Below are 72,089 nucleotides of genomic sequence, written 5' to 3' on the forward strand. Positions count from 1 at the left end.
CACGAAAACAGAGCCCCATAGTGCAATCCGGGAGCCCCATACACTGAGCCTAGGCCTCCTGGCAATGATGGTGCAACTCCGCCCAGGCAAAGACGCCTGAGAATCGCTCAACAGGCCCCTCCCCCAGAAGACCAGCGGGAACATCACGCTAATACCAAGTTTACCGATCACAGAGAACTGCAAAACTCCAGTTCTTGGGGAAAACACTATATAGCATTTGTGGTTTTTTTCTTATTATTCTGTAGTCTTTCAGTTTTATATTTCTTTTCCCTTTTCAGCTATTTTATCAATTCTTTTTTAGTCTTTTAATTTTCATTTTTACATTTATGTTTTATATATATACTTTTTCATTTTTGGCTTCCTTTCATTGCATTCAATTTTATTTTTGTATATATATGTTTTTCTTTCTTTCCTATTTTGGGATCTAGTTTCTTCTAACAAACAGACCAAAATGCACCCAGGATCTAGTTTATTGTTGTGTTCTGTTCTACTTCTTGTTTGATTTTTCTCTCGTTTCTTTGGTTTCTGTTTTCTTCTGTTTTGTTTTTATCTTTCAGGTGTTGTTGTTGCTATTTTTTTTTTCCAAAGATTTTACTTATTTATTTGACAGAGACACAGCAAGAGAGGGAACACAAGCAGGGGGAGTGGGAGAGGGAGCAGCAGGCTCCGCCCCGCCCCCAGCAGGGAGCCCGATGCGGGGCTCCATCCCAGGACCCTGGGATCATGACCTGAGCCGAAGGCAGACGCTTAATGACTGAGCGACCCAGGCGCCCCTGTTGTTGCTATTTTTTGTATTTTCTCTCTCTCTCTCATCTATTCTTTTCTGGACATACTGACAAGATGGAAAAACTCACCTCAAAAGGAATAACAGGAGGAAGTACTCACTGCCAGGGATTTAATCAATATGGACATAAAGATAAGATGTCAGAACAAGAATTCAAAACAACAATTATAAAGATACTAGCTGGGCTTGAAAAAAGCTTAGAAGACACTGCAGAATCCCTTACTAGAGAAATAAAAGAACTAAAATCTAATCCAGCTGAAATCAAAATGTGTGTGTGTGTGTGTGTGTGTATGTGTATATATATATATATATATATAGAGAGAGAGAGAGAGAGAGAGAGAGAGAGAGAGTATACATATACAATGGAATATTTTATTCAGCCATCAAAGAATGAAATCTTACCATTTGCAACAACGTGGATGGAACTAGAGGGTATAATGCTAAGCGAAAGAAGTCAATCAGAGAAAAACAATTATCATATTATTTCATTCATATATAGAATTTCAGAAACAAAACAGGAGATCATAGGGGAAGGGAGGGAAAAATAAGATAAAACCAGAGAGGGTGACAAACCATAAGAGACCCTTAACTAAAGGAAACAAATTGAGGGTTGCTGGAGGGGAGGTGGGTGGGGAGATGGTGTAACTGGGTGATGGGCATTAAGGAGGGCACATGATGTAATGAGCACTGGGTGAAATATCCAACTGATGTATCACTAGACTCTACCTCTGAAACTAATAATATACTATATGTTAATTAATTGAATTTAAATTAAAAAAAGAAAAGACCAATAAAATAAGAAGCCTCTAGCCCAGCTAACTAAGAAAAAAGAAAGAGGACACAAATTATTAATATCAGAGATGAAAAAGGGGACAACACTATAAATCCCATTGACATTAAAAGGATGATAAAAAAATACTATGAACAACTCTGTATTAAGAAATTTGATAACCTAATGAAACAGACTGATTGAAAGACCCAACCTGCCAAAACTCACACAATAAATGGACAATCTGAGTAGGCCTACATATATTAAATAAATTGAATCAATAATTAATAACCTTCGAAAACAGAAAGCACCAGGCCCAGATGGGTTGGCTGGTGAAGTCTACCAAATATTTGAGGAATAAATTATATCAATTTTCTACAAACTCTCAGAAGTTGGAAGCAGAGGGAATATTTCCTAATTCATTCTATGATGTCAGTATTACCCTAATACCAAGACTGCATGAGACATCACAAGAAAAGAAAATCATATACCAATATATCTTATGAACATACATGCAAAAATCTTCAACAAGGGGTGCCTGGGTGGCTCAGTCGTTAAGCATCTGCCTTCGGCTCAGGTCATGATCCCAGGGTCCTGGGATGGAGCCCCGCATCGGGCTCCCTGCTCCGCAGGAAGCCTGCTTCTCCCTCTCCCACTCCCCCTGCTTGTGTTCTCTCTCTCGCTGTCTCTCTCTCTGTCAAATAAGTAAATAAAATCTTTTAAAAAGATCTTCAACAAAATATTAGCAAATCAAATACATCATTAGTAATATATAAAAAGAATTATACACTATGACCAACTGGGATTTCTCCCAGGTATGCAAGGCTGGTTTGAAATTCAGTTAATGTAATCCATCACATCAATAGGCTAAAAAAGAAAAATCACATTATCATATTAATTGAGATGCAGAAAAAGCATTTGACAAACTCCAACACACACTCATGATTAAAACTCTTAGTAAACTCGGAATAAAGGGGAACTACCTAAATGTGGTAAAGAATGTCTACAAAAAACTTACGGGTAACTTTATACTTAATTGTGAAAACGTGAAGCTTTCCCACTAAGATGAAGAACAAGGCAAGGATGTCCCCTTTTACCACTGCTTTTCAACATCTAACTGAAAGTCCTAGCTAATGCAGTAAGACAAGAAAAGGAAATAAAAGGTATACGGATTAGGAAGGAAGAACTAAAACTGTCTTTGCTCACAGATGACATGATCCTCTACGTAGAAAATCTCGAAGAATCAACAAAAATCTCCTGGAACCAACAAACCATTATAGCAATGTTGCAAAATACAAAGTAAACATACAAAATTCAATAGCCTTCCCATGTGCCAGCAAAGAACAAGTGGAATTTGAAATTAAAAACACAATTATATATATATATATATATATATATTAGCAACCCCCAAAAGGAAATACGTAGATATAAATCTAATGAAATATGTACAAGGTCTATATGAGGAAAACTACAAAACTCTGATAAATGACCAAAGAACTAAATAAATCGAGAGATATCCCATGTCCATGACTAGGAAGGCTCGATACTGTCAAGATGTCAGTTCTTCCCAACTTGATCTATAGATTCAATGCAACCTTGATCAAAATCTCAGGAGGTAATTTTGTGGAAACCAACAAACTGATTCTAAGGTTAAATGGAGAGGCAAAGATGCAGAATAGCTGATATCATACTTAAGGAGAAGAACAAAGTTGTAGGACAGACATTACCAGACTTTAAGGCTTATGATAAAGCTATAGTAATCAAGACAGTGTATATTAATGAAAGTATAGTTAAAGAGATCGATGGAACAGAATAGAGAGCCCAGAAATAGACCCAACATAAATATATTCTCATTGGGAGCCCAGTGTGGGGCTTGATCCCCGGACTCTGGAATCATGACCTAAGCCAAAGGCAGACGTTTAACGAACTGAGCCACCCAGGAGCCCCTGATGATAACTTTTTAGATTCGACACCAAAAGCATGATCCATGAAGAAACAATTGACAAGCTGGATATCATTAAAATGAAAATCTTCTTCTCTAAAAAAGACAACCTCAAAAGAATGAGAAGACAAGCCACAGAGTTGGAGAAAATTTTTGTAGAAGACACATCTAATAAAGGACTGTTAATCCAAAATACAAAAAGAACCCTTAAAATTTAACAATAAGAAAACAAGCAACCCAGTCAAAAAATGGGCCAAAGACCTTAACAAACACCTCACCCAAGAAGATATACAGATTGAAAGTAAGCATGTGAAAAGATGCTCCACATCATATATCATCAAAGAAATGCAAATTAAGACAAGATACCCCTACACACCTATTAGAATGACCAAAATCCAGAACACTGACAACACCAAATGATGCCAAGGATATAGGGCAATACGAATTCTCATTTATTGGCAGTAAGAATAAAAAATAGTACGGCCACTTTCAAAGACAGTTTGGCAGTTTCTTATAAAACTAAACATCCTCTTACCATGCAATCCAACAATCATGCTCCCCGGCATGTACTCAAAGGAGTTGAAAAGTTATGCCCTCACAAAAATCTGCACACGAATGTTTATAGCAGTTTCATTTATACTTATCAAAATCTGGAAGCATCCAAGATGTCCCTTACTAAATGAATTGACAAGTAAACTGTGATACATCCAGACAATGGAATATTATCAGTGATAACAAGAAATGAAACATCAAGCTATTAAGACACAAAGGAACCATAACTGCATGTTATTAGGTGAAAGAAGCCAATCTGTAAAAGCTATATACTGTATGATTCCAACTATATGACATTTTGAAAAAGGCAAAACATGGCGACAGTAAAAAGATCAGTGATTGGGTGCCTGAGTGGCTCAGTTGGTTAGGCGACTGCCTTCGGCTCAGGTCATGATCCTGGAATCCCGGGATCGAGTCCCGCATCGGGATCCCTGCTGAGCAGGGAGTCTGCTTCTCCCTCTGACCCTCCCCCCTCTCATGTACTCTCTCTATCTCATAATCTCTCTCAAATAAATAAGTAAACAAATAAAATATTAAAAAAAAAAGATCAGTGATTGCCAGGGGTTTGAAAGGGGAGAGGGATGAATTGGTGAAGCACAGAGGATTTTTAGGGCAATGAAAGTACTCTGTATAATACTATAACGGTAGATACATTTTTCCAAACCCATAAAATGCACAACACCAAGAATGAACCACAATAAACCATAAACTATGGACTTTGGGTGATAATGATGTGTTAAAATAGATTGATCAATTAAAACAAATGTAGCAGTTTGATAATGGGAGAGGCTATGCATGTGCAGAGCATGGCATACATGGGAAATCTCTATACTTCCCACTCAATTTTGTTTTGTGCCTAAAACTGCTTTAAAAAATAACGTCTATTTAAAAGTTACAGATATATATATATACATAGTTATATAGTTATGTAATTATATATATATATATATATATATATATATATATAATAAGTATTTACAGGCTACATGCATTGAAAAGGTCAAGAAACAATGGCTAACCAAGTAGCAATGAGCACCTCCAGTACCCTGACTGAATCCTCTAAAATCACGTCCCACTCAAAGGAACCAGGCTTCCTTAGAGAAATGGCTGATTCCAGGTCTGGGGTAGGAATTCTATCATGATTTATGGATCAAACTATCCTGCCAGAAAGCATATTATAAAGACTCAGAAACCAATCTGAAGAAACTTCACTGGCCAAACATAGAACATTTTGAACATCAAAATGATTAATGACCACAATGGATTAAAACATAAAATATAAAGATCTTTGAGTTCATGATGACACTCTAACAAAAAGCAAAACAAAATAAAACAAACTCACTGTTCACCTTTGGAGGATTTTAGCAAAACAAATCATTATTTTGAAAAGTGGAAATACTGTGAAAGAATTACACATTCATCCTTCCCTTCCTATGCAAACCAAGTTTAGCAAAGCCTAAAAGTTGATGAGGTTAAGTTTCTTTAATAAAAGAATTTTAGCTAATGAATGCAGGCAAAATCAGAATTAGAATATCACTTTTTTTGCAGCCTTTAATGAAATGTAGACCCAGGCAACAATCTTCAGAGATTGCATAAAACATGAGATGAAAAGCCCATGGGAAATTTTATAATCAATGGATCAGGCTAACTCAGAACTCAGTGATGAATCTTAATGTCACAACAGGAGACAACTAGACAAAACGAGCTTCGTGGTGTAATACTATAGAACTAAACAACACCACATCTAAGGTACTCGTGCCAAAAAACCTGAATCTAAATAAGCCTCTAAACCTAATTATCAATTTAAAGACAATAGAAGGGCCAGAGGAACATAATAAATTATATAATAAGGATATAACTAGCAAAACCCCAAATTTAAATTCCACAGGAAAAAAGATCTAGTTTTTTCAGCAAATAAAATAGAAGGTTAAAAAACGGACCTTCTTTAGATTAAAAGAAACTAAACACTTCAGAGAGAGTTAAAGAAAATTTATAACAGAGAAATTGAAGTTAAAGCCACAGTGACATACCACTACATGCCCACCAGAACAACAAAAATGAAAAAGATGGAACACACCAAGTGTTGTCAAGGATTTGGAAAAAGTAGAACTCACAACATACTGTTGGTAGGAACACAGATTGGAACAACCACTTGAAAAACTGCTTGGCAGTGTCTATTGGAACAACCACTTGAAAAACTGCTTGGCAGTGTCTACTGATCTCAACGTAAGCATACTCTATGACTTAGAAATGCCTTTCTTTAGTATACGCCCAAGAGAAATGAAAATATATATGTCCATCAAAAAATACATAAAAGAGCATTCATAGTACCATTACTCAAAATAAGTCAAAAATGTAAAAATATGTAAATTCCCCAAACAGATAGATATATTATGAAATATCCACATGATGTACCTCTTACTATACCTCAATGAGAATGAACAATTTACAACTATGGACAATGATAATGTAAATACACATTATGTTGACTGAAAGATGCCAGTCACAAAAGAGTGCATGCTGCATGCAAGATTCCAGGAATTTTTCTTCTAATCTCCCAATAGAGATTAGGGAAGGAGAGGATAATCAATACCCTATTTCTTTTTATTTGAAGAGACTAAGTGTCCTTGTATATTACTTGCAGGTTAACTTAATTTTTTACTTTTTACTTTTATTTTTTTACTCGCAGGTTAACTTTAAAGAAGCACGTATCCTTTGAGCCCTTAGAGTGATTCACTGCACATAGGAACAAGGACAGAGCTATGTCTGATGTACAGAAAACTGAGTACCAGACAGGAGACAAACTTGGCCCCAAAGGCCAACCTAACCCACTAACTCTAGGTGACCTTGGGTAAGTCACCACACCTCCTCTAGCTTCACCTATCCAAAGGGGTCAAATCAGCCCTGCCCTCCATCCAACAAAGCCTAGAGCACAGAGCAATGTGATTCCCATCTGAAAAGCACGTGGAGCTCCTAAGAGGGGGAAACAAAATTTACCATGAAAGTGCAAGGAATTATTTTTTTTTTTAAGATTTTTTTTTTTTTTTTTTATTCATGAGAGACAGAGGAGGAGAGAGAGAGAAGCAGAGAGAGAAGCAGGCTCCCAAGGAGCAGGGAGCCCAATGCGGGACTTGATCCCAGGACCCCGGGATCACGACCCGAGCCGAAGGCAGACGCCCAACCATCTGAGCCACCCAGGCGCCCGAAAGTGCAAGGAATTATTTTAACAGCCAATTTGTCTAATGCATAGTAACTATCGTGATTGTTCCTCTTTATATAATTATTACCCTTGATAGAGATTCTCTCCTGGGCCAAACTCTAGACAGACTCCTCTTAGCCCTTTTCTTGACTACACCTCAACCTTGGCCAGTTAAGTCTTGAACTAAACACTACCATAGTTTTTTTTCTTTATTAACATATTACGTATTATTTGTTTCAGGGGTACAGGTCTGTGATTCATCAGTCTTACATAATTCACATCACTCACCATAGCACATACCCTCTCCAATGTCCATCACCCAGCTACCCCATCCCTCCCACTCCCCTCCACTCCAGCAACCCTCAGTCTGTTAGTTTCTAACAGCTCAAAGCTACATCCCTAAGATGACCCTAAATCCCCTTAAAGTGATTGCCTGAGAAAACTCAAGGCTGCCAGAACAATTTACTATTTGTTCCAGCCAACACCTGAAGATAGGGCCCCTGCCTCCAGCATCTGTGGGAAAGTAGAAATCTAACCTGAATAAAGGCCAGTTAGCAAACTCAGGTGGGCAAAACCCACTTCCTTATTTTTGTAATTTTTCATTTCCTTGACTCTACTGAGCCCCTACTTACTCCGCTCCCTATTCCCTTATACTCCCTTTAAAATGCTCAGTCACCTCTGTACAAATTGGAGATGAGTTCACACTCAACTCTTCCCTGTTGCAAAAGTATATTACTGATCAAAATCTGTCCTTACCACTTTAACCAGGGTCTAGCTTTGTTCATCTATGACACCCTTTTGTTTCTATAATTATTACCTTTTTGTTTTTCTTAAATAAATACCATCTGGTACAATGCAAATGCCTACTGAAGCATAGTTTCCACCCAAAGAGATACAGATGGCCCTGACCTAACATCACCCATCGTAGGCTGATGTAGTGCAACAAATGTCTTTTTCTTCTTCTAAGTGTACTGGTTAGGAATGTGGCTTCTGGAGACAGACCAGATCCAAATCCTAGTTCTGTGTGAGTTTGAATACTTTTACTTCACCTTACAGTCACTCCATTGCCTCATGTATAAAATTGGGATTATGCAGTACTGTAGAAGACACATTTTTAAATAAATATTGCTTTGTGTTTGGTCTTTACAAGGAGAAATAGTCCAGAATCCTATTATTTAAAAAATTCTACTGCAAAGACGTCAGGATACCTGGATCTCTGTGATCTTAGGAGATTGAAAGAACCTGTGCTTCAGTTTCCTCTTCTATAAAACAGAGAACACAATCACCCCTTTGTCATGGGTTGTTTTGAGAATTGAGTTAATACACAAAAGTACTTTGAACACTGCTAGGTACACAGTAAGAGCTCAAAAATGTTAGCTACTTTAAACAAATACAATATGAGATTTGTATAGTTTTATAGTTTGTACGTGTGTTTAATAAAGCATAATAGTTTTTACCACTGAATCCTATTCATCAAATGCTGCATCTTGTAAATCACTTTCACCATAACCACTGTTGGATACCTAATTATCATGAGAACATCTCAGAAGCGCTTGGAACAACTGATGTCAAGAAATAGCACCACCATTTCTGCACTTGGCTGAACAAAAAGCCAAGGGCTCATCCTTGATTCAGCCTTATCATCACATACCCCCACCCACAGTCACTGCAGGTCCCACCTGTCCTATCGCCAACATGTCCTGTCCAAGACCACCCCTGTCCTTTGCACACTGTGGCAGCACTGGGCCAATCCACCCTCATCCCTCTCCTAGACTACTGCAAGATTCTCCTAATGGTTATCCCCATAGCCATCTTGTCACTGTCTAGTCCATTCTCATCCCAGCAGCCCGAGTCACCTTGTGAGCACACGAATCAGATCATGTAGCTCCCAGACTGTAACCCTCCACCATTAGAATGACTCTAATTTCCTTACATGGCCCAAGTGATGTGGCTCCTGTCTGCCCTTTGACCTCATCTCTGACCATCAGCACTTTGTCTGCCAAGCTCTTGCCACTCAAGCTCATCATCTGCTCCTGGAACAACTTGTGGCATGCACATCACAAACCGAAGGGCCAGCCCAGGCCTGGTTTCCTCTTGCTGTTCAGGACTCAACTCATGTCACTTCCTGAGAAAGAACATCACGGATAACGCATCCATAATAATCCCTGTCCCCATCATTTCCTATTAAATGGATTCATTTATTTTCTTTAAAGCACCCATTCCCATATGAAATTGTCCTGCTTATTGATTTGTTTACCTGTTTATTGCCAGGGACCCTGCCTATCTTGTTCTGTGCTGTGTCCTAGTGACTAGTTCAGAGTTTCATATGTAAATCTCTGAATAAATATTACTTACATGAAGGAATTGTTACCTATTTGACACACAGGAGCAGACACAGATATTTAAAGCCGAGTTTCAGGAGAAGTTGACAAGGAAATTAGACATCAAAGGACTAAAACTTATAAGAAGAGTTTGCTGCAAATTCACAGCAGGACTTTTTAAACTTAGATGAGTACCAGAAACAACTGGAGATATTATTCAAAATGTAAACCCCTCCCATTCTACCTTCCTGTTTTTGATGAACTCTGAGGACTACAGTTGGAGAAATCCTGACCTAAGCATCTGACATTTGTGTACCATTAATCTCATGACTACCAGAGTTCAATGATATCTGGGGTGTCTCTGTTACTATAATTACTCAAAAGTCCTTCCCTCCTACCTATGACCACAGATTGCTTTCCCCCATGGGATCACACTTACAACAGGCAATATTCCCAGGTGATTGGGAGAATTGGGTGTCGTTATCCTGTTGTACAGAAGACGTTGAAGGAAGGGTAGTAACTTACCTAAATGGTCCCAATGATAGGATCTTAATCTCTTCACTCTTGTTCTAGGACCCAGTCTAGCACACTCAACATCACACTTTGTTCTTCTCTATCGGCTCCTCTTTCAGGGGCTCAGAGTCCACAGCCTTGTCTGCTGCTCCATTAGCCGGGAGACTCAGGGGATCAGACAGCACATGGAATAAAGAATAAAGTGAGAGAAAGGGAGAGCACAGGAAACACAGGGGCAATGGGTGAGCATGTGCTGGCCTGTCCCCACTCAGGTCACTGGAAGCTGTCCAGTGATGCTGTGCCTCTTCCCCAGCTCCATCCCACAGCCCCCTCCCGCACACAGCAGTGACACGGAAGCTCCCACATCATGGAAATGTGGGCTCATCCCTGCTTGCTGCTCCATGTCCAAGCACTGTCTCTGGTACTCATGCTATGATGTTCATGTCAGAAACACTGCCTTGACAGAATGAAGGAGGCAAAATTGGAATGGAGAAATAACATTCCCTGAGGACCTACTAGACGCCACATGCTGTAGGTTGTTATTTTCTCTTCAGTTCCTCAAAGTGATGCTCTGAGTTGGGCATCATAATTTTCTTTCTACAGATTAAAAGATAGCCTCAGGGACCAAAGCAAATGTTGAAAGAATTCTGGGGGCTCCTGGGTGGCTCAGTCAGTTAAGCGTCTGCCTTTGGCTCAAGTCATGATCGAGTCCCACATCAGGCTCCCTGCTCAGCAGGGAGTCTGCTTCTCCCTCTGCCTGCCGCTCCCCCTGCTTGTGCTCGCTTTCTCTCTCCCTCTCTCTCTCTCTGTCAAATAAATAAATAAAATCTTTAAAAAAAAAAAAGAAAAAGTTCTAAGGAAGTGTCGAAGGGACACAGAAGTCAACTTGAAGGGGCTTCCATTGGCCAATTCTGAGACATTTGAGCATAAAAAAAAATAATTATAGCATCAGATGGTAACTCTTTCTGCAAAATAGGAATCTACGGGTCATACTGATATAAATTTTAAAAACAAATAAACAGGGAGAAGAGAAAGCCCTACCTCCAGCCAAATTTCAATTAATAAACCTGGAAAGAATGGGGAAATTAGAAAAGCAACACTTGACAACCATGATCCTAATAAGGGATTCAGGCTAGAATTATAAAACAATGCTCAATCTCCACCAGATACCACAGCAGTCACTGAGTTGCCATGGTAACCAGGCTGGCCAAATGAAGGTGGAAAAAAACAACCACTGTGATTTGCTTCCTATTATGTGCTAGGAAGTGAACACGACTGACATGACCACAGTAAAGTAATTAACCTGAAGTATTCCTCACCATAAAGATTCCTGGCAGCTTCCACAATATACACATACACACAAACATACATACTCATATATGTACATGGTCTCTCCTTCCTCTGTCTCACCACTCAAGAACACAGAATTCATCAATTCTAAGGAAAAAAAGGAAAACCCCACTATTCAACTGGTTCAATTCTAACCATACATATAAAGTTGAAAGCTACTATAACTATTTCCTTTTAGTGACTGATTTTTCTGGAGATGACCTGTAGAATTTTCTCTGTGACATTTTTCTCCCTAGTTTCAGTACATTGCCAATAATGTTAAAAAGCTGACATAGAAACACAGTCAAATGCTTGTTATCCATCAGGTAGCTTTTTCATCTTTGAGTAGTCTGTGCCTACAACAAAAAACATCCTGCAACAGCTATTATTAAACATTTGGCTGCTGACAGTTTGCTGAAAATATAATACTTGGGAATTATATTTACAAAACAATGCCTTTTACAATAACATCAGAAAGTATGAAATACTTACAGATCATCTGTCCACAGATGTGCAAACCCTGTTCATTAAACACTTCAAAACATTGCTCAGAAAAATTAAAGAAGACCTAAATAAATGGAGAGACAAGTGTCTTTGTGGGTTGGAAGATTCAGTATTATTTCAGTGTCACTTCTCCCTAAATACAGATCCACGTATTCAATGCAGTCCAATAAAAATCCTAGCAAATATTTTTAAAGAAATTGGCAGGCCAATTCTGAAGTTTATATGGAAATGCAGAGGATCTAGACCACGAAAAACAACTCCGAAGAAAAATCAAGTTGGAGGATGAACACTTTCGGATTTTAAGACTCAGAAACCTACCGTAATCAACACAGTGTGGTATTGGAATCAAGGTAGACAAGTAGATTGAAAAGCATAGAGTCCAGAAATAGACCCACACACATATGGACAACTGATTTTTGGAAAAGGGGCAAAAGCAATTCAGTGGAGAAATGGGAGTCTTATCAACAAATGGTGCTGAAACAAGTGGATATCATATACACAAATACCAATTGTGACCCATATATCACACTACATATAAAAGTCCACTCAAAATGGATCACAGACCTAAATATATACCCTAAAGCTGTCAATCTTCTAGAAGAAACATAGGAAAGAGTCCTTGTGATCTTGAGTTAAGTGAAGGTTTCATAGAAGAGGTACCAAAACTACAATCTATAAGTGAACTAATACATAAATTGGACTTCCTCCAAGTTAAAAAATGCTCTTCTTAAGACACCGTGAAGAGAATGAAAAAATGAGGCACTAAGTGGGAGAAAATACTTGCAAATTACATATCTGACAAAGTACCTGTATCTAGAATATAAAAAATCTACATAGAAAGTCAATTAGAAAAAAAAAATACACTACAATAAATAAATGGAGAATAGACACTTCACCAAATGAATAAACACCTCACCAAACATGTAGAAATAGCAAATAAGCACATAAAAATATGCTCAACATCATAAGGGAATTGTAAATTAAAACTACAATTTGATACCACTACATCCTCATGAGAATGGCTATAATTAAAAAGATTGACCATACGAAGCATTGGCAGGGTTGTGGAAGATGTAATTCACATACAATGCTGGTGGCAAAGAAAAAATGGTACAACCAGTTTGGTAGTTTCTTAACAATGTTAATCTTAAAGCTACCATGTGACCCAGCCATTGCACTCTTAAGTATTTACCCTGGGGGAAATACTAGAGAAAGAAAGCTCATATCCGTGTAAAAACGTATACAAAATGTTCGTAGGAGGTTTCATTTTTTTTTAAAGCAACAAATTTCAAGCAAGTTGTAGTATATCTGTATACTAGGATTCTACTCATCAATTAAAAAAGAATGAACTACTTATATATACCAAAAAAAAATGGGTAAATCTAAACAAACAGGCTTAATGAAAGAAGCCAGGCCAAAACCAAAAGCCAAAAAAAAAAAAAAAAACAACTTTATGATTCCATTTAAATAAAATTCCAGGACATGAAAACTAATCTATAGTAAGAGAAGATCAGTGCTTGTTGGGCACATAGCGGGGCGGGTAGGCGGGCCTGGAGGCCAAGAAATAAGGAACTGAAACTGTAATATATCGGGAAAGTAAACATAACTATATTTAAGGATACTTGGTTATTATAGCAGATATGGCTGGATATAATAAATACATAATAATAAAACACTCTGAAGTATTTAAAAATATATAAATTCTTATTTTTTAAAAGATTTTATTTATTTATTTGAGAGAGAGAGAATGAGAGATAGAGAGCATGAGAGGGAAGAGGGTCAGAGGGAGAAGCAGACTCCCCGCCGAGCAGGGAGCCCGATGCGGGACTTGATCCCGGGACTCCAGGATCATGACCTGAGCCGAAGGCAGTCGCTTAACCAACTGAGCCACCCAGGCGCCCAAAAATATATAAATTCTTATAACTGACATGCTTAACTAATATTTGGAAAATTTCTGGCTTCTTAAGTATTTCATTATAAAATGAATAAAAATGTAGCAGCCAGGGACCTATATTACATTCTCAATCTATATTACATTCTCAAATTGCTAGGAAGACTTTCTAATCAAATGCATTTTTCAACACCCATCTGAGAGAAACATGAGAATCACTGAATATTTACCCAGGGAGAACAACTTAGGTATATTTACTCCAAATGCATGTTAAAGATCACATTCCTTCCTCAAGCCGGACAATTCAGTGCTTTCAGACAAAAGACTTCTCCAAGATGGGCCTCAAGGGCTACTACAAACCATGTGGCTGCTGAAGAAATGACATTCCACGAGCTAAACCTCTTCTCTCATGATCAGATCAAAGTAGCTTCTCTACTTCTAGGCTAGTTCGTGAACCTCACAGGAGCTATTCCACAACATGCTTTTGTTCAGATCTACTGCACTCACTTGATCCAGGCGTCATATTCCACCAGGAATGTGAAGTGTTGGGGTCTCCTGAGGACTACTGCCCTTGAATCTGGAGTAGAAGCTTCAGCAGCCACCAGGACTCAAGTCCTGGGCCACTGGTAAGAAGAGCTGCACAGGAAGAGACAGATCCAACTATCACTATGCTTTACTGGTGTAACTACGCGCCCCCCGTACCATGCTAGGCACTAGGTTACTGACAATGACACTGATACAACTGGGTGGTTGTCATTAACAACCACATGTTTTAATGGGCTTCTCACGAGGGCCCTTTTCTCCTCCTTTCCTTGTCTATCTCCTAACAATAAAATTGAAAAGGAGTAAGAAATGGCCTGAATTCATACAGGCATTCATGACCCCCCAGTAACCACAGGGCTCTGGGCTTGCTCAGTTGTACCGCTGAATGTTCTCAGCGATCCTGTGGATGAAGTATTGTCATCTCCATTGTACAGACTGGGAAGCTGGGGCACGGAATCCTTTGACCTGTCTTCCCTCCCTAGCCCCTGCCTTTTGAGGAAAGCAGCTCCAGGACACTCCTGGAGCAAGACCCACACTCAGTGGAGCTGGGCAGGACCCCAGGGGCTTTACCTATGAGACAGCCGGGGCAACGAGCCCCAAACCCGAAAAGAGTTGGACCTGGATTCCTTTGTCTCCTCACACCCCCGGGCGGTTCAGCCCCCACGGCGAGGACCCCCCCCCCCCCCTCAGCTGGGTCCCAGACATCTGAGGGCGGTACCTGCTCTCATTGCGAGGGCAAGCCTGTCTCCATGAAAAATTCGTCACGGTCGCCGCACGACGTCAGGTTTCTATGGCAACTGCAAAGCGCAGGCTTCTCCTCCACTCCGGAAATGCCTCCGCAAGACTCACCCACCGCCGGGAATCTCGCTGAACGTAAAACACCTTCGCTCTTCCGGCAACCACAGGAGAAAGCGTAGGAATTGGAAGCTCTAGACTGAAATAGGCAGTTGTCGGAACTCTGCCCAAGTTGGTGGAACAAAGAATGTCCCTGTCGTGAGGAATTTTGTTTGCTTATTTTTTTCTTTTGAGTTGTTGAGACTTTATTTAGCAGGGTTTTTTTTTTTTTTTAAAGATATTATTTATTTATTTATTTGACAGAGATAGAGAAGCACAAGTAGGCAGAACGGCAGGCAGAGGGAAAGGGAGAAGCAGGCTGTCTGCTGAGCAGGGAGCCCGATGCGGGGCTCGATGCCAGGACGCTGGGACCATGACCTGAGCCGAAGGCAGCCGCTTAACCGACTGAGCCACCCAGGTGCCCCAGGTTTTTTTTTTTTTTTTTTTTGTAATTATTACTTTTTTTATTATTATGTTCAATTTAGCCAGCATATAGTACATCATTTGTTTTTGATGTAGAGTTTGCTTTAAAGACGCAGTGGGGGAGTAGTATCCGCACACACACCCCAGGGAGGTATCTTGGGGTTCTTGGAGATGAGCTAGCCCCTGGGAGGGTGAACATGTAAAGTTACTCGCCATGCTAAGCAGTTAACCATCTGTGGCAGAAAACTAAAAGATTGTCTATAATCATGTGACTAAATGATCAGATACATACACAAAAGGTGTAATTTAAGCAATTTGGAAATTATTTCAAGGAAGCCGGCTTAGAATATTATAGTAATTTAGCAGGCAGAAACTTAGTCAATTGAACAATGCATTGGTTTGTACTGGAGAATTCTGACCATTCATTCCTGATAATTTCTTCCATATGGAGGGGCATCCACACATAACCAAAATACTTCTAGCCTCTCTATATACCAGGTCTTCCCCCTTCAAACCCCTGGTGGTAAGTTGCCCTTATGGAGCAAAGTTCTGCTCTACCCTCAGGGGTGGGTCTTACAATTGACCCCCTGCTCTTCTCCCCTTTCTGTGTCTTGCTGGCTCTCAGACGTTCCTATGATCTTGCTCCAAAATGCTTGGGCTTTTAAGGTCCCATCCACCATACATCCCTGCTCCATATCTGAACTCTAAACCAACTAAAAAATATGAAAAAAGAATAAGGAGAACAATATATCAACTTTCTTATAAAAGTTAGAGAAAGGGCTTAGAATCTGCAGGCAAAGCATTTCCTATTAATAAACCCCAGAGTTGGACAGATTTAGCCATCCCTCAGTGTTGCATTGAGATGGTCACAAAGGCCAAGGACTGCAGTGAGTATCTGGGGAGAGAGCCATGTCCAAGTTTATCCAAGAAAGAAGTTTCCTTGCAAAGCCATCCTGGTAGCCAGAGAAAGTGTTTCAGGACACCTTCCTTGAGGAATACTTCTCAAAGTGTATAAATATTGCTGGTTCTGTTTTATTTTTTATTTAAATTTTAGATAACATACAGTGCAATATTGGTTTCTGGAATAGAATTCAGTGATTCATCACTTACATACCCAGTGCTTATCATATCAAGTGCTCTCTTTAACGCCCATCACCCATCTAGCCCATCCCCCACTCACTTCCCTCCATCAACCCTCAGTTTGTTCTCTATTGTTAAGAGTCTCTTATAGCTTGTTTCCCTCGCTCCTTTTTTTCTTTTCCTCCTTCCCATGTACTCATCTGTTTTCTTTCTTAAATTCCACATATGAGTGAGATCATATGGTATTTGTCTTTCTCTGACTGACTTATTTCACTGAGAATAATCCACTCTAGCTCCATTCACATCATTGCAAATGCAAATTCTTTTTGATGGCTGAGTAATATTCATGTATATATATATATATGTAATATATATACACATATATAAAGTATATAATATACATACATACATATGTAATGTATATATAAAGTATATAATTCATGTATATTTTATATATATACACACATACACACACTACTTCTTCTTTATTCATTCATCAGTCAATGGACATTTGGGCTCTTCCCACAGTGGGACTATTGTTGATAATGTTGCTATGAACATTGGGGTGCACGTATCCCTTGGAATCTGTATCCTTTCAGTAAATACCTAGTAGTACAATTTCTAGATTGTAGGGTAGTTCTATTTTTAACTTTTTAAACATTTTTTATTTAAATTCAATTAGCCAACATATTATTTCAGATGCAGTGTTGAATAATTTATCAGTTGCATATAACTCTTTTTAAGATTTTATTTTTATTTATTTGGGAGAGAGCAAGAGATATCACAGTGGGAGAGGGAGAGAGAGCAGAGAGCCCGACGTGGGGCTCGATCCCAGGACCCCAAGATCATGGCCTGGGCCAAAAGCAGATGCTTAACCAACTGAGTCACCCAGGCACCCCTATTTTTAACTTTTTGAGGAATCTCTATACCGTTTTCCAGAGTGGCTGCCTACTAGTTTGCAGCCCCACCACCAGTGTAAGAGGGTTCCCCTCTCTCCGCATCCTCACCAACATCTGTTGTTTTTGTGTTGTTAATTTTAGACATTCTGGCAGGTGTGAGGTGGTACCTCATCATGGTTTTGATTTGTATTTGCCTGATGATGAGTGATGTTGAGCATCTTTTCATGTGTCTGTTAGTCATCTGGATGTCTTCTTTGGAAAAGTGTCCATTCGTGTCTTCTGCCCATTTCTTAACTGGGTTATTTGTTTTTTGGGTGTTGAGTTTGGTAAGTTCTTTATGGATTTTGGATGCTAACCCTTTATCAGATATGTTGTTTGCAAATATCTTCTCCCCTTCTGTTGGTTGCCTTTTAGTTTTGTTGATTGCTTCATTCACCGTGCAGAAGCTTTTTATCTTGATGAAGTCCCAATAGTTCATTTTTGCTTTTGTTTCCCTTGCTCTTGCTGACATGTCTAGTAAGAAGTTCCTATGGCCAAGGTCAAAGAGGTTTCTGCCTGTGTTCTCTTCTAGGATTTTGATGGTTTCTTGCCTCACATTTAGGTCTTTTATCCACTTTGAATTTATTTTTGTGTATGGTGTAAGAAAGTGGCCCAGTTTCATTCTTCTGCATGTTGCTGTCCAGTTTACCCAACACCATTTGTTGAAGAGACTGGTTTTTTTTTTTTTTTCCATTGGATATTCTTTCCTGCTTTGTTGAAGACTAGTTGACCATGTAGTTATGGGTCCATTTATAGGTTCTTTATTCTGTTCCATTGATCCACGTGTCTTTTTTGTGCCAGTACCATACTGTCTTGATGACTACAGCTTTGTAATATAGCTTGAAATCTGGAATCATGATGCCTCCAGTTTTTTTTTCTTTTTTCAGAATTGCTTTGGCTATTTGGGGTCTTTTGTGGTTCCATACAAATTTTAGGATTGTTTGTTCTAGCTCTGTGCCTTGTTCTGTTTTAATACTCGCCAGGGAATCTTCTGAGAATATGGCTTTTCATGTTGCTCATTGAAGTTTTTAGCAACAGCATCTTAGTCATTTGCCAGGCATGACTGACAAGGAGGCTCATCTTATAGAGGGGGATTGGAATTAGATTCTAAATTCCAAGAGTAGGGTGAAAATCATATATTGTGAAAATTTCCCATGGAGTTTTCTTCAAGAAGGAATTGAGGAAATGCTAAAAAAAAAAAAAAAATCTGTATCTGCACATCAGCCTACATGCAGACAATAGCTAAAATTTTAACAGAATCCTATTCAGCCTTCAAGGATAAGAGAATCCCTATCTCATCCAATGTTAACAAACTGAAAAAGAGGGAGAGTTCAACAAAACCACATGTTTTGTATATCCATTTCTGTTTAACAGATCATCCCCAAAACAGTAGCCATTTTTTCTCTCAGGATTCTGTGTGTTGACTGGGCTCAGCTGGGTATTTTTCTGCTCTATTTGGTGTCTGTCACCAGGGGCTGCAGTCATCTGGAAGCTCCACTCAGCTGGGACATCCAAGAGAGCTCACTCAACATGGATGACGAGCCATGCTGGGACGGGGGCTCAGCTGGGGCTGTTGACTGGAGCATCTTTGTTCTACCCCACATAGCCTTCCATATGTAGGGTTGCCAAATTAAATTTAACTCAGATAAATTTGAATTTCAGATAAACAATAAAAACGTTATGGTGTAAATATGCCTCATGCAATATTATTTTGTTTGTCTGAAATTCAAATTCACCTAGGCATCCTATTTTATGTATGTCTACTTACTAAATCTGACAACTCTAGGGGACAAGCCTGTGAATCTGTAATTTTAGAGACCATCTGAGAGGACTCTTCCAATGGGGAAAGTCTGGGGAACACAAATAGATTGAAAATAAAGACATAAGTTCATAATACCTGGTGTTGGTGGAATGAAAGGGCAACAGACACTCACATACACTGTTGGTGCTAAATGGGTGTATATGTTTTCTGAGGCCTATATTATTATAACTTAATAATTTGAATGGCCTTTGATAGAGGCCCTATTTCCACCAACAAGGAAGTTTCAGGTGAGGGTTTAGGAAAGGATCCCAAAGTTGATTCTGACCTGCATTCAGGTTAACGGGCCCTGCCTAAGGGAGCAATTCAAGGAGCCACGTGAGTTTCCTGCTCTGGGGAGGAAAAAGTTATTATTTATGAACCAGATGGTGGAGCTGGGCCCAGGTCCTTTCTTCAGTTAGTGGCTGGATTTAATCCTCATGACAATCCTGGTAGTGAGGTATCGCGATCCTCTCTTCATGGATGTATGTCAGTACAAAGCATGTGCTCCTGAACACAGACACAGACAGCAAAGAGGTTGCTCCCCATACCCACTGCCAGAGCCAGGGATGGAAACTGGCATCCTGGGCACCTTTAGTTGCTGGTTGCAGAGCTTTAGAAAGATATCAGGACACATACTGCTGAGGTGAGTAATCTCTGTTCTGCTTTTTTTTTTTTTTTTTTTCACCCTCCCTGCCGTAGAGAGCCAGCCTTGGTGCCTCTTTCCCTTACCTCAGGGAAGGTTTGTGCCAGAGTGGGAAGTAGAAGGTATCTGAAGCCTGTGTTTCTTCCATGCTTTGTGAAAACTTAAGTTTGTGGAAAGGATTGGGCTCCTTGTGCCTGGTAGGGAGACGAGGGTCTCTGAGGACCCAAGAATGAGAGGAAAGAAGATTTTACTTAGACAAGGGTGAGATCAGAGATCAATAGGTCCTTCCAGGCGGAACCTGAGTGCTGTTCCATATCAATGCTTAAAATGACTCCATGGATGATCCACCAAGGCTGATATCCAGCTATGAGACAAATTGTCCTGTTTGAATTAAGGAACGGATGGTACAGAACCAGCTAGGGCAATGATCAACTCGGTCCTGAGCAGTGTGGACAGATGAGTAATGATGTAGGGGCCTCCCCAACTGCATCAGGAGGATAAATTCCGTACGTGAGACTGCTTTGTCAAAGAGCATAAACATTTCACAATTTTTAATATTTACTATCTAGTTGAACTTTGAGATCTCTTCGCTAATGTGTATTCCAACCCACTACAAGATGAGAGCACCAGTGCAAATCTGTGCAAACAATGGGTTTCATGGAATTTTTAATATTTGCTAATCTGATACCTTGTTAGAATGTTAGATTACATTTTTTCTGTTTCCCTATAAATGGTACGTTTCACGTGTCCGTTTCTAAATGCTCAGTTTTATGCTTACTTTATGCTTCCAAATACATATTGAAATAATTCTTGAATTTCAAAAGAAAACCTGGTCATTAACTTTGTATTTTTTTTTCATTGACTTTGTATTTATGCTGCACCCTGTTTACACTGAAACTGTGGAGCCATGAGAAATCCATACACTGCTGGGGGAGAACACAGTTGTACAATCTCTTTACAGAGATATTTGGCAACATCTATGAGAAAAGGACGTGAGGTCTTGTCAGTTGCTGCACTCTTAAGTCTGAACTGCAGAGTCCCGGGCACATCTGCAAGTTTGTTCATGGTCGCATGCTTAAAAATATCAAAACAGTCCCAAGGTCATGTGATTAGAGAAATCTTAGCAACACTATTTTCAGAGAGAAAAATTTCAATAAAGCAATACGTACATATATTACTTATATAATTAGAACTAAAAATATATAAAGCAGTTACGTGTTTTGTTTAGGGATGTATTCACATCCCTGGATATTGGGTCTCTCTAGGGATGAGGCATTCAGAGAGTTACACAGGGGCATCTACTTTCTGTAATGTTTTTACTTCATAACTTTGGTTGTATACATATTTGTCTCTTGTAGTACTTACTATACCTTTTTAAAAGTCTGAAATATATTTGGCATGAACAAAGCTCTAACAGGCTTTATTTCTTTTTTTTAATGTTTTATTTATTTATTCATGAGAGTCAGAGAGAGAGAGAGAGAGAGAGAGAGGCAGAGGCAGAGGGAGAGGGAGAAGCAGGCTCCCCGCAGAGCAGGGAGCCCGACGCGGGACTCGACCCGAGGACTCTGGGATCATGACCTGAGCCGAAGGCAGACGCTTAACCATGTGAGCCACCCAGGCACCCGGCTTTATTTCTAATTATCAAGTAACCCATGATCCATTTAGAAATGCAGAATGTGCATTCAGATACCAATGTGAATATATTCAATCACACCATGCAGTATAAAAACTGTTATTATGGTAATGTATTTTCTGTAGTTATCATCTACATCCAAACTTAATGGCTGAAAGCTATACCCATTTATTAGCTCACAAGTCTGTAGGTCAGAAACCTAGTATAGCATGATTATGTTCTCTCCTAAGGCTTCAAAAGGCTGGAATCAAGGTGTCTACGTAGGTTGGATTGAGGTCTTTGGAGATTCTGGGGGAAATCCACTTCCAAGATCATTCTTGTTCCTCATGAGTGTTGGACTACAGTCCCAATTTCCTTGATGGCTGTCAGCTAGGGGTGCTCTCAGATCCTAGAGGCTATTCTAATTTCTTGCCACATGGACCCCTCCATCTTTGAACCAGCAATAGCGAAGTGAATTTTTCTTGTGCTGTGAATCTCTTACTTCCCCTCCTGTAAACAGCCAAAGAAAATTTCCTGCTTCTAAATGGTTTGTTTGATTAAGTCAGGCCCACCTAGATACTCTCCATTTTATCATATAACATAACATAATCACAGAAGTGATATCTCCTCATATTCACTGATTCCACCTACACTCAAAGGGGAGAGGATTACCTAAGGATGAAGATCACTGGAGATTGTCTTAGAATTTTGCCTACCACATGTAGTTTCAGAACAAAACAAAAACAAAACAACACAAAAAATCTTTCAACCTTCAGCTACTGATGCCCACATTTAAAGTGAGTTTTCTGACCCAAATCTCAGGCCACTGTTATAGAATTAAGAGCATCATTGTATTAGGGCTGAGGTCAGCATAGGGGGAGTGACTTATCCAAGGTTCTGTAGTCAGTGATGTGGCTGTTGTCTTGACTCCAGTCTTCCATCCAGCATCCATGTTATTTTGCTCTGTACTGTCTCTTCTGCCTGAGAATCAATGGGAAACTATTCCTCCAGTGTCAAACTAGATGATAAACTAAAGGGACAGGAAAGCATATGCTTTAACAGGAAATGGTGTAGTGACTTTTTTTCTCTTTCCCCAACTTCCACAGGTAACTCATTCTGTAATTCAGAACTAGCACCAAAACAAGTATGTTATATAGGGATATATTTCAGTTCTTGCTACTACCTTTCCAGGTGTTCTCTATGCTAATAATGCTCTTTGATTAGGTCAATGTCACCTCCTCTCTAGGAGGGAGGACGCAGGTAGGCCAGGACTAATACGTGTTGAAGTCCTAATACAGCCCATAGGTATTTCACATGTTTTCTCATTTGCCCCCCAGGACAGTGTTGTGAGAAAAATATCATGGCTTCCACATCACAGATAACCAGGTTCAGGCTCATAGAGTCTAAGTCACCTTTCCAGATAAATGACAGGAATGGTTGAGGGTCTATCTCTTGCCCTCCCCACAATATAACCAGCACCTTCCCATTTAGAAGACAATAGATTTATACTTCCCCAATATTGTGCCCTCATTAGTATGTACTCAACAACCCCCTCTTGTTGAGTAAGGTGATGGTGATTAAATTCTGCCCCTTGGGCTAAGAAGTCTGGCTATGGGGTCACATGGATTGGCTGGTCCCCAAAGTCCCTCCCAGGCCCACTGATCCCACTCCATTGACATCAAGCTTGGCCATGTGACTGGATGTGGCCATTGAAATGTAAGAGGAAATTGAATATTCCCTTCCAAGCAGAACCACTGAGGGGTATTTGTCTTTCTCTGACTGATTTATTTCGCTTAGCACGATACCCTCTAGTTCCATCCATGTCATTGCAAATGGCAAGATTTCATTCATTTTGATGGCTGAGTGATATTCAATTGTGTATATATATATATGTATATATATATATACCACATCTTCTTTATATGTGGAATTTAAGAAACAAAACAGATGAACATAGAGTAAGGGAAGGAAAAATAAAATAAGATGAAAATAGGGAGGCAAACCATAAGAGACACTAAACTCTAGGAAGCAAACTGAGGTTGCTGGAGGTGGGTGGGGGAAAGGGATAATTGTGTGATGGGCATTAAGGAAAGCACTTGATGTAATGAGCACTGGGTGTTATATGCAGCTGATGAATAACTAAATTCTACCCCTGAATCTAATAATACAGTATATGTTAACTAAATTGAATTTAAATAAAGAATTTTTTTAAAGATTTTATTTATTTATTTCACAGAGAGATACAGCGAGAGAGGGAACATAAGCAGGAGGAGTGGGAGAGGGAGAAGCAGGCTTCCCGCCGAGCAGGGAGCCTGATGCGGGGCTCGATCCTACGACTCTGGGAGCATGACCTGAGCCGAAGGCAGACGCTTATCGACTGAGCCACCCAGGCGCCCCTAAATAAAGAATTTTTTAAAAGAACCACTGCCAAGACTTTTTTTCCCTCTAACTTAGAAATGTCACAGTTTACAACACAGTTTAATTCACCTAATTTTCCAGTAACGCTAGACTATGAGAATTTATATGATAATAGGAAAGCTTGGGAAGAGGGAAGTTAAATGGCTTATACCCAAATTTGACCTTCTGGAAGACCAATTCAAATCTCATGCTCTAAAACTGAGTCAGTACCCAGGAGAAGGTACACATCTTACCCAACATGATGCAGAAAACAGTCAGGGACCAACAGTTCCTTCTTTTTGCTCCATTGTGTTCTCCAGAAGACCCATCATCATGCTTTGTGCTTCTCTGGGAATTTGTCTTTACTGGGTGACAAGATGAACCCAGATACCCAATTAGTGTGCACTCCTGATGTTAACTCTCTAAGAGGCCAAAAGAGGTTAGTAAATGTACATTGATTTAATGATAATGAGAAAACTTGGGGCACCTGGATGGCTCAGTCAGTTAAATGTCTGCCTTTGGCTCAGGCCATGATCCCAGGGTCCCGGGATGGAGCACCTTGTAGGGCTCCCCGCTGGGCAGGTAGTCTGCTTCTCCCTCTCCCTCTGTCCCTCCCCCTGCCTGTGCTCTCTCTCTCCCTCACTCTCTCTCTCTCTCTCTCAAATAAATAAATAAAATCTTTAAAAAAAAAAGAAAATGAGAAAACAAGTTTTTCCCCATCCCACCTCCATAAAACAACTCTACAACGCAGAAGTGGCATTGACTCTTACACACATTGTGGGTCTCTGTGAGTTTATTTTCCTTCCTGTCATCACGTTTTCAGAAGCCATTTAGGACACATTTATGTGTCCTAACTGTTTAGGACAATGTAGTTTGGGTTAAAGTCATCTCAGAAGCAGAAGCTAGGAAGTGGGGTGGAAAGAAAACTAACACTTCAAGGGCCTGTTACTGGTCAGACATCATATTAGGAACTTTGCATACTGTTTCTCTAACTACTGACAACTGTTCTGCAAGTTAGGTATCAGTATTCCTTGTTAGAGCTCATTCCTCCCCCAGGACATGCTCTACTAATGGTCATAGAGGTTAAATACATTTTCCAAGGTCACATGCCTGGTAAGAGGCAGCATGGTTATTCTAATCCACGGTTGTTGGACTGGAAAGTTCAGCTCCACCCTGAATCTATGTATATGGGATGTGTAGTAATATTTACTTTACTCTAGAACAGGTTTTCTCAAACTCAGCACTATTGACATTGTGGGTCAGAGAGCTTTTTGTTGTGAGAATTGTTCTATGCATTGTGTGGAATGTTTAGCCTCCACCCACAAGATTTCAGTAGCTCTCCCAGTTGTATTGTGAATCTCTGCAGAGACTACAAAAAATGTCTCCTAACATTTCTACATGTCTCCTGATGTGGGAAACAAAGTCACCACCATTTAAGAACCACTGCTCTAGATATACATTTCTGGCAGGTAGTCGAATATATGGGTCTGTAGTCTAGGAGAATGTTCTGAGATGAAGATATGGTTTGTGGGCTTGTGTGGCACCTGGCACGTAATAGATGTCCCATAAATATTTGTTAAATAAATGCAAATGGCTTATAAAATTTAGACTCATGAGGTCTTTTTCCATCTGTATATCAGTTCAACAAACTGAAGTAGGATCATTCTTATAAACTTCATCAAAATCTGCATTTTCGGGGCACCTGGGTGGCTCAGTCGTTAAGCGTCTGCCTTTGGTTGAGGTCATGATCCCAGGGTCTGGGGATCGAGCCCCGCATTGGGCTGCCTGCTCAGCAGGAAGCCTGCTTCTCCCTCTCCCACTCCCCTTGCTTGTATTTCTGCTCTCACTCTCTCTCTCTCTCTCTCTCTCTCTCTCTCTGTCTCTCTCTCTGTCAAATAAATTAAAAAAATCTTTAAAAAAATAAAAGTAAATAAATTAATAAAAATTTAATTTTAAAAATCTACACTTTCAACCCAAATTTTATTGCTTAGGTTTTGCTTCCCTTTTTAAAAAGAATGCATTTGAAGTGGTAGAACATGTAGGCACTGATTACACTACCACCAGGTATAGCCAGAGCCAAAAGTAGTTTCAAGATGGCTAAATAAAGAGTGAAGGTCCATTGTAGTCTACATTTCTGTGCCAGATACCTTGCTAAGTACTTCAATGACGTTGACATATTTGATCTTCACAACAGCCTTTTAAGGTTTTTATCATCATTTATGGATCAGAAATTCAAGGTACAGAGAGGTTAAGAAACTTGTCAAGTGTTACAAGACTAGTGGGTAGCAGAGGCAGGACCCTAGCCAGGACTTTGTGGTATCAAAGCCCACTGGTACTAACCATGAAGGTATCCTATCATGTAACAAAAATATCTCTAGAGCCCACCTAAGACCTGGAAATCATGAATTTTTATTTAACTGAATTGAACTTAATATGGTGATGGAATGAAGAATTCCAGTGAGCCTGTAGCATGACTCTTAGAATAATTCTTTGGACTTACATGGAAAAGTAGTTCCCTTCTATAAACTCGAAGTGTTTTTCTGGATGGGAATGGCTTTATTCTGTGGCCCCAACCTAGCTGGCTGGAAGAAAAGTCTGATCCTTTTGACAGGTAAGGCCGCATAGAGTGAGGTCACTAATGCAACGTCATCCCAGAGTAATGAAGTGCAGTCTGCCACCAGGACCCAAGAAGATCTGGCTGCCTCTCTCAGGCAGAAGAGACAGTACAGAGCAAAATAACATGGATGCTGGATGGAAGACTGGAGTCAAGACAACAGACACATCACTGACTATTTGGGTCCTGTCCAAAATACACAGAAATAGCTTTTGATCCTATGCAATTCTTCATCTTTCAGGGGTTCAATGGACAAGGGCTCCTCTGAAGTTATTTGCAAGAAGTAAGGGAACATGACAGCACATGGAACAAGAGAAAACCAGGTGATGATTTTCTTCCTTTTTCCCAATTCCTCCAGGGGAGGAGAGTAGAAAATTGTAGGTTTTCCAGGGCTTTCTCTTTGCTCCCTTTCCTACCCTTTGCCCCCATTCTTTGTGATAATAGAGGGATGTAAACAGAAGTCAGGAATGTGGGGTGCCCTGAGAGGGGCACAGAGAGATGGGAGGTGCCTGACCACCAGAACGGCAAATCAGGAAACACGAGTACTGGATCCCATGCTCTAGATGTTGGTTTATTCACCAAGCTCTCAGTCTCCATCTGTTTCCTTTTGCAGTGCCATCACTCTACCACATAGCAATGAAGCGCACACATGACAAAAGTATCTATTTCCAAGGCAGGCTAACAGGGTGAGGTGACTGATCCATGAGACATGAACATCACAGAGTTATTATTTTGTGTCTGGCATTGGGACCTACGGAGATCTCCTGTCTCTCTTTCTCCAGTATGCTGTCTAGCAGACACAGTATTAGGCTCTGATCTTGCCCATCAGGAGCTCAAAAGAAACACTCTTATGTAAAACAAGAGGGTGAGATAAGGGACTAAGAAAACACAGGGATGGGGTGGGTCGTGAGTTCAGTCCCTTACCCTAAATTCCATGTGTGGGGTACAGAACTCAATTGAATGAAAATGTAATTGTCTTATTCCCTTCCCCCAACCCATCAGGGCACTCATTCCACCACATAGAAATGACACTGACTCACAGCTAAAATAGAAACATACATGTATTTTTCTTCTCTTCTCCACATATTCCAGATCATGCTGCCCCTTAAATATATTCACACCTGTAGGTCAGAGTCTCCAGCCTCCTCCACTGTCAGTAGGGTAAAGCTCTGCCAGATTCCTGACTCTCAGCAGATCCACCCTCAGAAATTATGAGTCCCCTTTCCTTTTTCCTTTCCAATGTACCACTCAGCTTCTGTCTTCCCAGGCCCACTGAGGCTGGAAGGAAAAGAGGCCAACGCCCCAAGTCAGGAAGTGACTGCACCGTCCCCACTGGACCGTAGGAAGGCACTAGATGTTTCCTGGTGAGCATTTTTTCTGCGCTCGGTGGATCAATCCAGAAGAGCAGGGAGGTGGCAGAATCCACCTGTGGGAGAAGGCTGTTTCTGGGCAAGAACTGGAAATCACAGGTTCTGTTCAGTCCAGCAGTTTTAGATATGGAAAGAGTTAGTCATAGAGTAAGGTGGTTCGTGGGGCAGATTGTTTTTCTAAAAGAATTAATTTAAGGGCTTTGAGATCCTAAAAGAATTAAATCCTCCTGGCAAAGTGAGGGGAGTTATCTTTATTGAGGGCTGGGCAAAGGGCTTCTGAGAAATTACCCCTGCTCCCTGTGAACAGTCGGGGAAGCGGATTGGAAAGAGGACCCTTGGATGAAGTCTCTCCTCAAGGGCCCTGAGGCAAGAGGAACCTATGTTCAGCATAATCCGCCCAAAGCAAGAGTAAGGATTTGTGGTAAAGCCCAGAAGGAGATAACCCCATGTGGTAAAGCAGTGGTTGGACACTTTTGATGAAAGCTACAGCGCTTCTCTTCCCTCCTGATGTGCTGGCAGAAAAGAATCACAACTCACTCTTCAGTACAAAATGAGGAACACTAAATTCATCTGCCAGTGATCGAAGTTCTAGGAAAATTAACAGTAGCTCCTCCACCCGAGGCTGAACTGAAAGCCCAGAGGCTGAGGAGCAGGTCTGTATGCTAGGGTAATAAGGGAGGTTTCAGGGTGAACACCATTGGCAGGTAATAATGAAGCTGCCCCGTTGCCAGGCCAACAGACATTGAACTCCTCTGGTCAGACTCCCTTTAAACCTCTGGCCCAAATCACCCATCACTGTGAATTCAGACTGAGTGAAGAGGAGACAACAACCTTGAAGGGCTCGTGGCTGTGGAAAGGCTCCTCTTCCAACACAAAATGATGAACTCCCTGATGTTGGCAAAGTGAAGAGAGCATCCTCTTTGAGTGAAATACCCATCCATCACAGTGGGTGGTTGGTCAGATATGATTCCCTATCACTGTTTGATATTGCAGCTAATTCTTTCTCTTCTGCTCCTCATCACCTTAGCGTCACGCATGGCCTTCCACGTTTGGAAACAATTTTGGGCAACTTAACTCCAGGAGATGCAGCCTCTTTAAGATGAAAGACTCTCAAACTCAATTGTCATCTGCAGCCCTCAGAAGAAAAGAACAAAGAACACGCTGAAAGGGGAGACGGTCATGTAGTTCACTAACATCACCTTTTGGTACCGAACAGCTGGCTTTGGCTTTTGTTCACAAAACCATGGACCATTTGACGTAACAGCAGAGAACATAAAGAAACAGCAAGTTTATGTGTCTGCCTCTGCGTATTTTTGTCATTATCTACCTAAAAGTTTCTCAGTTTGTTTATGTGTTGTAAGTAACTTTTTCCGTAAATACTCTTTACTGTATGACGGGGAATGTGGTAAGTGCTCTTCTTGCATCATCTAATCCTCACCACAAGCCTATGAGGTAGGTACCATTTTTATGCCTGCTTTACCCAAGAGGAAATGGAGGCTGGGGGGTTTGTCCAGAGCACCAGCTAATTTTAAGTGGCAAGGACGGGACTCATACCAAGACCATATGACCTCCAGAAATACACTCCCAACCTCTAGGATATTCTCTGGTGGACAGAGAATGTGACAGTCTTCTGTAGTCCTAGCCATATGACTTGGAGACATGGGATAATTTCTCCTGGCTACCCCAACTTTCCCTTAGCTTAACATGAACTCCTTTGGGGCTGTAGCCTGGTGCACACTCAACACAATCAAGCCTCTTAGCATTTCATAAGTAACCTCATGACATTTGTATAGAGCAGAGGAATCCTTTACACATCAGCAAATAATGTTTTATATTTTATTTGTTTTATTTTATTTTTTAAGATGTTCTTTGGAACACATTCCTTTGCAAATTCTTGTGGGAGTTATTGCAACGACGTGGATGGAACTAGAGGGCACAATGCTAAGCGAAATAAGTCAATCAGAGAAAGACAATTATCATATGATCTCACTGATATGCGGAATTTAAGAAGCAAGGCAAAGGATCATAGGGGAAGGGAGGGAGAAATGAAACAAGATAAAACCAGAGAGGGAGACAAACTGTAAGAGACTCTTAATCTCAGGAAACAAACTGAGGGTTGCTGGAGTGGTGGGGGGTGGGAGGGATGAGGTGGCTGGGTGATGGACATTGGGGAGGGTATGTGTTGTGGTGAGCACTGTGTGTTGTGTAAGACTGATGAGTTACAGACCTGTACCCCTGAAACAAATAATACATTATAAGTCAATAAAAAAAATAAAAATAAAATGATAAATGGATAACAACAACAAAAGATAACAAAATGTAAGTTCTTTCAGGTTTCCTCCATAAGCAATCATGTCACCTGCAAATAGGGACAGTTTTCTTTCTTTTATATGTAAATATATATGATATATATATTTTTCAGAGAAGTAGAGGGGGGGGGAAGGAGGGACAGAGGTCAGGGGAGAGATAAAATCTTAAGCAGGCTCCATGCTGGGCATGGAGCCCGACATGGGGCTCACCATTCCACAACCCCGAGATATTGACCTGAGTCAAAACCAGACACCCAACCAACTGAGCCACCCAGGCGCCCCGGGACAGCTTGCTTTCTTCTTCCATTTCTTCTTTACCAATTTGCATGCCTTTCGTTTCATTTTCTTGCCTTCCTGCAATGGCTAGAACTTCCAGCGCTAGGTTGAATAAGAGTGAAGAAAGCAAACACTCTTGTCTTGCTGCCTATTTTAGGAAGACAACATTAGGTCTTTTACCATTAAGTGCAGTCTCATCTGTATGCAATTTGTCAGTATTCTGGATAAAGGGGAGGAAGTTTTCTCTATTCCTAACTGAGAATTTTTATCATGAAATGGTTTGAATTTTGTCAAATGCTTTTCTGTGTCAATTGAAATAATAATATATTTTTACTTTGTGGATTACATTGGTTGATTTTTGAGTGTTGAATCAGCCTTGCATCTCAGGAATAAACCCTACTTGGTCCTAGTGTGTACGCATCTAGACCCCACATATTTTTGTATACTATGTTTTCAGTTTATTACTCTGCTCAAAATATTTTATAATTCTTTTTGTGAGGTCTTCATTGATCCATGGATTATTTATAGTCATGTTGTTTAAATTTCAAATATAAGACAATTTTCTGATATTTTTCTGTTATTTATTGTTAAATTAATTCCGTTGCCAACGGTGACCGCACACTAAGATTTTAATCCTCTTATATTTTTTGAAACTTGTTTATTTAAAAAATATGTTTGAATGTTATTTAATGTTCCATATTCCAACTGTAAATAATATGTTTTCTGCTGTTGTTGGCTGAATACTTCTACAAATTTCAATTAGGTCAAGTTGATAATGTTGTTCAGGTTTTTTTTTTTAATTGATAGATTTTTATTTTAGAGCAGTTTTAGATTTACAGAAACAGTAAATTGAAAGTACAGAGAGTACCCATATATACCCTACCCACCCCCAAGATTCCCCTATTATTAACATCTTGCATTAGCATGGTACGTTTGTTACAATTGATGAACCAATACTAATACATTATTATTAACTAAAATCCATAGTTTATATTAGGGTTCACTCTTTGTATTGTACATTATAGGAGTTTTAACAAATGTATAATGGCATGTATCCACCATTACGGATACAGAGTAGTTTCACTGTCCTAAAAATCCCCTGTGCTCCACCTTTTCAACTTTGCTCTTTCCCCTGAATCCCTGGCAACCACTGATGTCTTTACTGTCTCCATAATTTTGCCTTTTCCAGAATGTCATACAGTTGGAATCATATACTGTGGACCCTTTCCAAATTGGTTTCTATCACTTTAACAATATGCATTAAACTATCTTCCATGACTTTTTGTGGCTTGATAGCTCATGTATTTTTATTACTGAATAATATTCCATTTATGGATGAACCACATTTTGTTTATTCATTCACTTATTGAAGGACATCTTGGTTGCTTTCATCTTTTGGCAATTATAAACTACTATAAACATTTGTGTGCAAATTTTTGTGTGCTAATGTTCAGGTATTTATATCCTTACCTTTTTTTTTTTTTATCTACTTGCTCTAACAATTATTGAGAGAGGAGCATTGAAATCTACAACCATAATTGCAGAATTGTCTATTTTTCTTTTCAGTGTTGTCAGGATTTGCTTTAAGCATTTGAAGCAATTTATTGAGTGCAACATATCTAGGATATCTATGAACTTTTGATAAATTAATTCTTCTGTCATAAAAATGTCCTTGTTTTTCTGTAGTAATATTTCTTGTTCTGAAGTATACTTTGTTTAATATGAGTATAAACACGCTGCCTTTTTTATGATTAGTGTTTTCCTTGGAATATACTTTTCTATCCTTTGAGTTTAGCCTATATGTGTCTTTATATTTAAAGTCCATTTCCTATAGAGAGCATATATTTGGGTCTTGCTTTTTATCTGGTCAGACAATCTAGTCTTTTAATTGGAATGTCCATGATGCTTTATGTTTAATGTAATTTTCAACAGAATTTGGTTCGATTTTACCATTTTGCTCTTTTTTTCTATTTGATTGTGTCTCTTTTTCACATTTTTCCTCTTTTCCTGCCTTCACTTGAATTAAACATTTTTAGTATGTTATCTCCTCTTTTGGCTTGTTACTACAGTTTTATTTTTACCAGTTTCTCTGGTGTTTACATACTGTATTTCTAACATATTACTATCTACTTCCAAATAATAATTTAGCACTTCATTTATAAGTGTTAAGAATCTTATAATAGGGGCGCCTGGGTGGCTCAGTCATCCAGCGTCTGTCTTCGGCTCAGGTCATGGTCCCGGGGTCCTGGGATCAAGCCCTGCATCAGGCCCTCTGCTCGGCGGGAAGCCTGCTTCTCCCTCTTCCACTCCCCCTGCTTGTGTTCCCTCTCTCGCTGTGTCTCTCTCTGTCAAATAAATAAATAAAATCTTTAAATAAAAAAAGAATCTTATAATAATCATATTCTGTTTTCTTCTCCTTTATTGCATTATTTCTGTCATATATTTTACTGGAATATATATCAATTCTACACTGTATGTATATTATTTTAGTTTTTAAAATAATCTTTAAAAATACTGAAAACAGAGGGACACCTGGGTGGCACAGTCAGTTAAACGTCTGCCTTCAGCTCAAGTCATAATCCCAGGGTCCTGGGATCGAGTCCCACATCGGGCTCCTTGCTTAACGGGGAGCCTGCTTCTCCCTCTCCCTCTGCCGCTCCCCCTGCTTGTGCTTTCTCTCTCTCATTCTGACAAATAAATAAATAAAATCTTAAGAAAAATAAAATGAAAATATTGAAAATAGAAAAAAATATATTTACATATATATTTAGTGCTCTTTAGTCCTTTGCACATATTCAAGGTTCTGGCATTATTTTCCTTCAGTCTTAAGTACATTTTAAAAAATATTATATTGCTGGTCCACAGGCAACAAACTGTTTTAAAGCTTTGTTGAATACTGAAGTGTTTGGTCATTACTTTGAAGGCTATTTACACAGAATATCTAATTCTAGTTTGACAGTTTGTGTTTTTAGCACTTCAAATATCTTTCCATTGTACTCTGGCTTTCTATTGTACTTTTTTTTTTAAGATTTTATTTATTTGTCAGAGAGAGAGACAGAGAGAGAGCACAAGCAGGGAGAGCGGCAGGCAGAGGGAGAAGCAGGCTCCCTGCCAAGTAAGGAGCCCAGTGTGGGACTTGATCCCAGGACCCTGGGATTGTGACCTGAGCCAAAGGCAGACGCTTAATGGACTGAGCCACCCAGGTGTCCCACTGGCAGTGTTTCTGATAAGTAATCCACACATGGTGATTTTTATCTTTGTTTTCCTTTACATATTATGACGTATTTCTCCAGCTTCTTTTAAGATTTTCTCTTTATTACTAGTTTTCAGGTATTTTGTCATTATATGCTTTGGTGTGGTCTTATTTTTATTTGTGTTTTCCTACGTAGTTTCAGAGGGCTTCTTGGATCTTTGAGTTTTTCATTTTCCTTGAACTTAGAAACATTTCTGCCATTACTTTTTTCAAATATATTTTCTGTTCCCATACATATTTACACACCTTACTTTCTTGATTATTAGATTACAAGATCTGTAACATACACCATTGACTCAAATACTTTTTTGAGATAAAAATAAAACCATCACATAAAATCTACACATCTATTTTATGATGTATCCCCATGTGAGAAATGTTGAACGATTTTTAAAAATAGAGCCTAATATAGAATAAGAAAATTTTGGGGCGCCTGGGTGGCTCAGTTGTTAAACGTCTGCCTTCAGCTTGGGTCATGATCTCAGGGTCCCGGGATCGAGCCCCAAATCGGGCTCCCTGCTCAGAGGGAAGTCTGCTTCTCCCTCTCCCATTCCCCCTGCTTGTGTTCCCTCTCTCGCTGTGTCTCTCTCTGTCAAATAAATAAAATCTTAAAAAAAAAAAGACAATTTAGGTCATGTTATATACACATTGCTAGGATCTCTGACATTTTTATGTATTTCTTTGCAGTCTTTTTCTAGGCATGTTTGTATCAACATAATTTTATTTCTACTCCATTACTAGTGGTTCTTCAGTCTCTTATTGTGCTTTAGAATTTTTCAGGGGAGCATGATAATAATGCATATTTGGGGGCCCAGTTGGAAGTATGTTTGATTCATGGAATCTGGGGAAGAGGTGCCTATGTCTGCACTGTTAGCAAAAGAGACAGGAAATTCTAAAGCAAGAAGTCTGTGTGCCATGCTTCAAAAATCACTGGTACATTCTGACAAGGATGCCCCGCTAGACCAAAACTTTAGTCGGACTCCTCTGAGCCCTCTTTCTATTAGGTCTTGCCCTTGGTCCTGGTCTTGGTCTGCAAAGCTGTTTTAACAAGGAATTCTGGTTAGCCAAGTGATCAAGAAATCCCCCCCAACCTTAATATCCAATTAGGCTTGATATCTAATCAAGTTGCTGTTTCCCCACCTTGATACTTAATCAAACTATTCTTCCTAATTTTCCATCCTCTCTCTCCCCCTTCCCATTGGCCGTAAGTTCCCAGCTGTCCTTGTATTTGGAATTGAGTTCAATCTCTCCGCTCTAGGCAATAGTCTTGATCCCTATTGCAATAATCTTAAGTCTTCCTTGCTGTTTTTTTAACAAGTATCTGCTGCAAATTTTCTTTTACAATATGATGCAAAATTTTTGTTCATGTTTTAAATTGTTGTGTCATCCTGCCCCTGCTACACTCCTTGAGAAATGCAAGTCTTTGCCTCTAAAGAAGTGACGTGAACGAAAAGAATGAAATTCTTTAGTCAAGGGTAGAACTGGGTTGAGGGATGAGGATCTCCAGAGTCATAATGGCCACATTAAACATTTATTCAAGACATACCAGTATTTCTACTCCTGACTAGGACAGAGTAACAGAGACTGGAATTACCTTCCAATCTGAAGCAACTATAAAACTGGATAAAATCTACAAACCAACTCTTCTCAAGAGTGGACATTGGGCAACGAGATCTGTGATCCCTGAGAGACTGGGAACAAATGAGGTTATTCTTATGATTGCCCCAGGCTACTTCCTGGAGAAAGTTTTCAGGCCACAGCGCAAGGAGTGGGAATCCAGGGGTAGCCCAGTGGTATTCCATAGATCAAGATAAGAAATTAGGAACTAGGGAGGCCCAGGTTGCTAGAGTTTGCAGGGCAGAGTATCAAAAAGAGAAGAGCTCACAGAGAAAGAATTTCGATGATCTGCTCAGTGTCCTCTTTGAATAACTGAGTAGTCTAGGGCCATACAACCCTGAGCGTACCCAGTCTCGTCTGAGTAATTACCTGAGTGCTGATCATTAAATGCCTGTGAGAAAACTACCCCACACCAAGAAAAGAACCACCCCCAAAAGATTAAAGGGAACAATTTAAGTTCACACGTTTAGGAACACTATATGTTCCTAATAGCCAGACTTGAAGACTTCATAATTCATGGGACATCAGATAGAGTACTCAGAAGGATTTTTCCTCATTAGTGGAGTACAATTAACCCTGAACACTACTCTGGTCCAGCCTTATGAAGATTAAAATCAAGAACCTAAAATATCAAACTGTTTACATGTAATTTAACCCTGTCCCAGAATAAAAACCAATATATTTACAGGGATCCAAAAATATCTAGCGCTCAAAAGTTAAAATTAACAATGTCTGACATCCAAACAATTCCCAGGCCTGCAAAGAAGCAGGAAAATCTAACCCACCATGAGGAGAAAAATCAATCAAAACTGACCAAGATATGAAAAAGATGGTAAAATTAGACAAGGACATTAAAAGAGATATTATAACTGAATTGCATACATTCAAGAAGCTGTGGGGCACCTGGGTGGCTCAGTTGGTTAAGCATCTGCCTTCAGCTCAGGTCATGATCCTGGGGTCCTGGGATGGAGCCCTGCATGGGGCTCCTTGTTCAGCGGGGAATCTGCTTCTCCCTCTCCCCCTGCCCCTCCCCCCCCGCTCGTGCTCACATGCTCTCTCTCCTCTCAAATAAATAAAATCTTTTAAAAAAATAAGATAAATATTTACTATATCAAGCACTATACTAACAACTGAGATCCAGGGTGATTAAAACAAAATCATTGGTGTAAAAGGGCATAGGCTTGCATAGAAATGATAATGCTGGGGCACCTGGGTGGCTCCGTCATTAAGTGTCTGCCTTTGGCTCATGTCATGGTCCCAGGGTCCTGGGACCAAGCCCACATCGAGCCCCACATCAGACTCCCTGCTCGACAAGAAGCCTGCTTCTCCCTCTCCCTCTGCTTGTGTTCCCTCTCTTGCTGTGTCTCTGTCAAATAAATAAAATCTTTAAAAAAAAGAAATAATAATGCTTAGCTTATTTAATAACATAATTATTATATACTTGTTAATAAGAGATTCATGATAATGCATTAATTTAATATGATATTTTGAAAAATAAAAAGTACTAGTTTATAGATATATATTGATTGTTTAATGCAATCTGATTTTGGAAATATATTTTGGAAAGGTATATTCATTGTATTATCAAATAAGCAAGGTAATTTAGATCACACTGTAAAATGCTGTAATCACTGCTAGTGTTTCTCTATGCCTATGTTGTCATAACTCAGATGCATCAGAATCACCTGAGGAACTGTCAAAACAGTAGTTACTGATCAGGTGATTCAAGAGGTGATAATAGGGGTTGAAAGTGGGAAGAGCACCCAAGTGTCAGCATTTTTAACATTTTCCCTAGGTAATTATGATGCAAGTAAGAGGTCTGTGTTTACATAAATGCTGGCATATAAAAGGTTTTTAAAAGAAATTACAGATCTTGGGGGTGCCTAGGTGGCTCAGTCAGTTCAGTGACCAACTCTTGGTTTCAGCTCAGGTCATGATCTCATGGTCATGAGATCAAGCCCTGCATCAGGTTCCATGCTAAGTGTGGAGTCTGCCTGAGATTCTCTCCCTCCCCTTCTGCCTCTCCTCCTGGCTTGTTCTCTCTAAAATAAATAAATAAAATCTTTTTTAAAAAAGAAGAAATTAAAGATTTTGGGTTAGAGACTTTTTTGCCATTTCCTCTGGAAAGTAAAAGTAATACTTTCCAAGTAGTTATTTGCCTTAGTATACTTAAGGACAGTCAATTAGGAACAATATGAAGGTGGGCTCCTAACTCCATTATAGTAACCAATCAAAATGAATAATTAAGTATCTGCTACGTCAGGCACTATACACTAGAAACTGAGCTCCAAGATGATTAAGACAAAATTAAGTCATAAGAAGGGCATGCACTCATAAAAATTTTAATGCCAAATTTTTTTATGTTGTTAATCACCATACATCATTAGTTTTTGATGTAGCGTTCCATGATTCCTTTGCGTGTAACACCCAGTGCTCCATGCAGTACGTGCCCTCTTTAATACCCATCACCAGGCTAACCCATCCTCCCTCCTCCCTCCCCTCTAGAACCCTCAGTTTGTTTCTCAAGAGTCCATAGTCTCTCATGGTTCGTCTCCCCGACTCCCCCCCTTCATTTTTCCCTTCCTGCTATCTTCTTCTTTTTTTTTTAACATATAATATAGTTTTTAAGAACTTACAAAGCAATTTCATGTTTCAGGTGTGGAAGGAATAAAAATGGGAGTGTTTCAGCTTTAAAATGTGTCCCCCTAATGTAATTTGGATATCTTCTAGGTAGGTCTGTTAAACTGGTTGGGTAAGCCTGCCCAGACTCTCTTTTGAGAAAATGCCCCCAAAGGCTAAAAACACAGGCAAAACAAAGCTTTCAGCCTGTGTGTGTTTGGGAGGTTTGAAGTAGTGTAATTCTAGACACACCATGGTGAGACATCTAGATATATCTCCTGAGCTAGGCCCCAGTGCATTGAAGTCTGAATTCTCTGAAGAGGAGCACAAAAATACCAAAAAAGGGCTATTTTGTTAGAACCAACAAAAGACCAAGAACCACGGGAGTGGTACTCACTTGGATAAATATTTTTAAAGGGGGGAGAAAGACATTCTCCAGATATAGGAGTCAAAGGAGCAGGGTTTAGCTCACCAGGGACTCAAGAGAAATCAGTGGGTTTTTGTTACCTTGCGGACTCACATCAGCAATGAAAACAGAATCAGAACCCAGAAGAAGGTTAAGTATGCCTAACTGACATGGTACTAGATCAGGGGAGAAGTACTGCAAATATCAGAGAAATGACAAGGTGGAAGCCAACTATTTTTGCCCTTTGGACAAAATGTGAGCATAGGTGAAAACTCCCTTTAGTACTTCCCAAGTACCTGATGGAGTTGCAGAGTAGGCAGCCCAACAGTTCCATACCTCATCTATTCCACTCAGCTGCCCTGTAAGGCAAGCATTATTCCCCACTTCACAGAAAGGAAAATTGACTTTTTTAAAAAGATTTTTTATTTATTTATTTGACAGAGAGAGACACAGCGAGAGAGAGAACACAAGCAGGGGGAGTGGGAGAGGGAGAAGCAGGCTTCCCGCCGAGCAGGGAGCCCGATGCAGCGCTCGATCCCAGGACCCTGGGATGGACCTGAGCCGAAGGAAGACGCTTAACGACTGAACCACCCCAGTACTCCAAGAAAATTGACTTTTAAAAGGAATGTATCTAGGGGCGCCCGGGTAGCTTAGTCGGTTAAGCGTCTGCCTTCAACTCAGGTCATGATCCCAGGTTTCTGGGATGGAGTCCAGCATCGGGTCCCCTGCTCGGCGGGGAGTCTACTTCTCCCTCTCCCTCTGCTGCTCCCCCTGCTTGTTCTCTCTCTCTGTAAAAATAAAATCTTTAAAAAACAAAATAAAAATAAATAAAATGAATGTATCTGTAATAAAGGGTTTATTCTTCCACTTAAAACTGGAAAGTTCTTAAAGTTCACTCTTAAAGTTTGTTGAACCAGTATTATATACCTGTACTATATTCGGACTCCTTGAAAAATTGTTTTTGCTTCTAGAACTCCAGATAATAAGAGGGAAAAAGTCACATATTATCCAACTACAGAGAAATGGTACCGAATTAACACCTGAGACATCTTATTTCTGATTTGGGGGGGTCATATAATATATACATATGCTTTTAAATGAGACAATAAATGTATAGATTGCTTTTTAATTGCTTTATTAACTTTACACTTTTTCATGCAACTGGGTGACTCTACTGTTGACAGAAACTTAGACTGGGTGCCAAGGCAATCTTCAATTGGAATCTGGTAACACAGAACCCACCTGACACATGGAAATTACATAAGGTTCACAGCAAACGAATCAGTAAAGGTGTATCAGGAAAATGCAAGGAAAAAAAAACAGTGTTGAATCACAGTATTAATCTCATGGAAAATGGCAGGAGTCAAGGCATAAGGCAAAATTCGTCATGATGGTCATGGTGATTAGAGAGCTCCCCCATCAGGATACGCAGACAATTCCTCAACTGCAGCTCCCTAAGTTTTCTCCTGATTTCTCTCATCTCCTCCATGAACATTTCCATATCATCTCCATCTCCACCCATCCCATCATTGACCTGCCTATTGGGTATGGCCCATCGGAAATTTGGAGCAAGTCGGCGAGCCTGTCCTCGTCTATTATTTCCTGCAGGTTGGTGGCCTTCTCCCCCTCCCAAAGGGCGGTCTTCCTCTCCATTCTGCATGGGCTGCTCCATTTCTTCGTTTTCCTGGTGGATATTTGCCATGAGATTTTTTTTTCCTGGTTGTTTTTCTTTGAACACAAGTAAGACAAAGGCAAGGAGAGAGACTGAATGCTTGGTGCACTGATCAGCAGGATTCAGAGCTCTGCTATCTAAGGTTTTGTAAATTTTATTTTTTTTCCCACCTTAGGAGCTTCAGGCGTCCTCTAGGGGGCCTCCGAATCGAGCCCCTCCCTCCAGCTCTCTCCTTTTCCCTCCCTCCCCTGAAGCCCACCATTTTTCCTTTCCCAGGATTCTTTCCCCGAGCTCCGCAGGCACCAAAATGGAGGACTGGGGGGCAGGGGAATGGGGTGGATGAGGTTGATGGGAGGGGGGGGTCTCAAACTGGGCTCTGCACCCGCCCCCCCCACTATCCCCCGCACAGACCTGGGCCTATCCTTGCTGTCTCCTCCTCCCGATTCTCGCCGTGAGTGCGCCGCCACGACACTTGACACCTACACCCGCAAACCTGCAGAGGACCGGCGTGGAGGGAGCGGAGACTGTTGCGAAGCGCTTGACGCCGACCGGCCACCACCTGGTCCCTTCCGGGTCCCGGGCCCCCCTGGCCGCCCCCATCTGCATTCCCGCCCTCACCCCTAGCCCCCCCCCCCATCCTGCCGCGGAGGTTCACCATTTTCCTGTAGGAACTTGGGGGTGACTTCCAGTCGCTCTTGGTTGCCCCCGCCAACGGCCGCCCCAGCACCCCCACCCCAGGGGGCCACTACTGATGTGCCCAAGAATGCTGGGTGTGGAGAAAGCTGGCCGGGAGCCGCTGCGCCGATCCCCTGCGCAGATCCCCTGCGCCGGCCTCCGGGGTAGGCCGACAGCTGCCTACCTGGCCTCGGCGCGCGGGCCCCGGAGCCCTTACCTGCTCCGCTTTCCTCGGGCCCGATGCCAGCCCGCCCGGCGCAGGACCGCGGGGAGCCGGTACCCAGACGGGAGTGACGACTGCACCGAAGGCTGCGTCGCTCTGCAGCTCCAGGTCACGTGAGGGCCCCGCGTCACCAACGCGCTCGCCCCCCAACTCCCGCGGCTTGTGCGGCGGGAGTGCCCGCCTCCACCCCTTGCCTCACGCACAAGCGCACGCAACCCCCTCCTCCTGTTTCTGCGCTGAGCCCCAGCGCGCACCGCCCTGTCACTCAGCTTGGTCCTCTCCAATTTGAGGGCCGACTAGTGCCTCACCTCCCTGCGGCTGGAGTTTACCCTTTTCTGGTTACCCGGGAGGGTCTGCAACACCCTCCACCCCTCCCACTCCCGCCCTGGGCCTTGAGTTTGGCCTGTTCTGCTTTCTCTCCCCTTCTCGCTGGCCGCACCCCCTCTTTCCCCCACCCACCCTCAAGTACACCGCCACCATTGCCACTGCGTCCCCTGAATTCAGATCCCCAGGAAATCTAGAATGAGGGCTGGGGTGGGGTGGGAGCAGCGGACTTGTCAGAAAGAGGCCAGGAGACAGTGAATTCTTCCAAAGAATTTCTCTTTTATTTCCTTTTTTTTTTTTTTAAATCAGCATGCCTCAAAAAATTAACAATTGCGAGATTTCACTTTTGAAAGAAACGCTTCATCTTGCGGGATGAAAAAGCCTCATTTACTCATTATATTCACCTGTATAACACAGAAAATATTTTCTGAGTTCCACACAACATTAACATCCCTTTTGAAACATACTAGCTTGTTTCAAATTTCTATTTTGAAAAAAGAGGCATCTTTATGTACGCAGTTGCTATTTTCAAAACGATCTGTAAAGTAAATCTTTAGGGAGAAGTCCAGTTGTCAGATATTGGCCATTTAATGTAAATTTGTGATGTTTTTGATACCATAGTCTTTGGAGAAAAGGAGCCTTTTTTACTCCCTGCTTCCCTTTACAAACTTTCCAAACCACCCCTACAAATATCTTCTTAGAATGATCGGAAGTATACAATATACAGAAGTTAGTTCCACAGCCATCTGCCTTTTGATGTAAATGAGAAAAATATTAGAAATAAGCAGGGGGTTATGATCTCACTGATAATGTGGAATTTAAGAAACAAGACAGAGGATCATAGGGGAAGAGAGGGATAAATGAAACAAGATGAAACCAGAGAGGGAGACAAACCATAAGAGACTGTTAATCTTAGGAATCCCTTGAAACTGAGGGTTGCTGGAGGGGAGGAGGAAGGGGGAATGTGGTAACTGGGTGATGGACATTGGGGAGGGTATGTGTTGTAAGGAGCACTGCGTCTTATATAAGAATCACAGACCTATACCCCTCAAACAAATAATACATTATATGTTAATTAATTGAATTTAAATAAAAAAAATAAGCAGGGGGTATATGAAGCAACTAAACTTGAGACCGAAATCCACGTTGAGTGAATTGAGTAATTGTTCCTTTCTCCACCTTGAAGTAACTTAACAAATTTTATCACAGAGAACAGATGTCTTTAGGAAAGTGGCATTTAATATAAAAAATACTTACTAGATGTTGGTTGTGATAAAGGAACCAAAAGTGTTATATGTGCTGAGACAAGACAGGCCAGACAAATGTTTACTGCCTCTGGTTTTGGTTCCAAACTCCTGTGTAATCTCTGACCCTGTTAAACTAGCTGGGACATTGAATAAAGGAAGAATATATGCCTAGTGCATACATAGTTTGAGGTTTTTATGCTTCGGAGGTATTTTGATATATAGCTTGTGAAAAAAACAATTCAACCAAGTAAATTTGAAGATTTAATTGGCTTGTTAAATGATCCATGAATCAGGAAGCATCCCATCTAGCAAGTAGAGGTGTGCTCTAATGGGCTACAGAAAAGGAAAGGTTTTTAAGGGCAGGACAAGGAAGTCATAAACAGAAAAAAAAAAAAAAAAAGGATTATTTCACCTGAAGTCACCTTCATTTGGGGACAAATGGGTCTTAGTATATGAATTTCTTGATTTTACTTTGGAGGAATGAAGAGGGCCCATGTGACAGATTACCTTATTGGTGCTGACCAGAAAATTCCTGACTGACTGGGTAAAGGTTACATTCCTAGGGGGTCAAAACTGCAGTTAGATTAGGTATTAACTCTTGGTTTACTACTGACTTGGGGCCTTAACCTAAGTGATGCCCTTTGGGGCCTGCGGTTCTCTTTTTAACAAGTTTCAAAAGCTCAAATTACATAATCACACCCAAAATTGTCTTTTAAAGGAATAGTGATTCCTGGATTCTGTTTCACAGTTCACAACTCTTCATACAGATCTATTAATGACATTGGCTGAAAGGATGCTGATTGAAAGCATGAGCTGTGGTATCAGACATGTCTGGGTTTAAATCATACCTGCTACTTATTTGAAATGTAACTTTGCATCAATTACTTATCAAGGTCTTTGTGCTTCCTCTGTGAAACGGGTTTTGTTAGAAGTAAATTACACATATCAAGTACTTACCATAGAACCCAATAAATCTTCAGTAAAAGTTGACTCTTTTTTTACCATTATTAGGTGGTTTCTAACAAGATTTGAAGAGTAAGCAGATCATAATTCTTTCCTTAGCTACATCCACTTGTCTTTCGGGTGGGGGGATGGGTTAGCCTGGTGATGGGTATTAAAGAGGGCACGTATTGAATGGAGCACTGGATGTTACACGCGAACAATGAATCATGGAACACTACATCAAAAACTAATGATGTAATGTATGGTGATTAACATAATATAATAAAAAAAAGAAAAGAAAATCCATGAGGGCCCAAAACATATCGCTTTATTCTACTTTGCATACCCAACGACTTATAAAGTTCCTTGTACAAAGTGGGTGATTAGTGAATATTTGTTGACTGAATGCATCCACTACTGAGGTTAACTAGTTGCTTTTCATTCAGGGGACTGTATTTAGAGCAATACAAAAAAACTTTTATGAAAATTAGTTATTACCTAGAAAGAATCCCTTGAAAGTAGGAAACCACTATGATGTAACTATTGAATATAAAGTTTAGCAAGAGGATTTTTATTTTTCACAGTGGCTAAATGCTTTGCTGTTGTCTTTTTGACCCATCTTGAGTAAGTCTTTTGTTTGACACTACCAAATTTTCTTGGATAAAAATATACATTTGTATATTTTTCCAGATCAGATATTATGCTATATAGGTGGTTGGTTGTAATGAAGTGATGTTTTAAAGATAGGTGAAAAATGTCCTGGAAATGATGTTATCTTTACTAACATGTTTTGAGTTGTTGATTGAGGTCTTTTCTTGGCCTTGGAGTTGTCTGAGGAGTTGGAGACAGGTAGCAACCTGTTGAGAACAAAATTTAAAATTTCCCAAGGCTGAGTTAGAAAGACAAAAGAATCTTAGTTTGGGACTCATGTGCCCCCAAGGACAGAGAGAGAATGAAGTAGTTTGGTGGCTCTTACCCCAAAATGATAGAAGGATAGTGTAGTACTGGGAAAGAAGAGTCTAGGTTCACATTTTAGGAAGTGCAGTGTTTGTGGAAAGAACCTATCCCCTCTCTGTATCTCCTGTAATTATGGTAGATGGTGGCACTTGATTGGTTCCCTTCCCCAAAGCCAAGAGAGTGGGATCCCAAAAGAATTGTACATCAAGTTTAGGGATATCTACAAGGTGGTAAGATTTCCTTCTTATTCCTCTGCTGGATATCTGCTTTACCACTGGGATTTTGAGCTACCTATAAGCTACAGAATCCTGGAAAGAACATTTTAAAGAGATGATGTGGTGGTATGGCCAGGTGGAAAAGGGCTAGGATTGAACCCCTACTTAAGTTCTCAATTCTGGAGAGGCATGAGAAATAAATCATACCATGCCTATAGGCACTGGAGTTGGAACTGGGGAGGGGATTTACTGAGATATAGGCTTACCATAAACCATTAGAGTAGGGCAAAGAGACCTGTGAATCACAGGAATGCCTTGTGAGGGTCATCAACTAGGAGTGACATGCAAGATATGGCCCAGTTTTCCAAGGTGCTAGCAAAACCTAAGGGAGGTTCTTGCATGTGAGTCCTTATCAGCAGGCTCTATAGAAATTAAACGAGCTTCAGTGGTGATTAATCACATAGGGACAGCAGTCTTACACTAGGTAGTCTGATAAAGAATTGTTTTTGTGTCCCCATCCTCCAAACTCTCAAACCATCGGAGTAAACACAATGAAGGAGGGTATGATGGTTAATTTTCTATGTCAACTAAGCCACAGGATGCCAATATATCTGGTTAAACATTATTTATGGGTGTGTCTGTGAGGGTGTTCTGGAAGAGGTTAGTATTTGAACTGGTGAACTGAGTAAAGCAGATGGCCCTCTGCAACGTGGGTGAGCATCATCTAATCCTGAATAGAACAGAGAGGCAGAGGAAGATTGAATTTGCTCTCTGTCTGAATGCTTGAGCTGTGGCATTGATCTTCTTCTGCCCTTGGTATTCCTGGTTCTCAGGACTTCTAACTCAGACTGGCATCTATACATCAGTTCTCCAGATCTCAGGCCTTTGAACTATACCATTGGCTTCCCTGGCTGTCCAGCTTGCAGACAGCACACTGTGGGACTTCACAGCCTCCATAATTGTGGGAGTCAAGACCTTATAATCAATCAATCAATCGATCTCTATATCTATAGATATAAATGTAGATAGATAGATATAGAAGATTTTGATATAGATCTCCCAGAGGGATGAGGAGTATTCTAAATTACAACTGAGATTTGCATTTTAAAATACTTATAACCAAATTTTTAACAGTCAAACAGAGACTATTTTAATAAGCAAAAGTGACTAAAAAGTTGGGGAACAGGATTGAGGTGTAGTTAAAGAAGCCCATTGCCCAGTAGAAAGAGGGGGAGGGGCTTGACAGAAAGAGCACAATTGAGACAGCTACTGGGGAAAAAAACCTGTTGTGTAATTTTGCCTTAACTAGTTATCCCTTAATCGAACCATGGAGATGTCAGATTAGTATCCCATCAGAAGAAGCTTATTGCTGAAATCTTTTTGCATGTTGCCATGACATAGCTCACATGTATTTGGCTGGAAATGCACCCAGTTGGATTGTAGTTATTATCCTCTTTTTCTCTCATTATCCCCTCCTGTGTGAATTCCAGGCTTGGGAGATGGTGGTCTGAGACCTGGTAGGCTCTGTGGGTGTGGGTATCTCTGTTCCAGCCTAGAGTAGTTCTCTGTGTGTCTTCTTGAGGCTTCATTGCTGCAATCTTACTATAGTTCTCTCTTTTTCTCTAAATTTAAGCACTTATTAACAAATTGAAACGAAGTATTAAGAATATAGGAAATTATGCCTACTCTAACTTCCCTATAAGTTACGGCCATTATAACTGTGATGCCAATAACTTTGAAGAATGGAGAATGGACCCAGTGAAATTTTAAGTGTGTTTCTATAAGAATTTGGAACATTTGGGAGATAATATATTTCATTCAAGAGATCTAGTCTGAAATAATAACATAGCTATAACGCTAAGATGTCTGAATGTGAAAGCAACAAATATTCAGCACCTCATTATCTATTAGAGAGCTTTTCTTTATTTCAGGGGCTGCAGATGATAGATATCTTGAGACACCAGAGACCCATGGCCACTCACTCCTGTTGTTTAAGACTCTGGTGGAAAAGAAGTTCTGTCCTGTATAGTTTCCTAAAGTGATTAATTGAGCTGGACTATGTATGGGCCAAGAGAATTCCCTTGACCCTTCTAGCTTCAGATTTTAGCTAGTACCATTCCTACCTTCCCGTAGACTTTGGGATGAACTTAGAGGAATATCAGGAAACTTACGTATCAGTGTTCATGAGATGACTTTACCTTGCCTTACTGTTGCTAGTCCCATGTAAATTCCACTGATAATACAATTTTAGCACCTAGCAAGGTCCTAGTGCCCAGTAGACCCTTTGGTTCAAGGATTGCGACTCACATGGTCACAGGTAACATATATGTGAGTGAAGCCAGCTAAGCAGGAATCTGGTTAAACTGGAGAGCACATGCTCTATCAATATGGGACAGCTTCTGCTTACCTCTTGCCAATTATTGTTAGGCAGTTCAGGCCCAAGGTTGCCAAATATTCCTTCTCTTTTTCAAGAGATACCAGAAATACAAAAATGTATGTGATTCCCCCCTGCAAAATGAACTGCTAAGTTAAAACTCTGCATTTGTTTTCTCACCTTTTCTCACACTTGCCCAATTCCATTTGACTGACTTGATAACACATTGGCTTCATGACTATTGTGTGCCTGTGGCTAGCACCTGCAGCATAACATGTAGCTCTTCCAAGTTTCTACTGATAGGTAACAACTCTCCCAAAATTCACTGGTGTAAACTACAACTGATATCTATGCTCACAGATTCTGTGAGTCAGAAATTCACAAAGTACATATCAGGGACTATTCTTCTCTGCTTCAGGACGTCTGCAGCCTCAGCTACGATGGCTTGGCTGAGGGTACCTGGAAAGGCTGTAGATGACTCAAACAGCTGGATCCTGAAACAACTGAGACTGAGATGGCTTAGGGACTGGTTCATTTGGGACTATCAACCAAAGTTCCCGTATGTAGCCTGTCCAACATGGCCATCTCAGGGCTTTTAAAGCAAATCTTCCCTGTAAACAAGGTGGAAGCTATATGGCCTTTTATGATCAAACCTTGGAAGTCACATAGAATCAAATTCTATACTCCACTGGTCAAAATAATCATAAGTCCTCTACTAAGATTCAAGGGGAAGGACTATAGATTCCAACTTTTGATGGAAGGAGTGCCAAATAATTGGTAGCCATGTTTTAAAACCATCACACACCTTACTGGTATGTGCCTCTTACAATCCCTTTTTTTACCCTCCAGCTAGGCAAGGCAGTCAATATGTTAAGTGACACTTGTTTGATTACAATTATTAAGTACAAAATAATTTTTGAGTAGGGCCTAAAATGGAATTTCCACAGCCTTGTTCCACCCGTATTTTTCCTACCTTAAGGATTTCTAAGAAATTAATTTTTTTTTATTTATTTGTCAAAGAGAGAGAGAGAGCACATAAGCAAAGGAAGCGGCAGGCAGAGCGAGAAGCAGGCTCCCTGCCAAGCAAGGAGCCCAATGCGGGACTCCATCCCAGGACCCTGGGATCATGACCTGAGCCAAAGGCAGACACTTAACCAACTGAGCCACCCAGGCATCCCCTAAGAAATTAATTTTTACTAGAAAAAAGTTTAGGATGTTTGTCTACAATTATCCACCTGTGTACTGATTGGGTACTGATTTGCAAAGTCATCAGGAAGGATAGGAAATAGAACAAAATAAACTGAGGCCAAAATAATGGATTAGTAGGCTTATAGAACATTAGATTTTATAGTCATGTTTTCTATGCCTTTGCCTAATTTTGGATTTACAGAGTATGATTTATATTACAGAGTATGATTTGGATATACAGAGTATGATACTGTTAGTATCACTAGGAGTCCTAAGCTTTCACAGATCATGTATTGTTAAAACTAGAACAATCTTGGGGTGCCTGGGTGGTTCAGTCAGTTAAGTGTCTGCTTTCAGCTCAGGTCATGATCCCGGGGTCCTGGGATCTAGCCCCTGCATCAGGACTCCCTGCTCAGCAGGGAATCTGCTTCTCCCTCTCCCTCTGCTCTCTCTCTCACTCTGCTCTCTATCTCAAATAATTAAATAAAATCTTTAAAAAAAAACTACAACAACCTTAGAATTATTTTCATTCAAGAGGCTATTTTAGAAATTGGGAAACTGAGAAAAATTAAGAGGCTTGCCTAAGTTTATCAAAGAAGATAGTGGCAGAACTAGAAATAGAGCCACCTATGCTTTCTTGGCTAATACTGTTATTTGCTTGTTTATATATTTGTGTATATACACATATATATCACATACCTTGTAGGTTTATGCATATTGTATTAAAATTAAAAGAAATACACTAATATTTTAATTATAACTGCTTTTGGCTTTTGTGGTGATGGGTGATAAGCCATAATAATAAATCTTCTAATTTATGATGATCTACATTTTCCAAATATTCTACAATACATTAAGAGAATAAGCAAGAAATTATTTTTAAAAACTAGTAAAACCAATACTTTTTATGTGTTGGTAGTACAGATGATTTTTATATATCTCTAACAAAAGAGTAAACTCTGTCACAAACACATGGGCACATCTCTTCCCATCATCCCTTCCTCCTCCCCCCTTTATACCCCTACCCCAGCTTCTGAGTCAGGGGCTACATTTCCCAACATGTATCTGAGACTCAGGCATTAGTAGCATGACAGTGACAGTATCTTGTACCATATTTTATACTTAGAAACCTATGCCTAGTGACTTGATGCCCTTGCTCCTCACTCATCCCTTCCCATTTAGTGGTCCTCATCTTTGAGATTAAAGATGCATTTCAGATTCTGGTCATCAGGTGTTGATTACCCTTATCAACTAAATTATCTTCAAAGAAAATGTATCCTTTTGGTAAGTAGAAGAAAAAAAATCATTTTTCTTTTAAATTCACGTTATGAAATAGCATGTACAGAATTATCCCAGTTTTTAAAAACATACATAGTGATGAAAATAAACAGCACTGGGGGGCGCCTGGGGGGCTCAGTCAGTTAAGCGTCTGCCGTCGGCTCAGGTCATGATCCCAGGGTCCTGGGACTGAGTCCCACATTGGGCTACTTGCTCACTGGGGAGCCTGGTTCTCCCTCTGCCTGCAGCTCCCCCTGTTTGTGCTCTCTCTGACAAATAAATAAAATCTTTAAAAAAAAGAAAGTAAACAGCATTTATATAAATGCTGATATATGCCAGGCATTGTAATATATATATAGATAGATAGATAGATATAGATATTCATTATTGCATTTTATTCTCCCCCAAATCCTATGAGATAGGTACTAATATTATCCCCCATTTTACAAATAAGAGAATTGCAGGACCACAAGGCTAAGCAATAATAGGAAATGATAGAACAGGAATTCAAATTCATGTAGTGTAGTTCCAAAGTCCATGCTCTTAACCTCTACTCAGTTTCCTTTATTAATAAGTCCCAAATCTTTATCTCATTCATTCTTTTATCCATCCATTGTTTAAGCCCTTTTCTATGCTAAGCACTGCTTGCCCATTTCACATCTCAATCTCACTACCATATTTAGCAGTGATTCTTTTTTTTTTTTCAAGATTTTATTTATTTATTTGACAGAGAGAGACACAGCGAGAGAGGGAACACAAGCAGGGGGAGTAGGAGAGGGAGAAGCAGGCTCCCCGCCGAGCAGGGAGCCGGATGTGGGGCTTCATCCCAGGATTCTGGGATCATGACTTGAGCTGAAGGCAGATGCTTAATGACTGAGCCACCCAGGTGCCCCTATTTAGCAGTGATTCTAAGGACATAGGACTTTCCACTTAATAAAAATATAAGAAGTATACTTTTAGTTTAACCATAATTTATTGAGCATCTACTATGTGCCAGGTAAGGCCCTGGAGATATAAAAGAGAACACAGCGGATATAGCTTTTATATTCTTTTGGAGTTCATGATTTAATGGGAGGAAACCAGAGGAAGAGTGTAGCAAGTACTGAAGGGGCAGTTGGAGCGCTTAAGAGGACTTAATCCATTTGCCAGGGAAGTCTTCCAGGAAGAAGCAATGTGTAGAAGGTCAATTTCTGGAATGACAGCATGAGGAGCTCTGCGGACCTGCTCTCCAGTGAAACTGGTGAAAATTATAAAACCAAAACAATTTAAAGCCTCTGGAAATGGTCTTAAGGGCATATATCAAATAGAGAAACATCTATTTAAGAAAATCTATAAAAAAAATCCGTAAGAAAGTGAGAGTCTGTGGTATTTGAGCCTAGACCTCTCCCTACCTTCTCACTCCCAGGTCGGGGAGGCACAAACTGCACTCCTAACCATGAGCCAAGAACATAGAGCATCCTCTTCCTGCAGCTCCCAGCTATGGATCTTTCTTCCTGGGAAGAGGAAGACATCAGCATCTCTCATCCTGCCCCAATGACTGATATTGTAAGGTTAAGCTCCAACTGAGTGCATTTGAGAGGTGAGTGCTCTCTCCTACCAACCAGCCCCCACTGATAGAATGGAGGCTCTCCTGTGAGTGTGACATCACTGAAAATACCGGGGCCCTATTCCCTCTTGGCGTGGCTCATAAGGTATGGTTTCACACTCTGAGAAGCAAACTGAGAGGACCTCAGGCTGCTGTTTCCTACCTGCCTCCACTGAGACATTAGCTCATAAAGCATGAGTATCACTCTGAGAGAAGAGTGCCATTGTCCTCACCCCCAGATCCAGAGTCCAGGCTCCGAAATTTTGCCTGGGAAAAGAAGAAAGCCATAAAGCATATAGGTTCAAACATTTCCTGATGAAACTTACTTCATTTTCAACAGAGCTTGGAGAAGTTCAAGCCTCAAGTTGCTCTAAAAACAGTGATGGTTGTGGTGGAGACAACTGGGAAGTGATTAATATATTCAATGAAAATATAAGTTAACTGTAGGATGGCTAGATTGTTTTAAAGATCCAGGGAAGGAGATGGTTGGGAGGACTCCTCCTCCTTGAGTTGGAACAAATATCAAACACTGACCTTTGGAACAGCCCAAATTGATTGAATTAGTCTGCAGAACAATTGATGCCCAAGGGCATTATTGAAAATAATAGATTAATCAATCAGCAATTAGAGGAGCCTAACATTTGGGTATGGTCAGGGCTGTGGCCTTCATAAGTGCTCCTCAGTTCCCCACCCCACACTTACTTAGGTGAGACAGGATGGCTAGAGGGGTTGGAATTGGATATTTCCCTTCCTCCCCGTCAGCTGGTCTCTGATAAAATTCTAGTAGGTTAGGCTTGGTGAAAATTGCTCTTGAGTGAAAGCCTTCTTAAGAAGACTAGAATGTTCCACATGTATTTAAAAACAGCTATTTTCCCCTCCCCCGGCCAGAAACAAAAGGGGATTTTCTAGAGTATTCACTGTGAGAACCTCATAGGGCTCCTGCAGGTAAAATTCATAAAAGTGGGGGAACACCACCTAAGACTGGGCCTATCTGGAGTTTTAATTCTCAGATTTGTCCCCCATGGAACTTCTGGCAATTTATCAATTGTAGTTTAGGTTTTTCTACCTCAGTACTGGTTTCCTGGAGAAGTTTCTGTTTATGGATTTTGCTCCAGGAAATTATGATTCTCCGTATCTGCCTGTCTGTCTCTCCTTTTTTGGGACAATGATTTGCTTGGTGGCCTCAATTCTCTAATGGATCTTAAAACAGTTGTTGATTTTCAGTTTGTTCAGTGTTTTACTTGTTGTTAGGATGGAGCAATGGCTTCCAAGTTCTTTCCATGCCAGACCAAAAGCCAGAAGCAAGAGGGACATTTTATAATTATAAGAGTCAGTCCATAAGGAATATATAAGAATTATAAGCACCAAAATACATGAAGCAAAAACTGGCAAAAATGAAGGGAGAAATAGATAATTCAACAATAATAGTTGGGAGACTTTAATACCCCCTTTTAATAGTAAATAGACCAAATGGGAAGAAGATCAACCAGGAAATAAAAGACTTGAGGACACTATGTACTAACTAGGCCTAATAAATATGTAGATTATCCCACCCAACAACAGCAGAATGCACATTCTTTTAAGTACACATGGAATATTATCATGGTAGACCATGTGATAGTCCATAAAACAAACCTCAGATAAGTTTAAGGGTTAGACATAATACAAGATACGTTCTTTGACCACAGTGGAATATTTCATATCAATAACAGAAAAAAAATTAGGAAACTCATAAATATCTGGAAATTAAGCAAAACACTCTTAAATGGATGGTGCATCAAAGAACAAATCAAAAAGGAAATCCTTTTTGGCAGGCAGAAAATACTTTGAAATGAATGAAAATGAAACACAACATAAGACATACCAAAACTTATGGAATGGAACTTCGGATCTTAAGATACAATATACCAAAACTTATGGAATGGAGCTAAACCTTTGCTTAGAGGGAAATATATAGCTTCAAATGTTGATATTAAAAAAGAAGAAAGATCTCAAATCAGTATTCTAACTTTCCACCTTAAAACGCTGGACAAAAAAGTGAACTAAACATAAAGCAAGCAGAAGATAGGATAATAATAAGTAGAGCATAAATTAATAAGATGGAAAATGGAAAGAGTAGAGAAAACTAGTGAAACCAAAGCTGGTTCTTTGAAAAGGTCAACAATATTGACAAATCTTTAGCTAGATTGATGGGGAGGGGAGAGTGAAAGAGAGGGAACTCAATTTATTAGAATCAGAAATGAAAGAAGGGGTCATTACTACTGACCTTAGAGATATGGAAAAGGATTATAAAGGAATAATATGAAATATTATATAACATTACATTAGATAACTTAGGTGAAATGGACAAATTACCCAAAAAGCACAAACTGCCAAAACTATATCAAGAAAAAAATAGACAATCTGAAAAGACCTATAACAAGTGAAGAGATCGAATTAGTAGTAGTAGTAGTAGTAGTGGTAATAAAACTGCCCACAAAGAAAAGTGTAAGCCCACATGGCTTCACTGCTGAATTCTACCAAATATTTAAAGAAGAATCTTTCACAGACTCTTCCAAAAAAACAGAAAATGAGAGAATACTCCTCTCATTTTATGAGACCAGTATTACCCTAATACCAAAACCAAACAAAGATATTGCAAGAAAAATCTATAGACCAGAATCTCTTATATAAACATGGATGCAAAAATCTCCAACAAAATACTAGGAAAACAAACCTGGCAACATATAAAAACAATTGTACATCATGACTATGCAGGATTTCTCCCAGAATGCAAGGTTGGTTTAACATCCCCAAATCAGGAACTTCCTCAACATGATAAAGGGCATTACCAAAAAAACCCAGCTGACATCACACTTAGTGCTGAAATACTGGATGCCTTACCCCTAGGATCAGGAACAAGACAAAGATGTATGTTCTCACCACTTCTTTTCAACATTGCACTGAAGGTTCTAGCCAAGGCAATTAGGCAAGAAAGAGAAATAAAAGGCATCCAGACTGAAAAATAAGAAGTAGAACTATATTTATAGATGACATGATCTTGTATATAGAAAGTTTTATGGGATCCACTGATACACTAATAGAACAATTTCAGCATGGTTACAGGATGCAAGCAATATACAAAACTCAACTGCATTTCTATAAACTTGTAACGAACAATCTGAAAATGAAATTAAGATAGCAATTCTATTTATAATAGCATCAAAAGAATAAAACATTTAGAAATAAATTTGATAAGGGAAGTACAAAATTCATACTCTGAATACTGCAAAATATTATTGAAAGAAATTAATGAAAATGGGGCACCTGGCTGGCTCAGTAGGAAGAGCATGTGGCTCTTGATCTTGGGGTTGGGAGTTTGAGCCCCATATTGGGTGTAGATATTACTAAAGAAAATAAAAATAAAATAAACCTTGGGATGTCTGACTGGCTCAGTCAGTAGAGCATGCAACTCTTGATCTCAGGGTCATGAGTTCAAGCCCCGTATTGGTCATAGAGCTTACATAAAAAAAAAAGAAGCAATTAAATGGAAAAAAGAATCTCATGTTCACGAATTGAGAAATTTAATATGTTAAAATGGCAATACTCCCCAAAATGATCTACAGATTCAGCGCAATCCCTTTCAGAATCCCATCTGATTTCTTTGTAGAAACTGATGGAATGATTCTAAAATTCACATGGCATTGCAAGGGACTCTAAATAGCCAAAACAATCTTGGAAAAGAATAAAGTACATCAACTCACATTTCCTGGTTTTGACACTTACTACAAAGCAATGGTAATCAAGATAGTGTGATACTGGCACAAGATAGACATATAGGTCAGTGGGATTGAATCAAGAGTCCAGAAATAAAACCATGTGTCAGCTGACTTTCAACAAAGGTACCAAGACCATTCAATGGAAAAAAATAGTGCTAGAACAACTAGATAGCAACTAGCAAATTAATGATACTAGAGCTCTACCTCACACCATATACAAAAAAATTAACTAAAAATAAATCAGAGACCTAAATGTAAAAACTAAAATAATACAACCATTAGAAAAAAAGCATAGGGGGACACGTGGGTGGCTCAGCTGGTTAAACATCTGCCTGTGGCTCAGGTCATGATCCCAGGGTCCTGGGATCGAGCCCCACATCAGGCTCCTTGCTCAGTGGGGCGCCTGCTTCTCCCTCTGCCTGCTGCTCCCCCTGCTTGTGCTCTCTCTCGCTCTGTCAAAGAAATAAATAAAAACCTTAAGAAAAAAGAAAAAAGCATAGGGGTAAATCTTCATGACCTTTGATATGGCAAAGCGTTCTTAGACATGATACCAAAAACATGACCAACAAAAGAAAGACTACATTGAACTTCATCAAAACTAAAATCATTTGAGCATCAAAGTGCACCATCAGGCATGTGAAAAGACAACTCACAGAATGGGAGAAAATATGTATAAATCATATATCTGATAAGGAACTTGTACCCAGAATAAATAAAAACTTACAGCTCAATACTAAAAAGGCAGATATCCCAGGGCGCCTGGGTGGCTCAGTTGGTTAAGCGACTGCCTTCGGCTCAGGTCATGATCCTGGAGTCCCGGGATCGAGTCCCACATCGGGCTCCCTGCTCGGCGGGGAGTCTGCTTCTCCCTCTGACCCTCTTCCCTCTCGTGCTCTCTCTCTATCTAATTCTCTCTCTCAAATAAATAAATAAAAAAAAATAAAAAGGCAGATATCCCAATTTAAAAATGGGCAAAGGATTTGAACGGACGTTTCTCCAAGTAAGATATACAAATGGTCACTAAACACAGGAAGAGATGCTCAACATCATTAGTCAACAGGGAAATGCAAATCAAAACCACATTGAGATACCATTTCACCTCTGTTAAAATGGCTAGAATCAAAAAGTCAGATAATAAAAAGTATTGTTAAGGATATGGGGAAACTGGAAGCCTTACACACTGCTGATGGGAATGTAAAATGGTCAGCCAGTTTGGAAAACAGTATGGCAGTTCCTGAAACAATTAAGCGTAGAGTGACTGTATGACTCAGCAATTCAATTCCTACATATCTACCCAAGAGAGATAAGAACATGTGTCCTCACAAAACCTGTTCATAGTAGCACTATTCATAATAAGCAAAAGATGGCAACAGCCCAAATATCCATCAATGGATTAAGGGATTAACAAAATGTGACATATCCATTCAATAGAATATTGTGCAGCCACAAAAAGAAAGAAGACATACTTGCTACACAATTGGTGAACCTTGAAAACATATGCTAAGTAAAAGAACCCAATCACAAAATACCACATTTTATATGAGCACACTCTTATGAAATGTCCAAGATAGGAAAATCTGTAGAGACAGAAAGATTAGTGTTTGCTTAGACCTGGAGGGATAGAAGCATAGGGGAGGGGTCATAGCTAAGGGTATGGTGTTTGGTTTTGACTTGGAAATGCTCTAAAATTGACTATGGTGATAGTTGCAAATAACTGAATATAGTAAAAACCATTGAGCTGTACATTTTAAGTGGGTGAATTGTATGGTATGTGAATTATAGCTCAATAAAGCTGTTTTTAAAAAAAAGAAGTAACGTCTATTCTGAGATGGATGAGTAGGGGTTATCCACGCTAAGTGTGTGAAGAGTGATTGAGAGAATGTTTCAGTCAGGGAGAACTGTGGGAACCAAGATCAGGACTCAAAAGGGCATGAAGCTTTGAAGAAATAATGGGAATTCCTTAAGCACAATGTTGTTGTTGTTACTATTTATTAAATATCAACTGTTGCAGAGTAGAGATTAGAAACAAGGGCTTTGACCTTAGGCAGGCATTTCATTTAACAGCTGGGTGATCTTGGCCAAGACACTTAATTTCTCTTAGCTTCACTTTCCTTTTTTACTAAATAGTAGGCTAATGACCGGTACAGTCACTCTGGAAAACAGTACGGAGATTCCTCAAAAAGTTAAAAATAGAACTATCTTATGATCCAGCAATTACAGTACTAGGTATTTATTCAAAGGATACAAAAATACTAATTCAAAGGACCCCAATGTTTATAGCAGCCCTATCAACAATAACCAAATTATGGAAAGAGCCCAAATGTCCATCAACTGATGAATGAATAAAGAAGATGTGGTATATGTATACAATGGAATATTACCCAGCCATCAAACAGAATGAAATCTTGCCATTTGCGATGACATGGATGGAGCTAGAGTGTATTATGCTAAGCAAAATAAGTCAGAGAAAGACAAATATCGTATGATTTCACTCATATGTGGAATTTAAGAAACAAAACAGATGTACATAGGGGAAGGGAAGGAAAAATAAAATAAGATCAAAACAGAGAGGGAGGCAAACCATGAGACTCTTAAATATAGGGGCGCTGGGTGGCTCAGCTGGTTAAGTGTCCGACTCTTGATTTCAGCTCAGGTCATGATCTCAGGGTCCTGGGATCGAGCCCCAAGTTGGGGTATGCGCTCAGCAGAGTCTGCTAGAGAATCTCTCTCTCTCTTTCCCTCTCCCTCTGTGCCTCCCCCTGCTCTCTCTCTCTCTAAAATAAATAAATAAATATTTTTTTTTAAAAAAAGAGACTCTTAAATACAGAGAGCCAACAGGGTTGCTGGAGGGTAGGTGGGTGGGGGGATGGGCTAAATGGGTGATGGTCCTTAAAAAGGGCACTTGTGATGAGCACTGGTGGTTATAGGTAAGTGATGAATCACTAAATTCTACTCCTGAAATACTACACTCTATGTTAACTCACTTGAATTTAAATAAAATCTTAGAAAAAAAAATAGTAGGCTAATGATACAACATCTGGAAAAGGACTCAGAGTTCATGAAAGGGAAAAAGGACTCTGTAAGTCCAAGAAAATATTTTGACAGTTACAAAGCAAAGATAATAGAATTATCCATTAGGATAAATTTTTAAAAATATTTCTCAAACAACAAGATAGCAAAAGGTATGGTGAGATATCAAAATGCCACTTAAAAAGACATGATCATTCCCTTTTAGTGAGCTAAATGACTTCATCTTGATATTTGTGGGGATGGGTATGTGTGTGTGTGTGTGTGTGTGTGTGTATTTTTGTACTGTACCTCCTATTCTTCATTTTTCTTTTAATCATGGCTGGTGAATGTGTAGGTATATACGGACCTACCTTATTCCTTTAAAGATTCTTTACCTACACTATACTGAAAATATTGGCTGGGGGGTACAGGCAACATATTTGAATAGACATTTCTCAAAGTAAAATGTAAAAATGGCCAATAAGTACGCAAAAAGATGCTCCATACCCAACTAAATTATCCATCCAATGGTTCAGCTATTTTTGCTAAGGCTCTTGCAAAACGCTGGTGTCAGAGTATCAAATAAGTGCTTTTGGACCCTGTTATGAGAGGCCCCACCCTCCATCAAACCTTTCCCTATCTTGAACTTTCCTTGTAGAGGGAACAAATCAGCTTTTCTCTTGGCTTTTGCCTTTTCCTTTTATAGAGGTGTGGTGATTATGTGGGTATGGGATCTGAGACTGGTTTTCAAACACACACTCTCCTGTCATTTTCTCAGTGAAAAATTTTGCATGAGATTACTCCAGTCCTTAGCATCCTGATAATCATCTTGCTCCTCTCATTTTGTGCATCATGGTAGCTATGTCTTATTGTAACTTTAAAGCTCCTCCTATTTACTTTTGGTTTCTTAGTTGTTCTTTTCAGTTAATTAAGATTCATTCAAAATCCTATATATTAAGTAAAAATTAGAAAGTTACAAATGCCCTGTTTACACTCTACCGTATAATGCATTATCTGCTTTATTTAACTTGGAATTATAAATCCAAATTTGTGCTGTTAGGAAAGGCTTACCATTCACATTAAGATTTACTGCACAGAGAAAACTGTTACTAGGAGCCAATCCACCTTGGACCCTGAGCATCCCTGCACATTTTTATTGCATATACAAAGCATGTAAGACCCTGGCCACTTCTTTATGCAGACAGGCCATGTCTCAGATTTGTGTTTGCAACAAGCAACTGGGACGAATGAGGTAACATCTTTCCCTGGATACAGAGCAAGCTTGCTTCTGTTCACCATGAAAGCAATGAATTCTCCACACACGGAGTTTCTTTCCTGTTACACAAGGCACTGCGTGTGTAGACATCCATAAAAGGGCCTGTGTCACCCTATAGGACTTGAGGATCACTTGAAAACTAATACAAACCCATATGAAGCTCTGGCTACGGCTCCTGCCATGAGTAATAATGTCCTTTGGCTCTGACCCGGGATTCTAGTGTCTTCTGCCAGTATCCATTAAACAATAGCAGGTTAACTTGTTAAGTTTTAAGTAGGGTAAAATCTCAGATCGCATAATTCTTGACAGGTGTTTCCAGATATTATCCCTAAATCAGTTACGCTAGTGCAGTGTTTCCCACGAGGATTTTTGCTTTGTCTGTGTACCGCCTGTGCTCTTAGTATCATGTTCTACTTCATGTCTGTCTTCAAATTGACTCGCTGACTTAATTTGAATACCTTTTTGCAAAGGACACTTTATACCACACTAAATCTATACTATCGTCATTTGCCTGAGACAGAGTATTCATTAATACACATCCAAATAAACATATGAATATCACAATTTAATATATTTGGGTACTATTTAAAATCATCCCCACCCACCACCAGGCCCTCTCCTTTAACCCCAAGCTGATTGCATCTACAGGAGTCATGGTGGGGACAGACTATCACAACCAATGCTTTTAGTTAGTCCATTTTGAGGTCTTCTTCCCTATAAAAAGTTCTCATCAAGCCCCCTTGTGAAGGAAAAAAGGGATAAACTAAGTCTAGTGCTCTGACCTGCTATAGGGACAGCCATCATCCTCCAGGTAGGTATATCCAGGACAGCCTGGCCATCAGCTGAGGGGAGTCTAGTGCCTGCTTCAATCTGAAGCAGAGAAACCAAAGTCAGACCCACCCTGGAGAGGAGTGTGGCTTGGATGAGCCCTTCTATATCCTACCTGAGCACTGCCCCTCAGAGCAACAGGGAATTGGATTCATCCTGTCTTATAAAACTGGCAGTGAGCCCCTGCAAGCTTACCTCACTCCAGTCGGAATCCAGCCCAACCAGCATCCATCAGGCTGTTGCAAACTTGAAGAATAGTCTGGAGTCATGAATTGCCCCCAAAAGAGTATCACGGAGGAAAAATAAAATAACACACAACTGGAAAAACTGTGAGCCATAGATATATGTAGATACATATATAGATATATAGATTTGGATGTAGATATACACATACAGTCTTACATAGCATTTTCACATTTCCAAGTAAGGATGGCAGTATCCCCAAATCCCACTTGAACCTCCCTTTAAATTTACACAGGCCTAGAGGTATCTGTTGAACTGGTGAGGAGGGCCTGCCACCAGTCTTCTGGGAGAGATCACTCACCCTAAGGAAACAGAAGATAAAACCGTAATCTTTAGACTCAAAGAGAAGCAATTCTGATTAAAGCATAACATCTGTTACTCAGACTTGCCTTCTGGTCCAATCCCCAAATGGACCCATTGTTGTCAGAGTCTTAAGGGGGAAGTTCGGGCCTGTGGTTAAAATTCCCCAAACTGTCAATATACCATGGCCCAAGTTGCCCTGCATAACTATCTGTCTAAACTGAAGAAATGGGCATTCTCCCCACTTCTGCAGGTCAGTCTGAAGATTCAGCCAATTGGGGGTTCTGAAGAAATATGCTGGGCTTCACTGTTTGAGAATTCCAGAACATCAGCAACAGATAGGTAGGGGCCTGGATGAAGGGGCAGAACTACCCAATATACATAATATCAAGGGGAGAAGAAAGGGAGGTGGGGCAGGAAAGGAACATAGAGGGGGGCACCCACCTAACAGTTGCCTGGATTTATTCTTAAGCACAGGTGAGAACTAGTTTCTCCATCATCCCAAATAGCTGATAAAAAGCCCTTGGGAGTTGGGATCCTACATGGGCAGATGGGGGAAAAAAACCTGTTAAAATAGAGCTCACAGTCATTACCTTATTTGGTCCTCACATGATCCCTCAGAGATTATTATCTCTATTTTACAGATGAGAAAAGATATAAAAAATTTATTCTTCTAGCTAAGTGGTCTTGTGGTAACTTGGAGTTCACATTTGCTTCTAAAATTCTGTCAACAAATATTAAGTCGCCCCCAGTGCCTTTAGAAAGAAATTGATTAAGTGCTGTAGATTACTTCTTTTTTGTTATAAAACTTTTATTACTTTAACAATAATGTGTATACATTCTAGGAATAAGAAAAAATACAAATAAGCAGAATAAAAAAATTACTCATAATCCTACCACTGACTATTTGTCTTTCATCCTTCACACGTTTCTTTGTGCATATATGTAATATACAAATGTAATCTTCCTTTCAAAAATATGGTATTCACATATTACTTAGTAACCTTTTTTCATTTTATATCCTGTCAGGAACCTCTTTTTGTACAAATGAGTGAAGCTCTCCTATTAAAAGACAGAGACTTGTATATTGGTTCAAAATATGATAAACAATGAGATGAAGATTAACAACAGATGCATCTAAAATCACTAATAGCAACGAGTTAAAAGTAGAAAGATGCACAAAGGTACATCAGGAAAATGTAAATCAAAAGAAAGCTCTATGACAATGTTATTATCAGAAAAAAATTAAAATCAAGGCAAACTACATCAAATAGGGATAAGGATGGTTTCGGTTAACCTTCCAACGCATGACTATAAGTTTGTTTCTTACTCTCCTTATCTCGTCTATTTCATTCACTTCTCTAAACATATCCTCCTTGCTTAAATGCCTGTTGTGTATATCTTCTTTAAATTCCTGGAGAGACTGAATCAGCCTTTCCCTAAAAGTTCCTTCTGTTTTTTCCTCCTCCTCTGGCTCTTCTTCCTCCTCTGGCTTTTCCTCAGGCTTTGGCTCTTCCTCAAGCGTTGGTTCACTCTCATTTTCTGGTTTTCCTTCAATTTTTTGACAGGGTTTCATCTTGTGAGTCTCTCTTCCTTCCTTTTTTCCTTTTCTCTTCCTTTCTTTTTTTCCTGCTTTATTCCTCCCTGAATACAATTACTCCTGGGAAGCAAGGTGACCCGTAAGTCAAAGGCTTGGTGAATGGCCCAGTGCTCTGGACAGAGGTCTCAGCATTTACTTTCTTTGATTCAGAGCTATCATTAAATACCTTCCACTTGGGAGACTTAATCAATCAGGACTTCCCTGAGCTGCGGCTCTAACCTCCACTTTCCACTTCCTTACCTCTCTCTCTCGTCCCTCCCTCCAGCCTTTTTTCACGGCCTTCCCCAACCATTTCTCCACACAAGGCAAAACATAAGGCCCTCTAGAACAGAGTAGGTAGGGAGAACAGGCCGGGGGTAGGAACACTGGGGCCCACAACCTCCGTCCCGCCCTCGCCCCCCTCCACCCTCTACCCCAGGGGTCTTTAAAATATTCCCCTCACCTACTTGTACTGATCCGATCGTTTTCTTCCTCCCCTTTTCTAGCCTTGTGTGGTGCTAGGAACGACAGACTTGCTGACCTGCTGAAAAACGGAAAACGGGAGGGGAAGAGGGAGGGTTGGAGAAGGGGGGAGGGTGGGGGAGGGGTGAGCGCTTGGTGGGCCCACCCGCACCAAGTACCTTTTTCCTCATTAAGGTGTTTGGTTATGAAACTTTCCCACCTTCTGTTTCTCCCACTTCTCCCCCCGCCCCCACAGTGCAAGTTAGCTCGAATTTCCCATCAGACAGGGGGTAGGAAAAGCAGATTATTTCCAAACTATCTTTACTGAGGCGGGGGTTGGGGGGGGAGGGTAGGTCTTGGGAAAGCGGTCTGAAGTGGCAGAGGATGATTATTTTTAAACTATCACAGGTCTCCTTATCCTTCTCTCGGGACCCCTAGTCCCTTTCCCAGGGGTCATCACTTCCTGCAGACTCGGAGGAGGGAGGTGGAGGGATGGTTTTGACCAGGGTTCCCTCTCAAGTCTCTGCTCTAGGCCACTCCCACCCTAGAAAGCCCCAAGCAGCACCTATTTTGACACCAACCTGCAAAATTCCGACAAGTTGACTCCTCTTTCCCCTGGCGTCAGGCTCCGCCGTCTGCACTGCTAAAGGAAACCTGGTACCCAGACGGGAACAAGGACCAGACTAGCAGGACTTCTGCACACGTCGACTCCTGGTCACGTGAGATCTACGTCACCAGTGAGCTCGGGTCCCCAATCTCCACTCCCACCAAAAGCGCGGCAGAAGTGGGCCCGCCTATGCCCCCTCCCCGCGTATACATCTGGCTTGTCATTCTCTGTTATTGTTGCCTATGCCGGAGGGCAAAATGTTATTTGCCTTTCTCTGACTACTAGGGAGGGGCTGCATCTTTTTTCTGGAGCTACTAAACTTTTCTACTTCTTTTAAGAATTGTCACTTCGGTGCCTTCAGCTCCCAGGATTAAGAACTCCTACATCCATCGCCCCTCCCCCAGACTCCATTTCATCTGCAGTCTGGACCCTGGCTGTTGTGGAACAGGGTTGGTTTGGCAGCGAGGTGTAAGGAAAAAAAAAGGAGCCTGGGACAGGAGTGACATTTTTAAATTTAATTTTCACTTTATTCTTAATACTTGTATATTCTTTTTTTTTAAACAAAAGTAACATGTTTTTTGTTTTTTTTTATATATTTGGAAAAGACAAAGACAAAATTACTTTGGTTAAATGACTTAATACACGTACAGTCCTGAGACTAGTTCCTGGCCTATTGTAAGTGCTCTAAAAGTACAAGCTATTATTATAATTATATTAGGATTTCATTTGGAGAAAATGATACAAAACTTAAAAAAAAAAAAAAAGTAATGTTTGACTCCAGAGCTTTGATGGCATGGTATTTGCCAGGCAGCTGTGCTGCCTGCAGAATCATCAATTGTCAGCTACACATTTTGATCCCAAGTGTCCCCATCCGAAAGGGAATAATAATGTACACATCACAGAACTGACTTTTCGGAATTCTAAATGATACCTGGCTCATATCATCTTCAGTAGATACTGATTACCTTTCAGCCTCACTTCGGTCTTTTAGTATAAGTCACAAATTTGCCAATAAAAATTACATAGCTCTCAGAGGCAACATTTAAAAAATAGCAGGAGACATACATGTATTTTTGTTTTGTGTAAGTTTGGGTGCCCCTTCATGAGGCAGAATAAAGAGCTCGATAGATTATGTAGAAAGAAAAAAGAAAAAACCTTTACCCCATGTTGTTTTTATTTCACTTGCCCTTCTGTCACATTTTCCTATCTTCTGGGAAGCATGTATATTTGAGTACCAGGAAACCCAAGATACAATGGTTTGAGTCTGCCAAACAGAACACTGGTGTGACAGGAGATGTTAGTCCCAGGGCCAGAACTAGATTGTGTGACCCTGAGTAAGTTACTTTCCCTGTACTGGCCTTACCTCCCAAACAGGAGAGCCCAGGCAAGCTCTCAGAACTTTAGAAAGAAGCTTGTGATTAGTAAAACACTTCAGTATGTTGTCCATAGGAAAACGGAAACATCCTGAGTGGCAGCTGCTTTCCTTCGGCTTGATGAAAATAGTTCCAGAAATCCTGAGAATGTCCTGAAAAGGGAAAGATGCTTTGCTGCCATTATCTCATTTTATACTCTCAAGCAACCCAACTGCAAGGAAGATATTTTCATTTCTATTTTATGTAATTCATTTCCATTATATATACATATGTATGCATGTCCTAAACTAAACAAAGAATTTAAACAATATGCCCAAAGACATTATTTCCTTATATCTGAGCAGAAAAGACCTCAGCCCAAGGCCCCACTTTTAGAGGGTCAGCATCTGGCCCTCTTCTGGATGCATCCTCCCCGGGGTAGTGAAGAGTCAGCAGGGCAAGAAGATGTGTTTACTTGGAGCCTTCATTTATTTCCTTCTAGACCACATGTGAGACACCTAAGACCCTCGAATATCCTGCCCAAAGGACCTGGAGCCTAAATCCAAGACCCGCTTGTGCCTCTTCTCTAAGTCTATCCTGAGAGTGGGCCACATTCCCTGCGGGTTCTCACTAAAGGTAGAATCGAAGAGATAGCTGAAAAGGCAGAATCTCTTTCACATGAGGCTATTTGGAGAAATCTAAAGGAAAGAGTGGACGTCCAGGCCAACAGGGACTCAGAAAAGTCAATGACCAGTTAGCCTAAAACAGTCAGAGAAAACTTCAAGCAGGGGAAAAAACAAACAAACAAACAAAACACAATAAAACCCCCAAAACAAACCTTGACCCAAGCCTCAGAATGTGAGCAGGACCTAAATGGAGGGTGGGCAGGAAAGAAGAGCAGTCAGACTGAACCTAGGCCCTGTGGCCTTACCATCACCCTGGCCTGTCTCATGCTGCCTCGCTGGTAGAAGTACACTTGCACCTCCTTAGGGGCGTTTAAGTCTATTGCCGGTGGCTTTCATCTGAAAGCAGGTTCAATGTAAGGACTTTGTAACATGTTCTGCACTTAACCCCAAGGATTTTCTCACTTATTTTCAGGTCATGGAATCTGAATTGGTCACCCTTTCTGGACAGGACATACTTAAGCAATTGCTAAGTATTTGAAATATGCATTCCCTTGAGCCTGTAAATCCATTCTTAGGTACTCATCCTAGGAAAATATTTAATGGTGGTCACAATGATTTACCACACCAAAGTTCAATGATCTGAATTCCTAGCATCAGTCCTTTGACTTGGACCTTATACAAAGAGAAGCCCCAAGGGAAAAGCAGCAATGAAGGAACAGAAAGAGAGAATTGTTCTAGGCAATAGCAGATATGCACCCAAGCATGTGCTTGTGCACATTCACACACTTGTGTGCACATTTTCATGAGCCAAGGATTCTCCCAGATAATATTGATAGGGGATAAAGAAGACGAACTACATGATTCTCTTAAAACAATTCAAACTACACCAATGGTATGTACCATTTGGAAATGGAAAGTAACCATTACATTATACATACATATAAATTTAAAAAGGCAAATTGAAAGTTAATATATGTATAACTACATTTCTGTCACAATATACATATATTTATTTGGGGGCATTCAAAATATGAGCATATAATTAAGTTGCACCATAACATACGTAAAGTCCACAAAATTAACCTATAAAATTTCAGGTTGTGTTATTGAGAAATGAATGAATGACTGATGTGAGCCTGTTTGGTTAGCGGGGTGCACAACCCAAATCCATCAGGGATTCCGCTGAGTTCTGAGGCCACCTTGTAACAGTTGTTTACTCAGCACTGGTGCTTAAATGTCATCCTTCCATTTCTGCCCCTCCCCATACCCCATCACCCACCATATTTTTAAATTTAATTTTATTATGTTATGTTAATCACCATACATTACATCATTAGTTTTTGATGTAGGGTTCCATGATTCATTGTTTGCATATAACACCCAGTGCTCCATTCATTACGTGCCCTCTTTAATACCCATCACCAAGCTAACCCATCTCCCCACCCCCCTGCCCTCTAGAACCCTCAGTTTGTTTCTCAGAGTCCATAGTCTCTCATGGTTCGTCTCCTCCTCCGATTTCCCCCCTTCATTTTTCCCTTCCTACTATCTTCTTTTATTTTTTAACATATAATGTATTATTTGTTTCAGGTCTGTGAGTCATCAGTCTTACACAATTCACCCACCATATTTTATCCAACACCATCTTATTGTGGGGTCTTACTGTGTTTCTCTATCATAGTAGAAATGTGAATGAATATACTCTGAACTATTCCCCTAGGATATATTTGAGAATGAGTATTTAGTATAAAGGCAACTTTTACTTTCTAAGTGTTGTGTTTATATATTTAAATTTTATCTTTAATAGTCATGTATTAATTAATAATATTCAGAAAAATGAGACAAACCTTTGAAAGAATGCATGCAGAAGAAATAAAATATCTTACAAATATAAGTCAACCATATGTTTATTGAAATGGAAGTGTTTTTATGATATATTGGTATGTGAAAAAGGTCAGTTACAAAATGTAACTTGCAGAGGATCTAATTTTAAAAAGTAAAATGTGTGTAGATATTTATATATATGCATGCATAGAAAATATTATAGAACAATATACACCAAAATATTAAAAGTGGGTATGATTGTATGGTTGGTGGGCTTATGCGTGATTTGTATTCTCTTCTTATATACTTCTTTGTAGATTCTTTTACATTTTCTCAGTGGGGATGTGTAACTTCTATAATAAAGAGTAGTCTGCAGATACTGCAGTCTTATTTTATAGCACATTATTTCACATATGTACTTCTGTAGTGGAGTAGGATCTGATTTAAGAGCTCCACTACCCATTTAAGGTGTGGGGTTCTTGCAATGGTTGAATGCTTTGCATTTGGTTCCCTTGCCCTCTTTGTAACTAGTATGCCTTAAAATGAGACTCTTCTTATTGCTCTATGCCTTCTCCGATCTTAAGTTTGAGATAGTCAAGCTGAAGTATTAGTCATACATAGGAAAGGAGGAATCTCTTCCCTAAATTTTACCTGGTGAGAAACCTTTCTTTTTAGGATAATGTTTTGCCAGGGGAAGTAATATTGTTAGCAATAATATAATATTTTAAGCAGATTATAAAATAGTTTTAGTTGCCAATTCACCAATTCTTTTTTTTTTTTTTAAAGTAGGTTCCACGCCAGGTGTGGAGCCCAGCACAGGGCTTGAAATCACAACCCTGATATCAAGACCTGGGCTGAGATCAAGAGTCAGATGCTTAACCCACTGAGCCACCCAGATGCGCCCCTCCCCCATTCAATTCCTTTAGAAATTTACATGAAGAGAAAAAGAAAGGATTGTATTTCTGGCTCTGCTTGACAAACAGCATTTATCTATAGTTCCTGTCGTTTTTTCCAGTGGAAATGTTTTACTTTTGCAAATAAACACAATAAATATTATTATGTAAAAGTAGGTTATAAAACAATGTATATAAAATTATCCTAGTTATATTTAGGAAAGAAACCCCTCAAGAATCTACACTCAATTTCATTTATCTGATGACTCTCAAACATATATCTTATCCACTTATTATCAATAAATATTAATTAGGTGTTTACTGGGTATTGTCAACCCAAATCTATATGTCTCTTCCAGACTTTTCGTCTCAGTTATCATCCCTGATTGGATGTGTTAGCGCAATGGAGTTGCATCTGGCTGGATTCTAAAGTCAGCATATCAAATGAAATCCCACCTAGTCAAATTTACCTTTGAAATATTTAGATCCCTACTTCATAACATATTAACATAAGTTGCAATGTTAGGGGGGAAAAATCATAACAAAGTATTTAAACTTATCAGTATGTAAGTTTTATGGGAATATGGATTTTTAAAATTTTATGTCTATAATTCTTATATATTTTCCAAATTCTTTGCAGTTTATCTGAATTACACACACAACACAATGAAATACATATTTTTAAGATAACTCAAACTTATTATTATTGTACTTCATCATGTTAAAATTAACAGTAATTTAATCAATTCCCTGTTGCTTAATATTTAGGTTTCCTCTATGTTTTCTTTTTCTATCATAAGCCAAGCCATCACTGAAATCTTTGCACAACATCATAATTATTCCCTAAGGAAAAATTTCAAGAATTGAAATTGCTAGGTCTAAAAGTTTGAAAAATCTTATGAATTTTAGATGTATATTGCCAAAGGGCCTGCAAGATAATTTAACCAATTTACAAGTATACTGACAGTCCATGTGAGTAACCTCACATAAAATGGATAGTATGGTTTTAAAAAAAAATTCCTCACTTTGACAGGTGAATAAGAGTACCCTAAAGTTTTCATTCATATATTTTAACCACTAGGGAGTCTGAATAACTTATACTTGTTCTCTACATAGACGTCTTCTTTGGTCACTACCTTTTTGATGTCTCTTCACCAGTTTTCAGGTAGTGATAACTACTGTTATTTCGTTGATTTTTAAGAACATTTTATTACAGGTAACTATTGTTTCAGTTAGTCCGATTGGTTGTAAGATATAGATACTTAGGCTAGCTCGGCTGAAGCAGGATCCATGGTGAGCATTTATGGGGCAGTAAAGAGCACTATGATGTTAAGGGAATCTGAGAACCAATAGCCAGTTTCCAGTGGACCTCTAGGCGCCAGGACCGGCACACTATAGTGCTCTGCCATTAACTTGGCTCAGCTGCTGTCTCATTCTCCCTTCCTCTCACATCCCCTTCTCTTCCTATGTCTTGGCTCTATCTCATAGTTTCAGCTTCCTCCTAATGTCACCCTGCTCGTGTATTAGGCTTTCTCTGGTTCCTAAGGTACAACCCTCTCCCCACAAAATTTCATGTACCTCACTAGCCCCAAACATGCACAAATTTGCTTAGAATTTCAGGTGGTCCATAGGCTTCCTGGGTTCCATAGGCTTCCTTTCTAGGTTAATTGGTATAGTCAGTGGCGGGGGCGGGGGGCGCCTGGGTGGCTCAGTCGGTTAAGCCTCCGACTCTTGATGACTCTTGATTTTGGCTCAGGTCATGGTCTCAGGGTTGTGAGATCAAGCCCTCCATCGGGCTCTGTGCTGGGTGTGGAGCCTGCTTAAAGATTCTCTTTCTCCCTCTCCCTCTGCCCCCCCCAAAGTAAAGAATTTGATATGGTCAGTGGGTGAGAGTTGCTTAAACACTGGCCTAAGCGTGGCTGAGGGACCACCATGGTGGGGATGGAATGGCAGGCAGCAACCCTCCAGCAAGGCAAGGCTAGAGTTCCCTCAAGTAAGGAGGCCAGAGGTGAGAGGTCTAGTAGGCTTTAACCTTCTAACAGAACATAATTGAAACAATTATGAAGATTAAAAACTCTTGGAAGTGGAGGGGTGCCTGGGTGGCTCAGTTGGTTAAGCATGTGCCTTAGGCTCAGGTCAGGATCCCAGGTTCCTGGGATCGAGCCCCACATTGGGCTCCCTGCTAGGCCGGAAGCCTGCTTGTCCCTCTCCCTCTGCTGCTCCCCCGGCTTGTGCTCTCTCTCACCCACTCTCTCTCAAATAAATAATTAAAATCTTTAAAAAAAACTCTTGGAAGTGGAAACAATAGATCATTCCTCTAAAACAGGACAAAAATAAGACACTTAGGCTCTATAGGGATTAATTTACTGAACAGGTACAATGTTGATTTGTTTTTGAAAAATTTAGGTTTAAAATTGTCAAACTAATTAGCCTGTATTTTCAAAAAAACTAATTTAGGAAGCATTATTAGAACATTTTCTAATTGACAAATACAAACATGACCAAGTTATGAAGGATTTCCTATTTAGTAAAAAATTTAATTTTTTTTATTCTAAATTACTTTTCTCCCCAAAGAATATGTCTTAAACATTGTGAACAATTAGCTCTTTTTTTAAAAAAATATTTTATTTATTTGACAGAGAGAGACACAGCAAGAGAGGGAACACAAGCAGGGGGAGTGGGAGAGGGAGAAGCAGGCTTCCCACGGAGCCCGATGTGGGGCTCAGTCCCAGGACCCTGGGATCATGACCTGAGCAGAAGATCATGACCTGAAGGCAGACGCTTAACAACAGAGCCACCCAGGTGCCCCCTGAACAATTAGCTCTTAAAAATTTTGCTCTTTCATTTGTAGCTGATGCAAAATATTTTCTATTGGCTATTAGTTAATTTAGTCAAATAACAAGGCACTCCTGAGAAAAGAGAAATCTTGGGATACTCATTCTCTTCCTCACCCAAGATGTAAGTATTATATTTCTGTAATGTAAAAACAAAGCATTTTAAATTAAAAAAAATGGAACAGAAAAGTACACAGAAGAAAGTTAATGTTCCACTTTCCACTCCCAGCCCCCTTTCCTGATACCTAACTTTATGGCCATTTAGGTGCAAGCAAGGGCCTCAGAAGAAAAATAAGGACAAGGGTGAGAGGAGACCAGGAGAAGGAACATGTTAGAGGGCAGGGGAAACAGGAGAAAGGGCTAATTCCACAAGAATTGCAAATGGACAGTAACTCCCAAGAGAAAATGCTGCCTCTCGCTGATGATTAGAGAAAACCAAAGACTATATCTGGCCTCCTGAAATGCCAAGGTGGAAAAAGAGACATTCCAGATCCAGCGTGACAGGAGGAGGAGGGGATGAAGTTTTCCTGCTGCCCTGCCTGAGTGGGAGGGAGGATTGAAGGTCTATGCCCCACTGTGACGTGGCTGTCATCTGACGGGAGTCTATCTGGGCCCAAGTCCCTTTCTTGCTTTGTATCCTGAGTAATGATTCCTGTTGCAGAGGAGGGGAAACTTCAAGTCAAAGAGTGGGGGCAAAACAATTGTCCAGGAATGCCCTGGGTTTGTATTCCGACTTGAGCAGGCTAGGATAACTCTGGCACCAGGATGGCTGGCAGCTGAAGGCAGAACCACCAAGTGGGTCAGTCTTCGTTCTTGACACCCGCTCCTTACCCGAAGTCCATTGTGGGTGGTCCTGGGGACAAGCACTATATGAATATGGATATACAGGTATACTCTGGAAAGTTTCCAACGTACACAAGCCCGCTCCCTGGGTCCCATGCCCATTTGGTGCAAAACAGTTTGGTAGTAGAGGTGTGGAAACGCATCAGAGGAGAAGGCAATAGAGAGACACAGAAGGTAAAAGTTCTATTTTAAGTAGTATCCCCTCTTCCACTATTGTGGGTATTTAAAAGACCAGGAGTGCTGGAGGCAGAGGGTGGCTTTGGAGAAAGAGGGAATATGAGGAGTGACAAAGTTGGGACACAAGATGCTGGGAGGTGAGGGGCGAGTGGCGGGTCTGCAGCGAGTTCTTGGCTGCAGCTGCCGGGGATCCTCCCACCCCGTCGCTTCGCAGGGCTGAAGGTCAGCGGGTCAGGGCTGCACGCCTCCCAGCGAGAATGCA

At 40.2% G+C, this 72,089-nt stretch overlaps 2 protein-coding genes across 2 annotated transcripts; both read right to left on the reverse strand.

Annotated features, from left to right (window-relative positions):
- Positions 1 to 39,902: 39,902 nt before the first annotated feature.
- On the reverse strand, positions 39,903 to 41,256 carry BEX3 (brain expressed X-linked 3). Its single transcript, XM_088028967.1, has 2 exons — positions 41,104 to 41,256; positions 39,903 to 40,267 (listed from the first exon to the last, which is right to left on the reverse strand). The coding sequence occupies exon 2, from the start codon at positions 40,239 to 40,241 to the stop codon at positions 39,903 to 39,905; it is 339 nt and encodes a 112-aa protein (XP_087885093.1). The 5' UTR covers positions 40,242 to 40,267; positions 41,104 to 41,256.
- Positions 41,257 to 61,863: 20,607 nt separating this feature from the next.
- On the reverse strand, positions 61,864 to 62,209 carry TCEAL9 (transcription elongation factor A like 9). Its single transcript, XM_028095970.2, has one exon. The coding sequence runs from the start codon at positions 62,207 to 62,209 to the stop codon at positions 61,895 to 61,897; it is 315 nt and encodes a 104-aa protein (XP_027951771.1). The 3' UTR covers positions 61,864 to 61,894.
- Positions 62,210 to 72,089: the final 9,880 nt, after the last annotated feature.

Source organism: Eumetopias jubatus, unplaced genomic scaffold (assembly GCF_037043125.1).
Source record: "Eumetopias jubatus isolate StellerSeaLion01/CBP00866 unplaced genomic scaffold, mEumJub1_p1.0 scaffold_11, whole genome shotgun sequence".
In the NCBI taxonomy this organism is placed as follows: Eukaryota; Metazoa; Chordata; class Mammalia; order Carnivora; family Otariidae; genus Eumetopias; species Eumetopias jubatus.

Bases quoted from the DNA above. Each gene is read 5' to 3' on its own strand.
- BEX3 (XM_088028967.1), bottom strand. From the start codon at position 40,241: ATGGCAAATATCCACCAGGAAAACGAAGAAATGGAGCAGCCCATGCAG.
- TCEAL9 (XM_028095970.2), bottom strand. From the start codon at position 62,209: ATGAAACCCTGTCAAAAAATTGAAGGAAAACCAGAAAATGAGAGTGAA.